Source organism: Melanotaenia boesemani, chromosome 19 (assembly GCF_017639745.1).
Source record: "Melanotaenia boesemani isolate fMelBoe1 chromosome 19, fMelBoe1.pri, whole genome shotgun sequence".
Classification (NCBI taxonomy): domain Eukaryota; kingdom Metazoa; phylum Chordata; class Actinopteri; order Atheriniformes; family Melanotaeniidae; genus Melanotaenia; species Melanotaenia boesemani.
Genome location: NC_055700.1, coordinates 25878856 through 25950944, shown reverse-complemented (window position 1 = coordinate 25950944; position 72089 = coordinate 25878856). Strand labels below are relative to the sequence as shown.

The 72089-nt window shown below is 38.7% G+C and overlaps 2 protein-coding genes across 6 annotated transcripts; one reads left to right on the top strand and one right to left on the bottom strand.

The window, feature by feature from the left end:
* The first annotated feature begins 22348 nt into the window (after nucleotides 1-22348).
* spp1 (secreted phosphoprotein 1) lies at nucleotides 22349-31040 on the top strand. 3 transcript variants are annotated; one of them, XM_041969175.1, is made up of 9 exons: nucleotides 22355-22456; nucleotides 23154-23190; nucleotides 25331-25407; nucleotides 25528-25572; nucleotides 25657-25737; nucleotides 26800-26862; nucleotides 26947-27084; nucleotides 29029-29373; nucleotides 29721-31040. In XM_041969175.1, exons 3-9 carry the CDS (start codon nucleotides 25354-25356, stop codon nucleotides 30135-30137), a joined length of 1143 nt encoding a protein of 380 aa, XP_041825109.1. In that variant the 5' UTR covers nucleotides 22355-22456; nucleotides 23154-23190; nucleotides 25331-25353; the 3' UTR covers nucleotides 30138-31040. The 3 variants fall into 3 exon arrangements, with proteins under 3 accessions (XP_041825108.1, XP_041825109.1, XP_041825107.1); XM_041969173.1 differs by having other exon boundaries at nucleotides 29029-29379; XM_041969174.1 differs by lacking the exon at nucleotides 23154-23190 and having other exon boundaries at nucleotides 22349-22456; nucleotides 29029-29379.
* Nucleotides 31041-36281: 5241 nt separating this feature from the next.
* On the bottom strand, nucleotides 36282-38987 carry LOC121630195 (cell wall protein IFF7-like). Of its 3 annotated transcripts, none has more exons than XM_041970332.1 (3): nucleotides 38863-38987; nucleotides 38614-38723; nucleotides 36282-37222 (listed from the first exon to the last, which is right to left on the bottom strand). In XM_041970332.1, the coding sequence occupies exons 2-3, from the start codon at nucleotides 38671-38673 to the stop codon at nucleotides 36788-36790; spliced, it is 495 nt and encodes a 164-aa protein (XP_041826266.1). In that variant the 5' UTR covers nucleotides 38674-38723; nucleotides 38863-38987; the 3' UTR covers nucleotides 36282-36787. The 3 variants fall into 3 exon arrangements, with proteins under 3 accessions (XP_041826266.1, XP_041826267.1, XP_041826268.1); XM_041970333.1 differs by having other exon boundaries at nucleotides 38614-38686; nucleotides 38863-38986; XM_041970334.1 differs by having other exon boundaries at nucleotides 38614-38690; nucleotides 38863-38984.
* Nucleotides 38988-72089: the final 33102 nt, after the last annotated feature.

Below are 72089 nucleotides of genomic sequence, written 5' to 3'. Positions count from 1 at the left end.
GTTTCTTGTGTTGCGTTGCAAGATCCCGTGTGCAAGTCTACGTGAACATGCGCTACATTTCACATGCATAAATGTTACCTGTCACTTTGCTGGAGGAGGGCAGCGATTTTCACCTTGCGCAAGTTCCATAGGAAATGAATGGAGTAGGAGCGAAATGGTCTCCTGTGTGTTGAGAACATAAGGCAAAAACCCCTGAATCTTAAATCACATCCTATTTTTGCTGAATCATGATGGTATTCCTGGTTGTCATCCAGGTAGTTTCCATGGAGATGAAGCAAGGTTTATAGTGAAGTATTTACTCTTCCTATGATGTACTATCTTGAGGTTCACTTCTTTTCTTATCCTCATGGTGGGGGTTATCCCTAAATTCTCTTGACTGATGACTGAAAGGGGAGTCGATCTTGTTGTTGTCTTGTGTTACAACATAACACCTACACTGAAACATCTGTAAAACTGCTTCCCTTTTTTGTCTCTACTTTTGCATAGTTCCTCATCAGACATTACTTTACTAATTCCTAGATGAACTGGACTGTGATCCACTGGTTTTGACTGAAAACCATGTGGTGTTCTTTTAGGAGTTTAAATTTACTTTGACACATATCTGACACTTCTGTAATAATCTCAGCTCTCTTTTAAGACCCAGATTATAGGCAAGGAAAGTTTATTTGTATAGCGCAATTTGGTGATTGAAAGTGCTTATTTATCATACATATACATAGATCCCTTGTAGTTGTGAACATAGGTTTATTGGGGTATATCATTTTGGACAGGAGGTAGAAAAAATAGGCCTCTTCAAGAAAAGATGTTAAAATATTTAATAAAAAACAGAGGACAACTGGAGAACAAAAGAAGTGGCAGGCTTAAAAAGATCTTTAGCAGATGAATAGAGCAGCTTTGGGATGTGGTGGAACGGGAGATTCTCATCAAAGATGTGCAGCCAACAAAACTGTGATGCTATCATGTCAATATGGAGCAAAACTTCTGAGGAATATTCATCTTGTTGAATCTATGACACCAAGAATTAGGGCAGTTCTGTTGGAAAAAGAGGGTCCAACCCAGTGGTATCAAAGTGAGACTGTTGATCCAAGAACGTTTTACCAGTTTAATGAGTGTTACAGTAACTTACAAAGAGTTGTTGCAAAACACTTATATAAATAACTGGAAAATTAAAGTGAACTTAAATCCAGCTCCACCCTAGCAATATCCACAATACTAAAAATTACATCCTTAGACGAGAAAGTCAACAAAATACATAATATCTCGTCTGAATTTCAAGCCAAACCAAACAGAGCACTGAGTTATTCTGTGTTGATGGTAATGATTGTAGACACAAAAGCATAATGTGTCAGTCATTAAGTGGAATATAGAGCTTTACATGTGGGCACTCCTTAACTGTGTTTTACAATCCTCCAACCACCTCTGCTCCTATCCAACACACACATATTCTTTTGGGCATAATTAGAGGAGGAATGTCTGAGAAAGGTTGTTAAGGAACCACCCTGAGCTCCTCACACAGACAGGAAACTCAACATACAGTTTATTTCAGACCTGTAATAACACAAAGGCCCCAAGCGCTACTTGTGTGACATGACACAGGTTCTAGCATAACAAAAACTTCAACTATACAGTTAAATTTACACGTTTATTTACTTAAGTTGATGCAAATGTGATCCTGGAGCTGTCTCTGGGATAGAAAAACAAAATAGTATGTTGCATGGTTTAGTGGACTGTAAGGAAAATGTTTTGAGGAGTTGTGATATAGCCATCCAAAGTCAATGTCAAAAAAAGAAGATGGGACCAAGTGGTAGACCAAGAAGAGGAATTAGGATCTACTATTATAGGATTAAGGTTATCAGGATTCTACTACAGCTCATCAATTTGTTGAGAAATGTCACAAAATCAAAGATGAAAAACTTATAGAAACATTACAGGAGGATTTTGACTGGGAAACTTTTGATAAAAGATTTGCGTTAGGATTTTAAGTCAAGAATATTTTTGCTGTAACACAGGAAAATAATTTAAAATAAAATATTTTTGTAGGACTATCTTGGCTGACACACCTCTGCAGCATCGCTGGGACATCGGGGACAGTTCCCCTGGACTGGCAGACTGGGGTGGTGGTTCCATCTTCAAAAAGGGGTACCGGAGGGTGTGCTCCAACTACAGGGGGATCACACTCCTCAGCCTCCCCAGTAAGGTCTATTCAGGGGTGCTGGAGAGGAGGGTCCGTCGGATAGTCGAACCTCGGATTGAGGAGAAGCAGTGTGGTTTTCATCCTGGTCGTGGAACAGTGGACCAGCTCTACACCCTCTTCAGGGTCTTTGAAGGGGTATGGGAGTTTGCTCAACCAATCTACATGTGCTTTGTGGACTTTGAGAAGGCATTCGACCATGTCCCCTGGGGACTCCTGTGGGGGGGTACTCCAGGAGTATGGAGTGCCGGACTCGCTTGTACAAGCTGTCCGGTACCTGTACGACCGGTGTCAGAGCTTGGTCCGCATTGCCGACAGTAAATCAGTTTCCAGTACGGGTTGGACTCCTCCAAGGCTGCCCTTTGTCACCGATTCTGTTCATAGCTTTTATGGACAGAATTTCTAGGCGCAGCCGTGTTGTTGAGGGGATCCGGTTTGGTGGCCTCAGGATTGGGTCTCTGCTCTTTGCAGATGATGTGGTTCTGTTGGCTTCGTTGGGCCTTGATCTTCAGCTCCTACTGGAACGATTTGCAGCCGAGTGTGAAGCGGCTGGGATAAGAATCAGCACCTCCAAATTCGAGACCACGGTCCTCAGCTGGAAAAGGGTTGAGTTCTCTCTCCGGGTCTGCAATAGGGTCCTGCCCAAAGTGGAGGAGTTCACGTATCTTGGGGTTTTGTTCACAAGTGAGGGAAGGATGGATCAGGAGATCGACAGGCGGATTGGTGTTGCATCTGCAGTGATGCGGACTCTGCATTGAAGACAACATCTTCTCCACAACAGACTGATGCAGAGTCCGCATCACTGCAGACGTCGCACCGATCGGCCCGTCGATCTCTTGCTCCATCTTTCCCTCTCTCATGAGCAAGACCCGAGATACCTGAACCTCTCTACATGGGGCAGGACCTCATTCCCAAACACACTCAGTCCTTTTCTGGCTGCGGAACATCCAGCCAGAATTGATGACAAATCTTGGCAGTATCCAATTCTCAGTGGAAACAAATCTGACTTACTTCCACAATGCAGACCAAGCTGCAACTGGACAGCTCGTACATGGGGGTCCACAACTCCATACTCTCAGAGCATCTCCTACAGAAGTCCCTGGTGACATAGTCAAACACTACCAAATCCACAAACCACATGTAGACCCATTTAGACCAAACCCATGCCCCCTCTGAGACCCTGAAAAAGGTGTAGAGCAGATCCACTGTTCCATGGCGAGGACAAAAACCACACTGCTCCTCTTCAATCCAAGTTTCGACTATCTGATGAAACCTCCTCATACAGGACCACTCACAGACCTTAACAGAGAGGCTGAGGAGTGTGTATCAAGTGGCACATGACTAACTCTGATGTTGAGCTGTTGCTGCTTCATATATGTATAATGGAAGCTACGTATTTTGTGTGGGACTCGCATGAGCTATAGGCAGGGTTTCTTTTCTATGTTGCTGTTAAATGCTGTGCTGTGTCTATTCCTGGAAACCAGCGGTTCACAGTAGGGTTGGATTCCAATCACTGGTTAGTGACAGCCAGGTGGAAGCAATCAGGTAATCAAGACACTCAATTAACTAATTACGGGGGATGGTATTTGACCGTCCTACAAAAAACAATCTGATAGAACGTGAGGGAGCGGTGGGCAGTGGGGCAGTGCCAGGAGATTTCCAGATGAGTTAAAAAAAATTAAAAAAAATACTTTGGGGTAAATATGGGATCATGTGAACCATGAATTGCTAGATTCTATCTTCTTTACATGTGGGAGTTGAACCCGCTCACCGGGAAAAGTGTAGTTGTTAAAACACCCTCATCCTCAACACCCACACTGCTCCATCTATGTTCTTATTATTCTCAAATCCATCCATAGAGCTGGCCAGCTTATCTTGTTCCTTCTTACCTCACCTCCCTGCATTCATAATGGAGAGATGACGGATGTATTGGACTTGTTATGCCCCGCATGGGTTAATTGCATTAAAATTATTAACACACTGGACTTCCCCAGAAAAGTCCACACTTTCTGGATGGCACTAATTGATTTTGGACCATATCCCTCTGGACTTCCTAACATGTGTGGCTCACTTCAAAACAAACCTTTTTTTTTTATAAATGTGGAAACCCTTCTTGGACCATATCAATTTGAACATTTCAGTTATTCTGTGTAGAACTTTCCTCTCAAAAGATTGAGAGCATACTTTATGACATGACTTTACTTCTTACTTTGGGCAGCTGTAGCTCAGGAAAAAAGAGCAGTTGTTTTCCAACAGGAAAGTCGGTGGATCAATTCCAGGCTTTCTCTGATTACATGTCAAAGAGTCCTTGGACAAGACACTTAACCCCACATTGCCTCCCAAGGTGCCTATCAGGGTGTGTGTGAATGGGTGACTAGCATAAAGTGCTTTGAGTGGACAAACTGACTGGAAAAGTGATATATAAGTACAAGTCCAGTTCGTACCAAATGATGTGCAGTGATTGTGCATTTGCCTGCTGAGCAATTTGTTTGTTTATTGTTTTGTATTGTATGTCTATTTAAACAAAACAAAAGAAAACCCTGAAAAAATTAAAGCAATTATTTAAATTAGTTACTGCAGTTAACGAGTTACTTCGGACAACCTAAAAAAAAAAAAAAAAAAAACTTTCAAAATTTTTTAATTTATTTGGCTCCATTACTAACCAATTGTCTTATTAAGCAGACCCAGTAAAACCGTGATGGCTCCAATGGGCTTACTGGCTTATTGGCTTCAGTTTAACGTTGTCTGTGGGTCATACGAAAACCAGCAGTTTATCCAAACAACTCACTGTGTTCAGTAAATGTTTCATTATCCTTTTGAACATATTTAGTGAATGCTAATGTAATGGTGATAACATTGTGTTAGTACAAAGGTAGTAACAAGCTAACGTTTATGCTGTTGTGGCTTTAAGCTTGTTACTAAAGTAGATGCTAACATTTAACGTTCATATTACAGTGCCGGACTTCTGGTGTGTTTTAAGGTGGCAGCTGAAGGTGGATGTGGTGGAACCATCATCCTGGATTTCATACCATCATTCTGGATTTCATACCATCATCCTGGATTTCATACCTTCATCCTGATTGCACACGAGTGCTCATCTGTGTTTGTGTGATGTTACGTCAGTGTTATGTCTGTCCATTAAAAGTAAAGATTGTTTCTGTGTCTCAGATTGGGAGTCCCCATCTCTGCGTATTAACATGTTGAAGTTAAGGATATGAAGATATTAAAATGGTATGCACCTACATACACAACTGGTTAACTAAGAGTTTTGTTATGTTTCTCTTTTACCTATAAATATCCACAAGCTGTTTTCTGTTTGTTGAATATGCCAATGAAAAAGAGAAGCACATACAAAACACAAAAATAAACTATTTCCACTCATCAAACTAAGCAGATACCAACACACATGTCCATGAGGTTATTGCAGTGAATCATATGTAAAAAAGGAGCAATTGTGTCAGATAATATGTGTCAGACCATAACAATGAAAAAACCTTATGATTTTTATAACCTATTTATAACTAGTTTTTTTTAGAATTATATTTAGCAGTATATATTTGTCTTTCATCTATATTTTATTGCTGATTTAATCCTTTAGTCTGTTTTATAACTTACTGTTTTTGCGGTTAAATCTTCTGTGTACTGGATTATTTAATGTTTTCTTTGTATAATGTTTTTATTGTGTATTTGTCTGTCTGCCAGTTTTCCCTTTGTAACGTGCTTTGAGCCACATTGACGTGAAAATTGCTACATAGGGCTTCATTGATTGATTAGTCTACCTTTATTTTTGTATTCATGCTGTTTATGGAGTTTATTTCTTAACATTAAAATATACAGAATAAAATAAAAACACCACATGTAAGAAAAAGCTGAACTTCACTTGTTACCATGATAGACAAGGACAGTTTATATGTGTAGCACATTTCATGTACGAGACAAATCAAAGGGCAATAGAAATATAAAAACTGTAATTCAGGGCTGCTTTGAAACCTGTTATGTAACACACACACACACACACACACACACACACACACACACACACATGCACACAAACACACGCACACTCACACGTACACCCATGCACACAAACACACGCACACTCACACATACACACAGGTCTGCAGTATTCTTAGCTTCCACCTCCAGTTTCCACAGTGACTGGGTGGCCATTCACTTCCTGTATTTGGTTTGGCTGCAGTTTCTCACTTCCTGGAAACAACAGCATGTTTGCATGGAATGACACAGCTTTCTATGAGTGTGTGTGTGTATGTGAGAGCGATTTGTGAACCTGTGGTTGGCATGAAAAGAATCACAGCTGGAAATATTTAAAAGTCTAAACAACAATTTTATTTTTCTGTTTTGAAAAACAGGTTTTACTCCAAGCTGTTCTTCTCTATGTGTCCCTCTTTTTATTGCTTTCTCTGGTCACTTTATATTTGATTTGGCTCATGAAAAAAAAAATGTCTGATTCAAAATTCACAACAGCAACCTGGATGAAAAAGCCTTTTTGTGTATGTTTGTGCTTGTCCAGCTCAGTTTTGCAGCAACAGAATTAAAAGTCTTGTAGACTTTTTTTTATTAAAAAGCTTCCCACCGGATCAACTGTATTTTTTCCTGAGCTTTTTGTTTGTGTTGTAGAGGATGGAGAAAGGTGGTGGACAGGCAGCCACAGTCACATAAAGCCAGAGTCTTGTGTGTTTCACAATGCATTTATTTCCCAGCCTCAACAAATGTGGCTGGTTCAGACTCTGTTTATGGAAGATGCAAAATTCAGGCAGAAAAGACCCAAACTGTGGCCAGTTTCATCATTGTTTTTGCTCCATCAGTAAAACAATAACACATTAGGTTTATAGCACGTATTGTTCTTCAGCTGAATAGTGAGACTGAAAAGTTGTGGCTTGATTTGGCCCAAGAAAGTTGTTTTTGTTGAAAGTAAGACCACAAAGTCATGCATCTATGCCTGTGTTTCTGTTCTCATATTTTTATCTTTCTGTTTTGCCCTCTTTCAATAAATTATATCACTTTAGCAGTTATGTCCTGTTTGAATTAAGCTAAATGTATTCAGAAACATGGAAGCATGGGACAAATTTGATTGAGGAGCAAAAAAAGTTTATGATAAAATCATAACTTTTAAGTTTTGAGCACTTGACATTTGTAGGTGCTTTGAAGTGTTTTTAGGCTGTAGCTGCAGACAAAGACATCATGCCATGACACAATTTTCCATGTTTTCCGGCTCATTTGCAGTCTTAAAAGAGCGTATTACCTTCTTAAGCAGAAACCAAAGCCAACAAAAGGAAGTGTATGGATATTTTAGTATTTTTTTATGCAAAAAGAACTCAATTTATCCAATAGTGTCAGCAGCCTAGTCAAGTTTTTCAGGCAGTGTGACCAAACTAGAGTGTGCATGTTATCCACCTTACCATTTCAAAAGCAGATGTTTTTGCACTGCAAGGAAAAAGTCCTGACTACTGCAGGGTGGGATTACACAACTGTGTAGGATGTGTTGTGAGGAAGGGGTAAAATTAAAAGCTAGCACAATCCAAGAAAAGACAATAGCCCCAGCCATCTTCTTGTAGCCTGGACTAGTCTCTAATGGAGGGATCCTCAGTCCTGGTCCTCGAGGTCCAACTTCCCTGCTTCAACACATCTAACTCAGAATCCGGCTTTTACAGGACTTGATGTCAAGCTCTGCTTATTATCCATTGATTTCAGTCAGGTGTGTTGCAGCAGGGAAACTTCTAAAACCGGCCCTCGAGGACCAGGATTGAGGATCTCTCTTCTAACTTCATGCATTACTGCTGAGAAACAGGAGGAGAAAGAATGCTAAGTTGCATCCAAAGAACACCATACCTACAGAGAAGCATGGGGGTGGAAACATCATGCTTTGGGGCTGTTTTTCTGCAAAGGGACCAGGACGACTGAAAGAATGAATGGGGCCATGTATTGTGAAATTTAAGTGAAAACCTCCTTCAGCAAGGGCATTGAAGGTAAAACGTGGCTCGGTCTTTCAGCATGATAATGATCCCAAACACACCGCCCAGGCAATGAAGGAGTGGCTTTGTAACAAGCATTTCAAGGTCCTGGAGTGGCCTAGCCAGTCTCAGAATCTCAGCCCCATAGAAAATTTTTGGAGGGAGTTGAAAGTCCATGTTGCCCAGTGGCAGCCCCAAAACATCACTGCTCTAGAGGAGATCTGCATGGAGGAATGGGCCAAAATACCAGCAAGTGTGTGAAAACCTTGTGAAGACTTACAGAAAACATTTGACCTCTGTCACTGCCAACAAAGGGTATACAACAAAGTATTGAGATAAACTTTTGTTACGGACCAAATACTTATTTTCTACCATAATTTGCAAATAAATTCTTTAAAAATCAGTGCGATTCTCTGGATTTTTTTTTCTAATTTTGTCTCTTATAGTTGAGGTATACCTATGGCCTCTCTCATCTTTTTAAGTGGGAGAACTTGCACAGTTGGTGGCTGACTAGATATTAGATATGTTTTTGCCCCACTGTACCTCTCTTTTTCAATGTAACCATTTCATGTCAAAGTAAGATGTAGTAAACTAAAATATATTCAACTATACAGACTTTGGAGATTTATTCATACATTGATTACTTGATGCATTAATGATCAAGTCAATCTTTAATCAATGAAAGTTATCCAAGTAGGCTACAGGTAATGTGTTATTTTTACTATGTCCCATGCATTTTGATATGTTGGTCCATGTTAATGTTTACTCTGCATTAAAAAAAAAAAAGATAATTTTTACATTTGGTTGCCTCATTGTTTCCAATTCACTTTTTCAGTTTGGGTTTCAAAGGTAAAAACAAACTGCTCGAATGTACACAGACCAATGAGCTGTGACCAGAGGAGCCAGTGGTCAGGTGCAAATCTTGGGTTTGACCATGACTTGTAAATACGAAGGAGCCATTCACTGCCCTTAAGGTCAGCAGCAGAGTTTAGAGCTGAATGAGCAACAGACAACCAGTGTTGTTCATGCTTTAAAAAAGAAGAGAAAAAACAAAACTTTAAAAGCTAAACAGCATGACTCATTCTAAATTAGGGTCAGCTAGAGGAGAGTTGTTGAGGCGCTGATGAGTTACGCTCATTTGTGAATACATAAATTTTTTCCTAGTTTCTACCTTGTTGCACATCTACATAAGGAATATTTGATATACACACAGCTTCATTCCTATAGGACAACACATCTTCACTTTGGAGAACTTGGATTCAGGCCCTTAAATTTCAGAAATATTTTGGTTTGTGTTGTGTGAAGTAGTGCTGTAGTCAAGACTAGCTAAACCAAGTGCAACCAAGATAGAAGACTGAGACAATACCAAGCGTATGAGAGGTCGAGAACATGTCCATACCAGCTGAACTTGAAAACCATAACTTATTAAACACATCTTATAGCAGGGGTCTCCAACTCCGGTCCTCGTGAGCTACTGTCCCACAGGTTTTAGATGTCTCCTGCTACAACACACCTCTGCACACACCTGCTAATGACCCAGTAATTTGAGTCAGGTATGTTGCATCAGGGTAGAATGCAAAACCTGCAGGACAGTAAATACCCACAGAAAAAAATGGATTATTCTTTATTTACCCCCTCAGTAGCTCTGCAGAGTACAAGTCCATGTAAGAATTACTGTACTAATAGTTAATAGCTAAAAGAAAAAAATGTTAAAAAGATAAAAAAAGCTTACAATAAAATAAAGAACTAAAAATGATAAAAAAAAAAATGGAAATAGAAATAGATGTTCAAATCTGAACAAAGTTTTTCATCAGAGCAGAAATCATGTATAAGTTTAAGACCCTACTAAATAAACTCTTTTAGCCCAATCACTGAATAAAAAAATGAGGAATGTAATTAGATTTTTATTTGATTGCAGCTTTTATATGAGCAGAACTGGAGGTAAAAGAACAGGCTCATTAGAAGAGACAAAGAATGCAATGACAGATAGGATATCACCTGGTGAAGAAGACGAGTATCAGAAAAGTTGCAGAGTTAATGCAGTCTGCCACTGAAAAAGCAAACTTTTTACAGAATAGCAGAAACTCCAAACCAGTATGCTAGCAAAAGATGATCTACCATCTGTCATCAATGTCAGGCCTAATTTAGCTAACAATACAATGATAACAATTTTCATTTTGTTGTGATTTAAGTTTGTAAATGCTTAAACTAATAACTGGTAAAAACCTAGATTCATTATAGCTTTAAATAACTAAAAAAAAAAAAAAAAACACAACAGCATGTAAAAATTTAAGGGCTGGGCTAAGATGCTAGCTAGCTAAGGTTTGCTAGTAACATCTTGGTTGGAACTGTAGTCTTCTTTCAGGATGTCAGTAGTTAATGTTTGTTTGTTTTTATATACTGTAATTTTCAGGATGGATGTGGCAAGGCTGCAAAATAATTTCAGATGTGTCTGCTTTTGTGGAAGTGAATAAATACCCAAGTGTACCATATAAAACACACATAGTCTGGGGAGGTCCTAGTTTCTCAATCTTCTCATTTATTTCTTGTTCCACTGTCAGCCAGCCAGTTTTCCCAACACATTTATAGCCTAAAAAGTGTGTGTGTGAGCTTTTGTTCTTTGTGGGTTAAAGCTGGACATGTTTTTGATTGTATGTGAAAGTGCTAGTGTGAAATTCCACAGTGAGTTATTGCATCTTCCATCAGCATCCAGACCACATCTCCACATCACTGAACACTTGAGTCTGCAAAATGATTTTTATGATAACCAAACTCGATGTTCTAGTGTTCTATTAGAAATTTAGCTGCAATTTTTATGAACACAAATATCCTGTGGTTGCCATTAAAAAATATTTCCAAACAGCAGCAATTACAGTGACGGAGGCTCCTCACAAGCAGTTTACGAGAAACTTCAGATAGAAAATCACAAATTACATCAACCTTGGAAACTGTGTGTGTGTGTGTGTGTGTGTGTGTGTGTGTGTGTGTCAAATTCAGCATTTTTAACAAATGAAAATAATATTGTTTAAAATTAAATTGATAAAACTGGAACGGAAAAACCAAAATAAGCACAAAAATTATAAAATTCATATGTAAAGACACGACTGATTCTTCTCCATACTTTTTCTAGTAAAAAGGTACAATAAAATGCAAATTGGTCTTTTGTGTTTTACTGTACAACATTATTAATTCTGCTAAGGCGCCCATGAAAGCGTTTCTAATTGAACTGCGTCACTACAACACAGGTCACATGGAAACAATGCAGATTATTGATTGGTAAGAGACAATCATCGTTTATGATGCCTCTGCTCAGAACACACACAATAATACACTTCTTTTTTCTATGAAGTAATTTAAAAAGTCCAGCTCACAACTGACAACATAAATCATGAATATTTTATTTGGTTGTGATGATTGCATATTGTCTGCATGAACATGTTTATTATACAGTAACAAAGTGGGAAAAGGTCATATAGAGTTAAACTGTATTAAACCAAACCATGTGATGGAAAAACACCATTACTGTGCCTTTTTTAAAGATAGCAGTAGCAGTTTAAAATGGGAATATCATATGTTGTGACATATTTCCCTCTGTGATACAACATTTTCTGCTTCCTTATCTTAACAAATATGTCCTGAGCCATGACTGAGAGGGGATGAGGAGGAAGGACCCAAACGCAGATGAACAGAAACACTGGAAGCAGATGGAGTAACTAAGATGGTTTAATAAAACAAAACAAAACAAAACAAACAAAGAAAAGAAAAAAAAACACAACTAGAGACTACTGGAAGACTGTTGGACTAACTGGAAAATGAAGACTCTGGGAATGACAGAACAAACTGAAGACTAGCAAGACACAAGTGACAACACAATGAACTTTCCATGAACAAAGGAAAACCGAGATGCATAAATACAGAGGGACAAATTACAAAATAAGAAGCAGGTGTGACAATAGTCAGGGAGCAGGAAGTCAGTAGTAAGTAACAGTAAAAACAGCCAGAAATACTAAACCAAAAACCCACAGACCATGGCAACTGGTTGGAGAAAGGCAGGCAGATAAAAAACAAATTTATTTTAAGAAACTACATCACATGAACCAAAACTTAACAAAACTCATAAAGGTCTGCAGACAAATATAAAGCAAGGAAATAGAAAAGGGTCTGGTAATGGACAAAGAAAACCAAGCAGTACTGATGGTTTTGATGGTTTGATGATGAATAAATACTCTTTAAATACAATGAATGAATGCTGAATTAATGTATTGCTTTATTTTAACATGTAAGAAAACAAACAAAACAAATTATAATAAACAAAACAAAACAAATAGAATAATAATAATATGAACAAAAATAAATAAATAATAATATGAACTCAACATGTCCGAAAAGGAGTAGGATAAGGCATACGCTTATATTAACCCTACCCTTTCTCCACCATTTGATTAACAGTCAGACTCCCCAAACAAACATATTTACACTATACATATTTACAAAAGTAGAAAAAAAAAAGATTAAATAAACTAAATAAAATTTTAAAGCCCTTCTTCTCTCTGTGCCTGGTGTTTGTACTGCTTTTTAAATTACGTCATGCTTGGACGATGCTTGATCTCCACGCTCAAACTGTTCCACAACCTCACCCCACAAACAGAAACACTAAAACTTTTTAATGTTGTATGTTAATGTTGTGATGTTGTACTGATGTTTTAAGTTTACCCCCCATGGAATAATATGATAATTTAATTTCAATTGAATTCAGTTCAATAATTCACCATTATTGTGCCAATTCAATACAAAGTACTCTCAAGCCACACACAAATACCAAATTTCATTGTAGTCCAGTTATAATCCAATAAAAACAAGTCTATTATAAAGATCCACATTAGTCTATTAGGATAAAAGTTTTCATATAAACCGATTCACAAAAAAATAATTGTTAGCTATGGACACCATCACATTGCATCAAATTTTCTTGTTGCTTCAGTTTCCTGTTCTTAGCTGACAGGAGACACTCGCTGTGGTCTTCTCCTGCTGTAGCCCATCTGCTTCAAGGTTGGTGTGTGTCGTGTGTTCAGAGATGCTATTCTGAAGACCTTGGTTGGAACCAGTGCTGATTTGACTTCCTGTTGCCTTTCCCTCCTCTCCAACTAGTCCGCCCATTCTCCTCTGGCATCAACAACTGGATATTTTCTCTTCTTCAGACCATTCTCTGTAAATTCTTGAGATGGTTGCCTGTGAAAATCTCTGTAGATCAGCAGTTTCTGAAATACTGTGATGGCCAGTGGTGGTGCTCCATGGTGAGGTATAGTGCATTTGGACACCGATATAAGGTAGTTCTTAATAGCATATTGATGTATATGTGCATAAACATAGCTTTTTCTCAACTGCTGTAATTATATTAATACATCACTGATTACACACCGGGTATTCATTTGCACATGAATAAACATCATGAAGTGGGAGACCAGCAAAAAACAGCAACTTCAGGCTGCATGCCTAAGTTGGTCTTTTAGTTTTTCTTTTTTCAAATTAAATTAGACAGATTCTTCTTATGCTGTGCATTAGTATATGTGTGTGTCTACATGAGGGTGCAGCTTGGCATTCAACTGCCATACATCTCATCTTGGGTTATATAAAGTGATAAATTTATGTGAACTTAATACCCCTCCCGTGGGCTCACCACCTGCAGGAGGGGCCATAGGGGTCGGGTGCATTGTGAGCTGAGCGGCTGCCAGAGGCGGAGGCTCTGGCGGTCTAATCCTCGGCTGCAAAAGCTAGCTCTAGGGACTCACCTCGACGCACAGCTTTGGCTCTGGAACCACTGTCCTTGAGAGGGGCTGGACCCTCTTCCATTCTGGAGTTGCTCCCGGTGAGAGGCGCCGAGCAGGTATGGGCATGCTCATTGCCCCCTGACTTGGCGCCTGTACATTGGGGTTTACCCTGGTGGACGAAAGGGTAGCCTCTCTCTGCCTTCACCTCTGCAGCATCGCTGGGACATCAGGGACAGTTCCCCTGGACTGGCAGACTGGGGTGGTGGTCCCATCTTCAAAAAGGGGGACCGGAGGGTGTACTCCAACTACAGGGGATCACACTCCTCGGCCTCCCTGGTAAGGTCTATTCAAGGGTGCTGGAGAGGAGGGTCTGTCGGATAGTCGAACCTCGGTTTGAGGAGGAGCAGTGTGGTTTTCGTCCCGGTCGTGGAACAGTGGACCAGCTCTACACCCTCTTCGGGGTCTTTGAGGGGGCATTGGAGTTTGCCCAACCAATCTACATGTGTTTTGTGGACTTGGAGAAGGAATTTGACCGTGTCCCCCGGGGACTCCTGTGGGGGGTACTTCAGGAGTGTGGAGTGCCGGACTCGCTTGTAAGAGCTGTCCCGTCCCTGTACGACCTGTGTCAGAGCTTGGTGCGCATTGCCGGCAGTAAATCAGAATCATTTCTAATGCGGGTTGGACTCCACCAAGGCTGCCCTCTGTCACTCATTCTGTTCATAACCTTTATGGACAGAATTTCTAGGTGCAGCCGGGGTGTTGAGGGGATCCGTTTCAGTGGCCTCAGGATTGGGTCTCTGCTCTTTGCAGATGATATAGTTCTGTTGGCGTCATCGGGCCGTGATCTTTAGCTCTCACTGGAGCGATTTGCAGCTGTGTGTGAAGCGGCTGGGATGAGAATCAGCACCTCCAAGTCCGAGACCATAGTCCTCAGCCAGAAAAGGGTGGAGTGCTCTCTCCGGGTCTGCAATAGGGTCCTGCCCCAAGTGGAGGAGTTCACGTATCTCTGGGTCTTGTTTGCGAGTGAGGGAAGGATGGAGCGGGAGATCGACAGGCGGATCGGTGCGGCGTCTGCAGTGATGCGGACTCTGCATCGGTCCGCCTGTCGATCTCCCGCTCCATTGTTCACGAATGAGGGATGGATGGCGAGGGAGATCGACAGGCAGATCGGTCCGGCGTCTGCAGTGATGCGGACCCAGCATCAGTCTGTCGTGGTGAAGAGGGAGCTGAGCTAAAAGGCAAAGCTCTCGATTTATCGGTCGATCTACGTTCCTACTCTCACCTATGGTCATGAGCTGTGGCTAGTGACCGAAAAAACGAGATCGCGAATACAAGCGACCGAAATGAGTTTTCTCTTAAGGGTGGCCGGGCTCTCCCTTAGAGATAGGGTGAGAAGCTCTGTGATCCGGGAGGGGCTCAGAGTAGAGCCGCTGCTCCTCCACATTGAGAGGAGCCAGATGAGGTGGCTCGGGCATCTGGTTAGGATGCCTCCTGGATACCTCCCTGGTGAGGTGTTCCGGCCACGTCCCACCGGAAAGAGGCCCCGGGGAAGACCTAGGACACGTTGGATGGACTACATCTCTCGGCTGGCCTGGGAACGCCTCGGGCATGAGCTGGTAAATGTGGTCGGGGAGAGGGAAGTCTGGGTTTCCCTGCTTAGGCAGCTGCCCCGCAACCCCACTCCGGATAAGCGGCAGAAAATGGATGGATGGATGGACTGTTACCATGGATGCAGTGCTGAAATAACATTGGACAGAAGAAGTAAAATTAATGCATCTAGGCAGATGTGTTCTGGTTCCTTTTTTTTCTAGGTAGCACTGTACTTCATGAGACTGAATAACATGCTGATTGTTGCAATTACGAGAAGGCCTGTATTACACATTTTACCAGCTATGAGGACATTGAAACAACCAAACTAAAGCACACAGTTACACTTAATGATATTTGGGATTTTTCTGGGTTTCAGCATTGTTTGAAACATTAAAAATAACATAACTCAATAAAATATATAACAATGGCTAAGACATTCTTAGATAATGCATGTATGTTAGATGCTAAAAAGGTTAAATAATTAAACTAGTGATTTTAATTGACTTTTTTTTTACCTCCTTATTTCCTTTTCTTAAATTTCCTTGTGTTTTATATTTTCTGAGAACTGCACACAGTAAATGTAACAATAAACAGACTGAGGTTAGAGTGTTGTTTTGTGGTTGTGTTGTGGGCTCGAAGTTTAATTAGATTTTATTAGTGGACTCTGCAGACAGTCAGTGTAAATCCTTTTCTTCAGTAAAGGACAACACACACACACACACACACACGCACACACATTTATGAGGATAGCAATAATATGACCACCAACAGATGAAAAAAAGACAAACAGATATTAAGACATGCAAAGAGCAGGCTGTTACAGAAACTCATCACATGTTCACGCACATTCATAGAGGAAAAGATACAAACACATATGGGTCCTTTTTGGGAATTTTATTGATGTATGAAAGACTACTGTTTTGTTTTGTTTTGTTTTGTTTTCCAAATAAATTTCACACAACTAGTTCACACCATGAAGATTTGTTTTTGTTCATGCTGGAAACTGTAGAGGCCTTACAGGATTGTTCCAGAAACACAACTGTTGCCCAAGGGACAAACAAGCTACTTTGTCATGAAGAAGTAACATTAAACTTTATCCAGCAGGCTGTGTTGGACAACAGCTTGCTATAGGAAATCATTAGGGTAGCTTATTCTCTTTGAGATGTCTGTGAACACTGACTCAACACAGTGGGACTTAGAATAAGCTGTCAATTGTCATGGTAAAATCAATAAATCTCTTCTCATCTTGCCTGCAGGTTGTTACTTTAACAAGTAAAAGTAAAAGAAAAAGTGAGCTGTACCCACTCTTGCAGCCCTGAGTGCAGCACCCCCACTAAACCTTAGGATGTGCTATTGGGTGTTAAGCTATCTCTCACTAAAACAGAATCATTTGAAATGGGACCAAACAGGTGAATAAATATTTTACCATTGCATGCAAAAGCAAGAAAGTCAGTAGGTCTGTAAAGAAGGCCTTAGTGAAACCTACTTGTAAAATAGATGAACACCAGACCCTATATCTTATGTAAATCCCATGTAGATCCCAAATGGGCATTTCTGTTGGTCCAAATTTATCTTTGACTTACGGGACTGACTACCTTATGAGTATGGCTGCTCAGTCACATGACCACCATATGTGACCCACAAGAAAACTGCAATAAGGAAGGCTTCCCATGTTGGGACCACTTCTAGCCCACGTCCAGGCCCAGCGGCAACCTCAGGCGGTAAAATGTGAAGACTATGCGGAAGTGTGAAAAAATTGTAGTTCACCCCTTATCCGCTAGGGGCTGGCTCCAAAACAGACCAAATGCCCATAGACTCCTTTATTAAAAAGACCAACTTCATAGTAGAAATAAACATGTAGCACAAATGCATTTTTCCCCCGACTAACAGCCTGCCTTAGCTTTAGCCCGCCTACCTTTGTTAGTCAGTTAGCTCATGTTTGATCTGAGTTGGCTCAGTTAGCTCTTAGCTACAGGCAGCTTGGAGTTTGATGGGTGTCAGTCATCCACCCCTACCTTCACAGTCCCCCTCTCAGCTCCACTTTTTGCCCATTTTTGGATTTTCCAGAATGATCACACGCGTGACGCTGCCAAGATGGCCATGGTGGGAACCGTGCAGTGAGCTTCAATTCAGCTCTACAGAAACCTACGGGAGATGTCACTGAGTCTCCGTCCATCTTTTATATACAGTCTATGGTCCAGGCCAACAGCTGACATCTGGACCACATGTGGCCAACAGGAGACTTGCCATAATCCAAGCCAGGCTGGAAATTAACATCTGGTCTACTTCTGGCCCACACAACACATGCCAGTGCCGTAAACATGTCTGTTATCTTGGAAGAGTATAAAAATTGCCAAAAGCAAACAGATTTGAAAGAAATAAAAACTTTAACGAATGGTTCTAAAGTACAAAAATGTGTTTGCATGTGATGTCTGATGTTTATGGTCATTATTTACTGTATTAATTCCTATTCACTTTGTTTTTAGTTAATTAGCAAGTAAGCAAAATTAAGAAACACAAATCAAAGCTAGCTACCAGCTAAGATAGCAGCTAGCACTAAACAAACAATAAAAATTTTCTATAGCAGGACAAAGTGGAAGTTTTTAGGCAAATATTTTTTGTCTGTTTGTTGTATTTACAAAATAATCATTTATATGTTTTTCTTTGCAAATAAATGGACATCTGGCATACCAGATGTGTTTTCAAAGGTTTTTGGAAAAGAGTGAAATGCCTATTGCAATTAAATACATTGTCTTAAGTTGTAGTTTTTATACTTAAAAAGACCCCACCAATGATTAAACTGACCACATTAAAGAAATATTATTTGTACATTGTCATCAGTCCTTTCTGAATTGTTGAGATAAGTGATAATAAGATAAACGACAGAGATATTTTTATTTCTGAATAAGAACTGTTACAAAAATGTTGTAACAATTTTTAGTTTTTTTACAGACATCTTTAGAAATTTTATTGCTCAATAACTTTATTTTCTATAAAAGTGTCATATCACTTCTCCTTTTGTTTTCAAATGTCCAGGGAATTTAAGATCAGTCAGAATCCGATCTAAAACTCATCATCAGCAACAATCTTCCTCACTTTTATCATAGTTTATTAATGATAGAATGGAGGAAATGAATAAAAGGCAAATACACTATCTACAGTGTGAGCTTACACAAGAACATTAAAAGAGAAGATTTGGATTATACAAGACCGAGCAGGACTCCCCAGCTGTGTTTAATGTGCGACATACCTCAGCGGGTTGGCAAGCTTAGCCAACAAAGCTTTGATTGGAGCTGTTATGTAACTGTACCTTTTATGATTCAAAGAACTTACAAATCATCAACCTGTCAGATTTCAACATGTCTGTATGAGTGGTGTGATGACACTGTGTCTGAAACCATGTTACTAGGTTCACCTGTTTGGTTGTTAATGCAATCATCTAATGGTAGCAACTCAGCACATTTAGTCATGCAGACATGGTGAAGACAATTTGGCCCACTTTGACTCACTTAGTACCAACGTGGCCTGATTTAACCACCACAGCCTACCTGAGTATTTTTGCTGACCATGTCCATCACTTTATGACCACAGTGGAGCATCTTCTGATGCTACTTCCAGCAGGATAATGCACCATGTCACAAAGCTCAGATCATCTCCACCTGCTTTCTAGAACATAACAATGAGTTCACTGGCCTCCAACGGCCTCCACAGTCACCAGATTTCCGTCCAGTAGAGCAGCTTTGGGATGTGGAGGAACGGGAGATTCTCATCATGGATGCAGCCGACAAGCCTGCAGCAACTGTGTGATGCTGTCACGTCAATATGGAGGTGTTTCAACACCTTGTTCAGGGGTCTGCAACCTTTAAAATCCAAAGAGCCATTTTTCTCTCAGCCCTGCTAAATAAAACTTGTTTAAAGTCACAAATATTACTAAACAGTTTAATAAGAACCACATTTTTATTTCCATTTTTAGATATTAAAATAAGTAGGTGGTTGTTGCATAAAGAAGATAGACAGACTTATATGGTATGTAGATATTTGAAAATGATGAAAAAAGGAAAAAGTCATGAGAAGAAAAATAGATAAAAAAAATATACTGCTACTTTTAGTGTCATAATGTTGTTCAATGCAATAATTATTCCATGAAAAAAAGACTGAAAAAGCAACTAAAAACAAACAAAAAAAAACCAAACCAAAAAAAAGAAGAAAAAAACAAACAACAACAACAAAAAAAAATGTTTATTATATCAATATTTAAAAACATTAGTTCATTCTTTTGCATTTTAGTAATGTATTAAGAGCCCTTGCTGAAGGTCTAGAGAGCCACTTGCGGCATTGGAGCTGCAGACCCCCGGCCTTGCCTAAAAAAGAAAGTTGGTCTAACCCAGTACTAGCAAGGTGGACCTGATTAAGTGTGTGTATATTATACAGCTGGTTATGTCAGCTTGTCAGGCTTCAACACAGACTCAGACATTTTACTGTAATTGCAGGTTTAACGTGGAACAAGCCAATCATATATAATAATTCTGTCGCATAAAATCAAATTATGAGTATTCAAAAAATGTTTGTCTGTCTGCATTCAACACAGCTGCTGCTCCCTCCTCTTATATTTTCAGTTCAGTCTCATATGTGAAAGATGGGAAACTAGAAACTAACTTTTTGAAATGTCTATCATAAAAAAATAAAACAAACAATAATCATGTTGAGGTTTATTTCCTTGAGGTAATAAAGTTTTCCACTCAGCAAGAACAGACTTATACATAAAAGGTAAATACATTATAAATAAGTAGGAATAAAGAAAAATCCTTTAACCTTTTTGAAAGGGTTAGGTTTAGGGTTATTTATCTGCCAAGGCAAAAAGAAATTAGATTGATTATTCTAATAAGTAATAATAAATGAGTGTTTATAGTAAAAATAATTCTAAGTTTTAACTTCATCCTGTATTTGTGAAACATTTTTACAGTCAGGTTTTATTCTGATAAATCTTAAACCTCCCATTCCACCTCTATGTTTACATACATGATATACAAGAAAATCACACTGAAAATCAGAAGTGAACAGAGCTAAGGAGGCTAAATGGTCCCTGTGTTAAAGGGAATGAAAGCATCACTGAATGCGAAACTGTTGTCAGTAATTCTGTAACAGTGACTTGCATGTAAGCACACACTGACGGGGCGCTGTGTAGCCTCTGTTAGCTTCCAGGAGGAACAGTGTCAGCGAATTGAGGATCTCTGAATAGAGCAATGGGTTAGTTTATAGATTAGGTGCAAGATGGTAATATCTCCATTAATTAATGAAAACTAACAAGTTTATTTTATTGCTTTAGCAATGATATTATTACATGGAATTCACTAAAACAGCATCCTAATCATAGAAAATCATCGCTGTCACAGACAAGCAAGGAAGCGAAGACTGTAAGCCGTCTTCAGCTCTATAAGCTCTGCAAAGGTGAAGGAAACTTTAATTAGAAATAAACTGGGATCTTTCTGAATGTTGTAATAGTTAATCTTTTTCTTTCCAGTTTTGACTTTTTTTACCAAAGAATATCCCAAACTTTCCATTAATGACCTGAAGATGGTTATTACAGCCCCGATCACCTCGAGGTTGGATTAATGCAGTGGTTCCCAAACCTTTTCTTCAGGGCCCCCTGTTTCATCGACAACAACAATGTTGAGCCCCCCCTTGCCCAGTCCCACTACAACACGCACCCCAATGCTTACAAAGAAACATATAAAGAAATGTGTCATTAAACAGTTTTAAGTTTATTAGCTGCTACTTTGTTCAACTATGGTTAAATCCATGTTAATGGCAGAAGGAATGATCAGTTCCTCCAGTGTGAGGTGTTTAAAACCAGGAAGCACCACTGACCACCATTGACCATTACCATTACTTGACCATTACCTCATCAAGCTGAGGGCCTTGTTGTATTTTTTTTTGTTTTTTTTTTGTGTCTTTGTTTTTTTGGTAGTTGAAATCTTTGTTGTTGATCCATAATTGTTTGCCTATTGGTACAAATTTGTCCAGGTTTTGTTAGTAGTGCAAAATTTATAAGTTTTATTTAACCTTTCTTTTTCGTTTTAATTACATCACACCTCTGTCATTTCAGTGCAGTGCTAGATGTTAAAGCACCCGATGAAACATTTTCACAAACTATACCATAGATCATTTTCCCAAATAAATGAGGGGCTGTCTCATATACATCCATGCATTATATATATATTTTATATGTATATATTCCTTGTATTTGATCTGGTTCCAACATTGGAAGTTATACATACACATAGAGGACAAAAAAAAAAACCTTTTGTTTGACATTTGAGACAAATTGGTCTTATGTTGCAGACAAATTCTTAATTATCCAGAAAGACCTCAGTCAGATGATTTTCTCCTGTCTGTGAGGAAGCTGAATCACTGTCATACCACCTACCACTATATGCTGCTGTTTTTCCCCTTAACTTGTCACTACATGTCCTTAAATTAACTTCACACACAGTGAGCAAGTGTGTGTGTGTGTGAGTGTGAGAAAGAAAGGGGTAAAAAAGAAAAAAGTGCATTCACATGCTTCTGTCTGGGCTGTTAGAGTCTGCATGTCCATGTGTTTGTCTTTGCATTCTGTGTATGCGTATGTGTGTGTGTGTGTGTGTGTGTGTGTGTGTGTGTGTGTGTGCCAACACAGCACACCACCAACCACAGGAAGAGTGGGAGAAGGAGAGGAGAGGTGGACCACGGAGTGGTTAACCTCATGACATCACAAGCTCTGGGATGATTGGCTGCTGCTGGTGGCTGGAGGGTTTATAAGCCAACCAGGAGCCTTGTTTCCAGCAGCAGCATCACTGAACAGTGAAGAACTTTCAGGGAAACCCAAGAGATAAAGACAAACTACATCTGTGTGTTTCTGCTGCAGCCGCTGAGAGCTTCCTTCATCTCCTAACAAGGTCAGAATGAATCCATGGCAGACTAAATGTTATGTGTTGAGTATAAAATGTTTGGTTGGTGTCTCTCCGCAGCCCTGCTTGTCTGAGAGGTATTGAAAGTTCATTACAAGTTGCTGGAAATTTGTTTTATATCTTACCTGATTACCTGAAGAAAAGTTGCAGGTCTGCTGCATGCATGTTTATTTAGGCACCAAGATCCACTTCAGCAGCACAAAACATTTAAACTGAATGGATATCTTACTCATACGATGCAGTCATATTTTAGAACATAAATGGGCTCTTAACTAGATGGAAACAGACAATTTCCTAATTCATAATTATGTCTCTTTGCACAAAGGTCTATAAAGACATGGCAACAACTGCTGCATTCACTTGGAACTGAATTCCAATTAAATAATTTATGTACATTTGGCTATCTGCTCCTGAGAGATTTCTTCTTGCAACAATATAAATATAGCAAATAAAAACATTCCTTTTCAGCCTTTCTTTAAGCCAAAATATCCTCTTAAAAACAAATTAAACAGCCTCACAATGACTTTGACACAAAAACAAACAAACAAAAAAAGAAAAACACTGGTGTAGATATTTGCAGTCCAGTTAGAGTTTTTATTTGCTGATGTTTGACAGTAATAGTAAAAGAACAGAAAGGAAGCTGAGGCCACAAAAAACTAACCTAACTAATTTTTCACATCACCAGGTACAGTGTCATCTGACCACAAAAAAATCCACTTCAGGTAACTTCCATCTCATTTTATTATTTTTTAAAGTGTCCTTCCAGTAAAGTCTGAAATTTCTCTAAAGAATCTATTGTGTGAGCAGTTATCACAAATAAAGGTTGCTCAGTCTACAACTAGCAGCATGATGGATGTTTTGTTCTCATATTAGAGATCTTCTCTCACCTGTATCTGGGAGAGTATCTGGACCTAGCTGGGTGTCCCCCACATATCCCTTTTGATTCTTGCATGCAGACTAAGCTTGGGGGTGAATGTTCTCAGTAAGATTTTGTGTTCTAAAACAAAACAAGTTATTTTAACGTCAGTTGGCTTCATATACGTGTATTAAACAGGAAAAACCTAAGTTTAAACTGTATTTGATGAGAAAACCTCTTGCTTTTTAAAAAGCAACAGTTGTTCTGTCAGCTAACATCTTGGGCAATTAAATTACCTCAATACCTTCAGTATGTTAGCATAACCATTGCTGATTAGTTAGCGGTAGCTTCTTGTTCATGTGATAAAAAGGAACTAAATCTAGCTACGGTCTGTAGCATATAAATACTGATAGGATCATACTTCCTGTCTATTTCTTAGCCAAACGCTGTAAAGCATGTTTCCCCTAAATATGTAATGTTTTAATTAACCCTCACAGCATTATAGCCAACCAATCCTTTAACTAAAAGACCAAATCATAATCCTCTAACATCCTTTATTTAGAATAAATTAAATCCAGACAAATGTCCCATCTTTGAAGCAACATAAAATGAATGAAAAATACTTTAATCTCAGAGGGAAATTGCAATGTTATAGTAGGTTTAATAAATAAATAAATAAATATATTGTAAATATAAATACATTTCATATCATTAAATTATCTATTATTATTATTGTTAATAAAACTAATAATACTACTATTTCAACTACTACTACTACTACTAAAATTATTAATTGAATATTAATAAATTATATACAGTTAAAATATACATATATTACAATATTTTAAAAGAAATAAATATATTAATAAATATATCTAAAACACTATAACCTCATTGCAAACTTTAGAACCCTAAAACATACTTTGCTGACAAGAACTGAAATTTTGTTGGAAAAATGTCAGAGCTTTGAAGGTCTCAAACCTGATCTTCAGCTTCTGGGTGTGCAAGAATGAACAGACATGGTGAAAATTCCTGCTACTGCACTTGTGTGGTTCTTTTAACTCAACAACCCGAACTCGACTCCCAAGCAGCTTCCTGGAGAATGTCCTCAATCACTGGGTCAAACACTAAAACAGATCCTCACAAATATAGGCGTCCTAAAATACTCATAGTCATATAGTCTTATGGGCGTCTGTCTAGTTTTGCCTGCGCTGTGGCTTTCCAATTATAACTCGTGAATTACACACTAAAGGAAGAGTCCATCATTAAAGATATAAGCAGGCATTCAGACATGTTCATCCTAGGGCACACAGAGAGGAAATGTGTTACAGAAAGACAGACAAGACAAAAAGGAGATATTTCCACAGCCGAAGTTCATATTTATTAGCTGTTGTGAAAAGCTAGAGTTAAGGATGCACTTCTGTTACTGTCAACAATTATATTATCAGAGGGTAACCAGGTAAAACTTCCTTTATGAGTGTAACTGAATTACTAAATAAAAAAGCAAACCTGTAGTCAGACTATTTTAGCTATTTCCTTCAGTCGTTCCAGCCAAACTAATTTTAGTTCTTTTCAAAATTATACCTATTATTTTTTCACATATTTTGGATCAAAGTCAGTCAGGAACTTCCTGCCTCACAGTTTAAAGAAACCACTCTCAAGAACGATGTGATTTTCTGGCAAAGAAAAAAGCTCAACTGTATTGGATCGGAGATACAAAACTGCTGGTTTAGGTCTGTAATTAAGGCCTTAATAGCTTCCAGCAACATACCAAGGCTACTTAACGGTCATGTGACCATGCAGCCTCCATTTTTAGGAAGGAATCTGGGTGCGAGACATGAGCCTGCGTTAAGTTTGACATGTCATTGTGTTTCTTGTGAAGTTATGGCCTTCAGTCGCTTATTTTGGTGCTGAAGAAGTGGTGCAAATCATGATTAAGTTTTATTGTTTCATTTTGTTATACAGTGTCTTACTGTGCGACTCTAACCTGAGTGTTTTCTCTTCAGTCCAGGCACCAAACTGTGACACAATGAAAGTTGCTGTTGTGTTTGTCCTCCTCTTTGCCACAGTTCTCTGTCGGCCGGTAAGTCAGTTTTGTTCCTCCTTGGTCATAAGTTTACGTGAAAAACTGTCAACAATTTTGGTATATACACTCACTTTGATATATATGTAAAGTATATTTGTACATATGTTTGTTTTTTAGGCAAGAAAAGGTTCCGACAGCAGTTCAGACAGCTCTGAGGAGGTGGTAAGTATCTAAAAAGTTATGGGATTAGAGGGTGGTGAAATAGGAGAGGCAGCTGGACTTTCAAGATGTTTACGTTTTCCACAGGTGAGGCGACCAGCCGCTCCAGTCATCAGAAGACAGCAACTAGTGGTTCCTAAGCATAGAGTGGCACCTCCACCTGTGCAGGTAAATATTCCTTTATTAGTTCCGCCAAGGCGAACGTTATGTTATTCGGTGGCATATGTTATTGTTTTTTTTTTTTTTTTCTGTTAGAAACAAAACTCAAAATGTTATGGACAAATTTTGATTAAAAACAAACATACAAACAAAAAAAGTTAGTAATAAAGCAGTAAAGTCCAAGTCATTACATTTTAGAGGTGATCCAGGAATCTTTTAAGGATTCTTTACTATTGGGTGATAGGGATAGTTTTGCCATTAAAACTTCTAACTCAACAGATAATGCCCAGAATCATTGGCCATTAAAAAAAAAAAAAAAATTACAAGATGCCATCATTTTAGAAGTTAAACCAAACATCATTTGACCCACATCATGTTGATATTGTGTAGCTGGTGATCCAAAAGGTTAGAAATATAGGGGGTACTGGCTGTTGGGTTCTTGGTTTTTTTTTCAGACCTATGAAAGATCCTAAAAACATCCACTTTAAATGCATGTCAGTAAGTTTTACAGTCACAACCTAAACAGAAAACTAATATAAAATCTGTAAGCCAAATGGTATAAACATAATGACTGGTGTAGTTTTGTGACCCGGTCTGGAAGTCTGTCGCAACACCAGGGCAACAAATGGAAAGGGTCACAATAAATTCATAAATTACATTTAGAAACTTTAGAAAAGGGTGTGTCAATATGTGACACCCTTACAGAGGTTTTTCTTGACCATCAGAAAGTTCCAAATTTCCAAATTTTCATTATAGAATTTATAGTAAAATCTAAAAATGTAATTAGCAAAAAGAGAAACAGAAAGTTCCTTCTTTTGAGAAGCCTGAACTATTTCTGACATATCAAGTTATTTAATCTATCATCAGTTACTTCCCAATCACTGTAATGCTTTATGCAAATGGTTACAGTTGTAGTTGTAGCTATGTATAACTTACATATCTTCATATTTTACAAGACCTTCATATCTTTTGTTTGCAAAGTTGATAAAAAAAAATAAAGATAAGCAAACTCAATATAAAGAGCTAGTTAAAGGACCTCTAAAGAAACTCTTTGTATCTGTGATGTTTCAGCCTGTTGTAACAGCAGCTGCAGTGAATTCAGATGAGAGCACAGAGACTTCAGAGGAGGAAGAGGTGAGAGACATCTGATGCATTTTACAGTTTAATGTCCTCTAACTATGATTCTGAAGTGCAGTTGAATGTTAATGGTTTCTGCAGGAGGTGGCAGCAGCAGAGTCTCCAGTAGAGGTCAAAGCTGATGGGACAAAACTAGTTCCCACCACAGATACTGCCTCTGTCGACAGCAAAGACAGTGATGATGATGATGATGATGATGATGATGAAACAGAGGAAAGTGTGAGTAAAATAAGAAGTGACACTCAGTTGTACATTGCTTTCTAATTTGAGAATATTTATTTCAGCATTTTAGGACAGGGGTGTCCAAAGCCGCTTCCTGCAGGTTTTGGCTCTTTCCTGCTGTAGTACACTTGAATCAGATTGATGGGCCAGCATGCTTGGGCAGAACTTAACAAGCTGTTTGAATTAGGTGTGTTGGATCAGGGAGACATCTAAAACCTGCAGGATTTCGGCCCTCAAGGACCAGAGCTGGACACTGTTTTAGGATCATGTTTCTCATCATTATTGATATTGATATAATAAAATATTATTTTAATGTATGGCTATCAGCAGTCAGTCAGGGTGATTTCAGTCTGGAGAACCTGATGGTTTCCTGATAAATAATTGTAAATAATTTGTATTGCACCTTCTTGTCGTGATGCATGTTCACTTTATTCTGTAATAAGAGCTACTGTAACGAGTGAATTTCTCCACTGTGAGATTAATAAAGTCCAGTCTAATCTAATCTAATCTAATCTAATCTAATCTAATCTAATCTAATCTAATCTAAAGCTACAACCTAGAATAGGCCCTCCAGAAGCTAAATCTGAAGCAACTTGAACCAAAAGTCTCATAGCAGTTCCAGTAAATATTGTGGATTTTTACAAAATGACACTTCTGTATCAGACAATCACAAGAAGTAGGTAACTACTGTGCCCATCTTGCAACACAACTTGGATCGTTTTGGACTGTTGACTGTAAGCTGTTTAGCTATAAGGACAGTCTGTAATCCAATATGTGTAGAGATTATTTTAGCAGCTATGCAAAAGTCATACAATGTCGGATTCTAGAATATAACTCTTATTTAAACTGCTAGGAAATGTTTTAGGTTGCTTAAGAAGACAAAAACATTGCTTGTCTGGTGGTCCCATTCTGAATAGCTTGTAGCTGTAGCGCACCCCTAGGAAAAAAAAACTTCTGCTTCTTCAGACAATGAGCACTAACCAACATACTGAGTACTCATGAGCTCTTCACACAACCCTACAACCCTACAAAATATTAAAAAGCTAAATAAATTCTTGATTTTTAAGTGCAACTTGCTGGTTTGAAACCCAGGTGACTATGAATGTAGAAACATGAAGCAAGAACAAGATCTTTGAAAAACAAAATCTGCTGATATGCATGCTAACAACAACATTTCAGTATCAATATTTGTACATCTTAATGTAAACAGCTTGGCGGTGATGTAGCATGACGGAAAGCAGCTAAGCTGGACTAAGCTAAAGTAAATTTACAAATAAGAAATATAGATCCACACAGACCAGGCATTAAAGAGACCAGGAATGGACAAGGATCAGAAGGAAAGTTGTTAATCAGATAGAAATAAAGTATTGGGTGTGAGGGAAAACCAGTGGAAAACCAAAGAGTTGTTGTAGTGGGAGAAAGAGAGTAAATCACAAAGACAAAAAAAGCAAATTATTAAATTAAAAAACAATATTCACAGCACAGATTTTCTGTTTTTCATGCTGTGTCTCAGCCCCCCCAGCATCGACCTTGACCTTGTACACCCTAGCAGTCATATGCAGACACAAACAGCAGAAGTAGTTGCGGGAGCTGCTTTCCGATAATAATCACAGTTAATTTTGACTTTTATATCTCACTTGGAGCTCTGTAAATTCTTTCTTTACATAGTCTGCATGTTTAAAATGAATGCCATGTATGGTTATAATTGGATCTGTGATGTCCTGTCTCTTAGGCAGGCTAAGCTAGCTCTTTTAGCTTCTATAAGTCAAAATATGGACTCCGTGACCTGAAAGACTGGAGTCTTGAGTCTTTACAATCCAAATGCCACAATCCACAAAATATTTTCTACATTCTTTGGGAAAAAAATCTGTGTCAAAGTTGCACTTTAAGCTAGCAATAATGATCTACAGTTGAAGGCTAAATGGAAACTTGTGTCTCCAGGAAACAGAAGAAGAGGAAGATAATTCCACTGACAGCTCAGAGTCAGGAGAGTCCTCCACCCCTGCGCCTGTGACTGTCAACCCTGTGGTCGTCACAGACGAGCCCATAGCTGAAACCACCATAGACACCATCTTGCCCACCATTGTCACTGACACTGATGGAGGCCGCGGTGACAGTTTGGGAGGTTACCCCAGTGACTATAAGTCCATTGTCTATGTGGAAGAGAAATCCTACCACAAGATTCCAGGTCCTTACAAGTCCTATGAGTTTGTTGGCACAGGAAAGAAGGTGGCCTATGACATGACAGACGGTAACGAGGTGGAGAAGTCACCAAAGGTCTACAAGGTACAGGTTAGTTTTATGTTTAAGTTAGAGAGTGTAATAGAATTAAATATGTTATTAAGCTGCTGTAGAATATACCATTACACAAAAAAATGTTTAACAAAAGAATGACAATCGATTCAAGTCTGAGAAAAGATGCAAATAAATAAGTGCATGAAAATCTACATTTTTTATACTGGCCAGCAGGGGAGACTCCTTATCGGATTACCGGTTCAGTTATTTTTATAGTTAAAAAAACAAACAATTGTAATCATGGTCTGCAATTTTTTTTTCTACTTGCACAGGTTACTATGTCCAAATAAATAATAATAAAAAAAAATATTTTTTTTTATTGCTCCTCTTACCTCCAGGCTTTCCAGATCCAGTCTGACCCCTTGGAGGAGGACACGAGCACCCCTGAGGTGGAGACCCAGGGCTTGGATACCTCCTCCGGCTCATCTCATGACCAGGACATCAGCGCACGCCAGGCCTCCCTTCCAGAGGAGCAAGAGGAGAGCACAAGCACCAGTGAAGCCACAACCAGTGAGAGTGAAAGCAGCAGCACTCCAGAGGAAGACGAGGATAATGCCAGCACCAACAGTGACAGCGCCAGCGCCAGCGAGGAGTCTGAGGATGAGGAGAGCCAGAGCAGCGAGGAGCCCACGGCCACACCTGGAGCTGCCGACAGTGATTCAGATGAGAGTGACAGTGCTGAGAGTGACTCAGATGAGGAGGGGGCGGCACTGGACACCACTACTGACATGCCAGTGGTCATCACTGCCAAATAAGGCCCACCCACTCAGGAAATGAGGCAGATGATGATGTCATAATCACATTAAGAGCTGCACCCAGGTGTGAAGACCTCCCTCCCAAGCCAATTCCACTGCAGGGTCAAACAGGGAAAACCACGGCTTAATTGTTGATTTTAATGTGTGCAGATGATATTTTTGTCTTTATTTGGTTCTAATTTAGAGAGAAAACGTTTTTCTGTGAATTTATTTAAATAAACCAATAACTTGCGGTTTAGTAGTATTAAAAAAATACCATGTTTTGTCCCACTGTATAGAAAAGGTTGAAAATGACAGTTGCTACCTGCAACAGGAGGTTGACTAACCTCATGGTGTTTGATTCCTCCCCCTTTCCCTTCCCTTGTTACTTTTACTGCAGGGTACACAGTCAAAACTGGGAAAGAACAAGGAAGCACACAAAGCTGAATCCTGATATCTACACCAGCACAACATGCATTTAAACATCAGTAACAGTTACATGCAAACTTTTTTTTTGGCTTTTGAAATAGAGAAAAGTGCACAGGTATGAATACTTGTAATCATTTTGAGCATGATAGAATTTATACTTGACTTGAAGCCATGCATTTGCTGCCAGTGTGGCTACGCTTCCTTCCTCGCTGACTTTATATGTTGCTGTGTGGATAAAAGGATGTAAAGACAGAAATTCCCACTACAGGGTTCAGTCTGGCATAGATCCAGTACACCCACACACACACACCCACACACACACACACACACACACACACACACACACACACACACACACACACACATACAAGCAATGCAGTCCTGTTCATTTGCACAGTTCCTACCTGCACTACATGCTTGTCCCATGTGGTTTACTGTAATGTAACATATTGTACCATTTCTAAAATATTAATAAAGTTCTTTTTCATATAAAGAGATACTGGTTTTTAATACTTTTCTTTACGCTGATTTATGCAGAGATAGATGTATGCGTAATTTCAACATGGAAAGGCATGAAAAAGTCAGAAAACAGCAATACATATAATAACTAAGGGCTAAGAAAATATCCCTGCACCATTACACCAGCAGCAGCCTGAAGTACTGATCCAAGGCAGGATGGATCCATGGTGAGCCTACCATCTGAATGTGGAGCTGAATCGGAGACTCATCAGACCAGGCAACGTTTTTCCAGTCTTTTGGGACTGTTTGTTTTGTTTATTTATTTATTAGAATCCCCATTAGCACAGCAAAGCTGTAGCTATTCTTCTTGGGGTCCCGAAAAAGAGTTACACAATTAAAATGACATGATCAAAATAATTATACAATACATTACATACATTTCATTGCCATGCACAAATAATGTAAAAAGATACTCAGCAATATTAAAACCATATTCTTACAATAATAAATAACAATTTTCACATTCATTATTAAAATATTTATAATAATAAAAAAATACATTTTTCAATCATAGGTCAGTCTGGACAATTATGCTAATGATTCACTTGAATTTTGTAGAATTAACTTTTTTAATTGAATCTTGAAATTCAGTCTGTTTTCTATTTGTGTTATTTGTTTAGGGAGTAAGTTCCATTCCTGCATTCCTCTAAAACTGAATGTTTTCTTTCTATAGTTTGTTGCTACTTTGGGTAAAATAAATTTATTTACGGAGGCATGTCTAGTATCATACTTATGTATGTCTACACTAAACAGTAGATTTTGGTAGAGGATCTGAGGAGTTTTAGTGACCGAAATATTCCTAACAAATGTCAATAATGAATATAAAAGTCTGTCATAAACCAACAGCCAGTTTAATTTCTCATGCATGAGTTTTACACTGGTGTAATAGTCACAACGAAGAACTATTCTTGCTGCTCTGTTCTGTATTATTTGTAATTTTCTTATCTTTTCAGCTCTTGCATTTGACCATACAGTTGGACAATAATCGAGATTTGACAATATTAATGCTTGTGAAACTACTTTCACTACTGGTTGTTCAAAGAATTTAATCCAGATAAAAGCTAACCGGATTTGGGAATCCCATTTTTCAGGACGGCGGATCACATAATCTAGTTTACTTTTACCCCAGTTGTTCAAAGGTTGTTAAAAGTAGGACTGGATCACCAAATCCAGATTTCCAGCATGTAAATCAATGTGGGCTTCCGGTGTTCGGTCAATTTAGCATATGCCTCAGAGTAGCACACATTACGTCAACGCACATGCGGGTTAGGGTTAGGTGCAGTCGTCTGTTAACACTATGCCGATCTGACAATGTATGCTAAACTGACAGAACATCGGCTATGTGAAGAACAACAGGTAGAAGAGCTGGTATGGGGTTACTTTAAGTACTTTGCAACGATACACAGGAAATCATGAACATCCACTTCTATGTATAATTTTATGACTTCTTATCAGAGCCACAACAAATATAAAACCAATCTGTTAACAACTACATTGTGGATGTTTCGGGAACGTCTTAAATAAAAAAAAAAGCGCAATGTCCCTCTCTGTGACATGTTAATGACTCACCGGAGCCCCATGGTGAGGTACCGGCCCAACCTATGGCATTCTGTCAGAATGATGGACGGGATGTGTAGTGAGGGATGCAATCGTTAGACACTATTTTTGACAGGTTCTTTTCTGATTATGCAGTGCTAACTGACAGGAAGACTGATTATTGTATGTGTATTTTTTATAGAATTTGTCTGGGGGTGTAGTTCATGGGGACAAGATGATGTTATGTTTTGTTGTTGCTGTACTCTGCTGAAAGGCTTAATTGGCAGCCTATGCCTATGTTAACCAATTTATCACTGCAACGGTTAAACAAGTCAGGTACAAAATACAAATATAAGCATATGCACTGAATAAAAATTTCTATTATTTGATCAACTGTTAGGTTGTAACGCATGTTCTTCCTGAAATCCACCTTGTAATCCTACCTTCTGTTGGGATCAGGATTATTCTGTTTTTTTTTTTTTTAAATCAAAGTTAACCAGATCCTATTAACAACCCAAACTCAGGGTTTAATCCGGATAACAACTAGGATTGGATTTTCCTATTGAACAACACATTTTCAAGATTTGATCCTATCTGAGAACCAAAATCCAAACGGATTACATTTGAACATCTGGGCCCTACACATTTTCTCCTTTCAGACCATAATCTGTAAACCCTAGACATGGCTGTGTGTGAAAATCCCAGTAGATCCGCAGTTTCTGAAATACACAAACCAACAACCATCCCAGGTTCAAAGTCACTTAAATCTCCTTTTTCCTCATTCTGATTTCCTCTTTTGTTTACATGACTAGATGTTTTGAGTTTGCTGCCATGTGATTGGCTGATTACATATTGGTGTAATATGTAGCAATTGAAGCAGTTGAAAAGGTGGACATCATTAAGTGGCAATGAGTGTTGTATGTATATACTGATTTATCTCTTGACTTCATCTCCTCAACCTTTTACTACACAGACACTCAAACGCAGAGTTCAGACTGATTACAGGCTTTTTGTTGTCAGAGTTGTCAGACTGCAGCTGTGAAGCCCCACAGGAGGAGAGACGAGACATAAAAATGTGTCAAACGGATGCTGTACTCTCATTACAAGATTCTCACCCAAAACATCAGCAGGCCTAGAGAGTTAAAAAAAAAAAAAAAAAAAAAAGTAAAAAAAAAATAGTTTAAGTAAATCCAGGTTTGAGACTCAGATGAATCTGACAGTGTGTTGCTGGCTGGGCTAGAAAATTAATTGAAGTTGTCATTCATATTATTTATGTTTGAAAGTGCACAGACAGAGCATTGCTGCATTTATGATCCTTTAAATAAGTCAGACACTATAAAGAGCATGATAAAAGAAAACACCAAAAGCACCTCTCTAGTTTTTCTCTGTTTACTTTAATTACAACGCCTTCCTTTTATACTGCTTCACTGTCTGTTTGAATTGCAACTCGAGGACAAATAAAGCCTTATCCTTGTGAGTCTGGTGGTGTAAAACCATGTAGATTATGAAAATGTGGGATTACATTTGTGTTCTCATGGGGATTTAGGCTGCTGATATTAAATGTAAAATAAGTACAGTTGCAGTCAATACTATTCAACCCCCACAGCAAATTAGGTTTATTGGCAAAATGTACAAACTAGAAGATGTTTGCAATAAACAAATCATACAAGAACTATTTAAATAGCTCAACACATCTAATATTATGTGGTTTATCCAAATTCAACAAAAAATGCCACTTCTAATGGCCAGTGCAGTCTCATTTATCTGCATTTATCTTTTTTTTTTTTTAAATAAATTGTTGTTTTTTTCTCTGGTTTTAAAAAATTGTAGGTTAGAGCAGACATCTCAAGGGGAAGTCAAAAAGTACAATGATGAGTCTATTCTCTTATGAGTCTAGTACACAACTTTTTACAAATTTCTCTTAACAGTGATATTGCTCTTCTAACAATAAAATAAACTTATTTTTATTTAAACAAAGAAATAAATAAAAACATTAAAATTAGATGGACAAAAGCACTCATTAAGATAGACCATTGTGATGGGCCGGAAAGACCACCTGTAATGGAAATCCTTGTTGCAGCAGAACTGAAGAAGCCTCGCTTAAACAAGGTCAAACACAAACTACTGGCTCCTCTTTGGAAGCACAGACATTAACTGTATGTGGCTGATCAGCATCTTACCTGGAAATACAGAGCCCGGTACACAAACAGCCCAAAGTACAAAACAATTAATTAATTAATTCAATTAAATTGAATTAACTTTCTATAAACTGTGGGCTTATTTTGTGGTAAGTTCTTGTGTTAAACTGCATTTGGCTTTTTAATGTGGTTTCCAGAACCTTTCTAGCCTGTTAAAAGTCCAGCAGAAATGTGCTGTAGCTACTTTGGTCCACTAGATGAAGACAAAGCACAGACATAACCTAAAGATGGACAGACAGACAGACAGACAGACAGACAGACAGACAGATAGATAGATAGATAGATAGATAGATAGATAGATAGATAGATAGATAGATAGATAGATAGATAGATAGATAGATAGATAGATAATTATGGATTGTTGGGGATATTTGGGTAAAATGCAGAGATGATGATCACCTCTAACACATGGAGGAGTTATTGTACAGGATTATTTTTATTATTATTATTATTATATTAATATTATATTATTATTGTGAAAGGAAGGAATGACTTCCTGAACATCTTCATGACAGTGGAGCTGCAGTCGTCTGTCAGAGCTCTGCTGTCCTTCAGTTTACCTTCTAGAGGATGTGAGGAATTGTCAATGATGAAGACCAGTTTCTTCAGTATTGGTTCTTTTCATCACAATTAAGTAATTCTGTGTTGTTTACAGTTAAAAAACAAACAAACACATTTTTGGGTGCACCACCTTGTAATATTTTGGGGGTTTTAAGTATTTTTATAAGTATTTATTTACTGATCCGTTTTTATATTTTTGCATTTAATTTTGATTTAGGCTGTTTCCTCCATACATTAACGCATGGGATCTCTTACCTATAACAATGCTGGGAGTAAATTATGTCTTAAAGTAACATCCACATGATTATCAGTAAACAGAATTTTCAGGCTGAACATTACAAACATTTTAATTGGCCTCATCTGTCAGTGGTTTTCATGCTGTGGCTCCATCTCCTTCTGCTTTCAAAAACAGTCTATAACATATTGCCATGTTACTCTAGATGTCTGGAAATGTTAATGTAATTCATCTGATTCTTTTTTTTTTCAATTTTGAATTTTCTGTGGTACTTACCATGCTGTGTCTCTGACACAATGATGTACATCATTTCTGCTAACAATGTTAAACAGAAACAAACACTACATTAAAGTATTGTGTTGGCTGTCTATGTTCTATTTAATCAGGGGAAATGTAAATTTATAACCTCTCATTAACAAAAACCTACTGTGGGAAGAACTTATTGTCAGTCTGTGCAAACAGCAAGACAAGCCCAACACACCCTCCATGGTCTATAAACACACTGCTGTGGTGTACATACTCTGCATATCTCACTTTTTGTTTGGGGAAGCTTTAACATGAAATGGATGCACCATGTCTTTCTGTTGTGAATTCTATTTTTATTTTTTTATTATATGTTACTTATGAAGCTCCTAAGAAATAAAAATGAAGACTTGAAACAGTATTTCAACAGATCTTTGTGGGAAAAGTTGTGTTTATTGTGATTGACAAAAGACCAAAGAAGCCAAGTAAACATGCAAAGAAGCCAAAGATGTGTTTTTTATGTTATCTCATTCTAACATATTTAAAGTGGTTTATATATGAGTTGATCTAAAACATGAGAATTTGACGGCTCAAACACTGCAGGTCTATGAAGATAAAAAAAAGTGTAAGAACATAAATTTAAATTATATTGGATATATTCATACAAAAATAACACAAAAATCAAGTGATATTCATAGAATCGAAGCACTGAACAGGTCAAACCTTTGGACACAACTAAGGTCTAGAAAGCTTACCTTTCATTAAGCTTTCATATCTGAAATGCAGAAAAAAATGCAAAATTGCTACAGAAATGCAGCAACAAAAGAAAAAAGACACCATAGATCTTCTGTTTTTCTAAGCTGGATGAAACCAGCTCCCAGATGATCAATTTTTACTTCTAGTCATTATAAATAAAAGCATAATTGTCCTGAAAGTGACAGCTGCGTTATTTAGGCGTCTCCCCTTTTTTCTGTAATGGGGACTGCCGTGGGAATCTCTTCTGTAAAACATTTGGTGACGCTGCATGGTGACGTGTGATCTCCAGTCACCGTCATCGTTTCTGGGTTGGGCGTTGTATTGATCACCATGATTGTTGGTCTGCCTGTGTTCATTGTGTCTGGGTCAGGCGTGAAGGTGCTCCCGTCTCCTGAGGTCAAGGTTGTCATGGCGGTGGTGGTCATGACCAACTTGGACTGGTCTGTGACCACCTCAGACGACTCAGATGACTCAGAAGACTCAGAAGACTCAGACGACTCAGAAGACTGACTTTCTGAAGACTCTGATGAGTCCTCAGACATGTTAAGGGCAAAATGTCTGTTGATGCCAGCCAGAAATCCCTGAACGTGGTCCTTGTCAGCAATATCGGCGTCGTGATGCCTGCGGATCTGTAAAGAGAAGATAAAGAAAATTAAGATTTCATTTAGATAATCTCCCCACGATTTGTTTAAACCAAAAACCTCTTCAGCACATGACTTATCTTTTAATTTTAATACAACATATAAAGAAGCAGCCTTTACTGCAAGGAAGTAAACTAAAGTGATGTATAAACTATTAGAATATCAGATTTCCATCTGGTGTGCAGGTGAGTGTGCACCAGAGCAGCAGAAAACACACAGAAGTCAAAATTAATACAAAAAATATTATTTAAAACTCAAATTCTAAAATTAAAAACTAAGTAACGAGGTAATGTATGTACTGTCAGTACTGTGCTGTGAAAGAGAAGTCAGGTGTTTTGACCTGTTTTATTAACACCAATGTTCAAATATTGGCTCATTTTCCTTGTTAAACTGATGGTTAAATATAATATTTTTGTTTATTCATTTATTCAATAGTTTTGTTATAGTTTCATGACTAGAAAAGTCTCCACAAAGTGATTCAGAAAAATTTCAGAAGCATAAATTGACGGTGAAAATTAAAACGAGATTTAAACACAATTTTAAGGTTTACACACAAAGATTAGCAAAAAATTTTCTTTTCAATATTTGATGGTTCTATAGTTGAACATGAGTTATAAACATTTCTATTTTTATTTTTTCCTTCCCCTGTTGACATGCTGCTGAATCATTCCCTCACCAGAAATAAACCTCTCTTTCCTTTTAATAATAGATGCCAAACTTCTGCAACAGCTTAAATCTCTAATCCCAGACCTCTACAGGGCCTTAGAGCTCAATTTCATAACTTCTGAAATATTTATATGATTTGGACTAAAATTTGTTCTGAGCATCCTTAAATATGAATGACAACTAAACAATGAATTACAATATCTGTGTAACTGCATGAGAATAATCTTTGTTGCCACCAGATTCAGATTCGATAGACTTGAAGATATAACATTCATATTTGTTGGAGTATTTAAAAAAAAATGTTTGGTTTTATCATTCTATTATTTTCTCTGGCTATAACAGTACATTAGTCCCTTATTGCTGATTTGTGCTGAATTATCATCCATATCTCTGCATGCATTACCATAAATAATCATTTTTCCTTACATTGTCAAAAAGTTGATGACCCCCATATACTGGACTGAATTAGGACTTATATTTCGCTGCTCTTATATATGTTTAGTTATGTCTTATTTTATGGGATAAACATGAGTGAATAATAATAATAATAATAAAACAAATACAGTGATATTTAGTAGAAATACTCAAGTAGATTTCAGCTCTTTCCTCTACAAAACACAACAGTAATAAAACTTTGGCACAGAGTGGCAAAGATTTCAGGCAGTGAGAGAGGGAGATGAAGCAAGCCTCTAGTTTTTCTGTGGTCAGCTTACTGGCTTTGCAGACGTTGTTGTAAGAAGGACGATGATGAGGGCGGTTTTCAGCAGCTTCATCTCTGATTATTTACTGTCTCAGAAGAAAGGAGGCCACAAATAAAACACAGCTACAAGCAAAGAGGTGCTGTTAGGTTTGAACATTTAGAGTTGATTTAAATGAAAACATCCACATTTTACAGATTAAAGAATATACATATACTTCATAGATCTGTTTAATAAAGATAAGAACCCAAACACTAAACTTACCCGATTTCTGTAATTCCAGATGTGTTCTCCTTCCTCTAATTTCTAAATACTCTGTAAAGCCAGCTGGATTCCCTGTAGCTGTGGTCACTGTGGTGTTGGAGTGCAGCAATAGGTCTGAGCTGCATGCAGGCTGCTGCTCATATATGCTGCCTGGGCATGGAGGCTGGTCTGGGGAGGGATGTGGTGGACAGGGAACCTGGGGCGATGATTGTGTAAGACTGGTTTTCCCGGGGCTGAGGTGTAGGGGAGGAGCAGAACAGGAGGTTTACCACACAATCCGGAACAAGTGGCAAGCTTATTTTGACAAGTTATAAATATATATATATATATATATATATGTATATATATATATATATATATATATATATATATATATATATATATATATGAAATACATACAGGACATATTTTGATATTCAGAAACAAACTATTCTACCACTGAATGTAGGAGGAATAGGAGGAATTAAGTGTATCATCTGCATACATGCATTTAAAAGATGATATACGTATGTGAAGATATGTAAATAATGTATAAGAGTGATGTGAAAAAAAAAAAAAGAAATTTGCTTTCTGACAAATGTTGCTTTTATTCATGTAATTTCCAGACATCATACATTCTTTCCAAGCTCATCACATAATGCCAACTGGTTAGGAGTTAAGAAAATACTATTTTTAGAAGCATGGTTTTAGACTCCCTTTATTTCCATTTTTAATACAAAGTGTGTGTGTTTGCATGTGAATGATCAACAGAAATGCATAGAAAAGTCTGTTCTGTTCATGAAGAAGGTTTACTGTGTTACACCTGCTCTGGATTACTTATTGTTCACACCTGTATTCAGTCTACTCACCCTGCTAAATATACCCCAACGCCACACTCATTCTCTGTTGGACCTCGTTGCTTCACACATGGACTACCATCTTTCCATTCCCAGCCATGTGTTTCCAGTATTCCGTGGACTCCACCATTTGTTCCTCAGTCGTAAAACTATTCCACTGTTCATTGAATAAAGCTTTGTTAATCATTCTTTGTTTCTGAGGAGTCCATCCATAACATACTGCAGCAACATTTTTCATGCTCGTTTGTGCTGCCTTTACATAACATCATTAGGCCGTTTCAAACATTGTCAAACGTCACTGTGGGTTAGTTGTTGGCAATAATTCCACTAGGGGTCAGTTCAAAGTTCACCTTTGAGTTCTGATATTAATTTCAATAGCAAAGTGTGATGGTAGAGAAGATCATGATAGTAAACATTTTCAGAAAGAGACGTTAAAAAAGGCAGCACAGTAAATGACATCCTGCATGGCCTTTAAAAACATTGCAGCTTCTTCTCTTTTGTTCCTACTGCTGATTGCATGTTAGCTATACTGCACAACACTGCCCCCACAGTTTATGGTGGTACTGCACTGTTTGCTATATTTTACAGGTATCTTCAAAATGGCTGAAAAGGGGCCAAAATATGCACATAAAGGCTGCAGAAACAGAAGGCCCTGTCTGCATGTGTCTCCATATTGAACATAGAGCATAAATGAGCCTAAACAATGTGACAGTACAGATGGCTACCGACCAGCCTCCAATATGTAATGAGTTGGGAGGATGAACAAGTTATTCTTTTTGAAAAAAAAAAATAAAAACAAAAAAAAAAAAAAACTTAAATACATTGCTCTTCTCACTTGGAATATCTTATAAACTGATTTAAAAAAAAAAAAAAAACTGATCTCTCTTAGAGCTCGAGAAGAAAACTCCCTTCATCTCTGTGACTGTTTTTAAACTTCTTTGTATTTTTCAACCCATGCTGTATTTCATTTACCAAATGTTGGCTGCTGCATTTTTTTTACTTTTTGTATTTTGATTGTTGATCTCTATTTGTTAGGTGGTATATCACAAACTTGTGGTTGTGCTACCTTCTTGGCCAGGTCACTCTTATAAAGGAGATTTCTAACCTCAATGAAGTTTTTATCTGGTAAAATAAAACAGAAATGATTCTGGATAGATCCCAGTGAGTTGGTAGTACAGGAATAAAATCAACTGGAGTTGATGTAACGCCATGTAACAGAATGTAACGTCATGCCTATGAAAATAGATCTTCATTATGTTTATTTAGCCTCTATTTTGATTGTATTTGCTCAAGAAATATGACTTGAGTTCACGAGATGATCAAGCTCAACCTAAAAGTGAGCATTTCATGTTTTAGCACTTTATTTCATTGTTGCATTTAAGAAGAATCTATAACAATAAGTTGAGGCCTGCATGTTCTCAGTTAGCTTTTAGGTAGCCTTTCCTAAACTTTTTCAAATAATGTCCCATTTGTTTATTCATATTTTTTTTTAAAGAAAATGACTTGTTACATAAAAAAAAAACAAAATATTTACCTCAAGAATACAGTATTTACTATCTGGAAATGGATATTTAAGCCAATATCTAAAGATAATGATGCAAAAAATGTTTTTCCAAGTATGGCCGCTCTTAGCTTACGTAGTTATGGACTTTAAATAACAGAATTTCAATAGCGTTTCCATAATTTCTTACTATCCCAGGGCCTCAGTTTTAAAGGATCTTTTGTTTAAAGCCAGAGCTTAGTTCTTTACTTGAAACTATTGTGCTGCATTTATAGTAAATCTCAGTGATATAGATACAGTAGATGAAATTATAAGAACATCTGCCGAAACCAACAAAAACAACATTTTTTATCCATATTGTGAAGGAATAGATGTGGGCTTTGCGAAAGTTGGTTCAAGCATTTAACACTTGAACCACAATCTTCAACTTCCTTGATTTACGCACACGTCACAGGCTGAGCTGAAATGTAACCACAGCGAACAGCAACTGATGACAAAAGTTCGAATGATGCGATGAACTGCGACAGACTGAGGGAGTGTTGAGCAGCCAGTGGAATGTGACACTAGAGACACAGTGGAGCCACACTTTGATCAGACCTGTGTGTGTGCGTGCGACACCACCATGTTACTTCATCGCTCTGAAATTTCCCCCTCCTCTCTTCCTCTCTCGTCTCTTTGCGAAATTCCCATAAAGACCTCAGCATGAATCATGAGCAACATAAGTCATGACATAGCTCCTCATCGGACGTTTAAGGATACAAATTAACTCAACAAACAAGACAAAAATATAAGAGACCCCACACATAGCCAGTAAGCGCAAACACTGCAGTCAGTAAATAACCACGTCAACATAGAAATGTTTTTATCTTCATTTTATAAGAGTTTTACAGTATAAGCCAAGATTTATACATAATATGATAGATTGAAAACAATGAATTGCATATGGTACAGTAAATTATACGCTGCCTGGCCAAAAAGAAGTCACCATCCAAACAAAAAAAAAGATCACACACTTTAATATTTCCTTGGACCGCCAATGACAGATTATTGTTGAACAAGTCAGAAGCAGTTAATGAATCGTCTCATTTAAAATCTGTCACTGGAGAGCTGGAGAGAGGAACTGTGTATTGCTGCTGTGAGCCTCTAAACTGTTTCCAAGATTCCAAAATGCCACCTAAAAAGAACAACACTAGTATTGAGGAGGAACTGGATGAAATTAAAAAATCACTAAACTTCATGTCGGGTGAGATCACTAAAGTAGCAACACAACAAGAAAAACTATTAAATCTGATGGAAAACGTAAATGAACTAGAGAACATTGTTAAAGAAAAAGACAAAAAAATGGAAAAGTTAGAAAAAAGACTTGATGATCTGGAACAATATTCACGAGTGAATGAAATAATTATTCAAGGACTGGAAACAAAACATAGAACATATGCCAGAGTTGTTATAACTGATAGGGGGGAGGGAGAGGATGCTCCAGTGGAAGAACTAGAAACACTTGGGGACAAATCATAAAGGTCATTGAGAGTAAAGACATGACCATCCAGAGCAGTCACATTGAAGCATGTCACCCCCTTCCTAAAAGGGATTAGACAGCAAAGCCAGGTACAGTTGTCAGGTTCTGGAATAGGAAACATAAAACGGAGTTACTTAAACAATAAAAAAAACTTGTATAAAAAAAAATGTATACTTAAATGAGCACCTAACTCCCAAAAATGCAGAAATTGCCAGACATGCACGTACTCTTAAAAAACAAAACAAACAGATGCTTGGTCAAACAATATGAACTAAATTGAACAAAATGAAATCAAAGACGTCTTAAATAACGAAACACAACAAATATGTCACACAAAAAAAATAATAAGTGAAAAATTGCACATATTAATATTTGTACTATTAGAAATAAAATATGTGAATTAGAAAATATAATAGCTTTAAATAAATTCCATGTGCTGGCAATTTCAGAAACTCATTTAGACTCAACATTTGATGATAGTTCAGTAGCAATAAATGGATACAATATATTTCGTAAAGATAGAAATGCAAATGGGGGAGGAGTTGCAATTTTTGTTCAAAGTAATATACCAGTGAAAGTAAGAACAGATCTAATGCAGAATACAGTCAAAGCCATTTGGATACAGCTTCATTTAAAACACCTCAAGCCACTACTCATCGGCTGTTGCTATAGACCCCCAAATACTAAAAGTGATTACTTAGAAAATATTTGTCAGATTCTGGATCTTGTCACTAACACAAACAGTGAAGTTTATTTATTGGGAGACTTTAACATTGACTGGGGTTCGTCTAACTGTCCAATGAAATCAAAACTTATGACTGTGTCTGCTGCCTGTGGTCTAACACAAATTATAAATGAACCAACTAGAGTAAGTTATAGAAGTGATGAAACCAAAGTATCTACCTGTATTGACCATATCTTCACAAACATGTCACATCTCTGCACTGACTCTTCATCCACTCCTGTAGGCTTCAGTAACCATAATTTAATAACTACAGTAAGGAAAACAAAAATTCCAAGAACTGGTCCAAAGATTATGAGAAAAAGAACATTCAATAACTTTAATCTAGATAAATATATAGAAGAGACAAAAAAAGCCAACTGGTCTAACGTTCTTGTAGAGAAAGACCCAGAAGAAGCTTTTCAGATAGTTTTACATGCAGCTAAGAAGACACAAGTCTAAAGAGAGCAATTCAAAATGTTTAAAATATCAGCATCCAAAAAGGTGCAAAGGGATTTAAAAATAGGTGTGTGGATGGGATCAAAAAGACAAGCTGTTGTTTTAGCCTGGAAAATGACTTTATTAACCATTTCTGCATCAACCAGGACAAAACTGTCCAGTGTTTTCACCAATATGAATTCTGGTACAATGTTGGTAAAATTCAATAAGTGATGGCTGTGAAAACCACATCTAATAGATTCAGTTTTATTCATAAAATAAGCTGCAAATTCTTCACATTTAGCATCTGTTACAGTCACACCTGTGAATTAAAAGGTTGACGACTGTAAAAAGGGTCTTTGGATCGTTGTGGTTTTCTGTAATAATCTTGGAAAAAGACTATTTTTATGTCTTGTTTATTGCTTTATTGTACATGGCTAATTGGTCTTTAAAAATTTCATTGCGAATGGTGAATTTCGTCTTTCTTCATATTCTTTCTGCTCTTCTGTAGTTTCTTTTTAATCTCCTTATTTCTTTATTTTTCCATGCTGGGTTTTGTTTTGTGTTAATATGTTTTTTTCCTGAAAAGAGCATGAGAGTCCAGAGTTGACCTGAGTTTACTGGTAAAGCAATTAAATCACAAGCAGCAGGTGAACTGTTCTGTAAAAGATGAATAAAATGTGCAGCCCCTTCAGGGTTAAGACGGCGCTTCTGAGTAGTCCTTTTATAAGTATCCATTGGGAAATAATTATTTAAAGTAAAAAATATGCATGAATGATCTGTAAAACTTACATCAAAACCCAGGGCGATTAAAAGGTCCAAAGTGTGGACCTTTTAATCACCAGGGACAGGGCAGGGATTTTCCATTTTGTCATGGATGGTGACTGCTGATGAAGTAGTGAGGAGCAGCCTGAAGGGGGGGGGGGCTAATGACCGGTAGGGAGTTGGGTACTAGCTATGATTGTCTATAGGAAGAACAGAGTGCGAGGGTGTGTGATGTAAACAGTCAGGCCTGTCTAGATGTTTGCATTGCATGTTTGATGCCAGTATATGCAAACCTAACTTATTTGGGTGCAAACTAAAGAAAGAGGGATGAATCCAGAACAAATGAAAATTCTCAATAAAACTGTTATTCAGACTTTTGCAGGTGTGCTGGAGCCAGGTGTTCAGTCCAAGTAGTCTGCTAAAACTGACTCGTCACTGATTTTTAAAAGGTTAAAAAGTTCTCTAAAATCCTTTTGGTCATTTCAGACTGTTGGTGGTTGGTGTCTTTGGTCCAAACGTGCATGAGTGACAAGCAATTCTGGGAGCTTATCCAAGTTAAGTTGAAGCAGGAAAATGGACATGTCTTGCCACAGAGTCACCCAAACTAAGGATTGTTGGTGGAAAGAGAGGAGGTGGATGGGAGAGCTGATTGCCTGGCCCCAGAAAGTGGTTGGCTAAGGAATAGATGTGCGTACAGGGGCTTTGGGTTATGTGCAATAATGTTGCAATATTATGTGCAATAATACAGCAATATTTCTTAACAATACAGTCTGCATTTATTATAACCACAAAATCTGTTGAAATCATGAATACCCACAGCTTCACAGCTTCCTTTATTATTTATTTATTTTTTATTATTATTTTTATGTTTCTTTGTGCAATGCTGGGGGAATTGCAAAGGCCTTTTTCTTAATTTAGAGGAAAATCAACTAAATAGTCTCAAAAGTTTGTGTGAGCTCTGTGCTTGGAAGTGAAAGTCTTTAAGAAGATTTGTTCACACAACATACATATGGGAAGTTGTGCATGCAAAGTTGAAGGTAAAAATCTATAAAATATTTGACAGAATACGGAAAGCATTTTTCTTGCTTTGTGGCATTATAGATGTGGTTCTGATATAGTTTTGATATTGTTTTAAAGAGAGTGTCTTGTGTAGGGGGCTTTGTGAAATGGACAATATACAGTATGTCCACCATAAAAAGGACAAATCTCAACATGCAGGATACCAAAACGATGGGGAGAAGCTCAGCCAAAAGCCTCCATTGAGCATTGCCACTTAAATGAAACACAATTAAAAGCATCAAAACTTAAGAAAATAATGAAGTATATCTTCCCTTAGCTATTTTGTGGTCAAAAAACTATATTCCATCTGGAAGCAAAAACGGTGATAAAGTCTACTCCTTTGACTCTATGTTAGTTTGAAATGACTGACAAAGGTCCTGATTATTAACACTGAAACAAAGGGCACTGGCTCTAGTTTCTCCTGACTGTTAACATTGGTTTCAACCATCAGAATTAACCAATGCATTGCCAACCGAAGACCACCCCAATGCCCCCTTTCAACAATATTGCCGCAAGAATGGACTCCTGGAGGACCCAGCATGACAGAGGAGCAGGGGAAGACTGGAAATAGTCAAGTTTACCACTCTCAGAAGGTAGGACCTGAACCATTCCAGGGCAGTACCTTGAATGCCAACCCAGTGCTCCAGACATGTTATTAATTCATTATGATCCACTGTGTCAAAAGCAACTATTAAATCTGATAAAACTAGGATCACATAATCGCCAGAATCTGTAACTAAAAGAACATAATTAAAAACAGTATAGCTGACTCTACTTCTAAACGAACTTCTAAAAATTCTTTAAATGTGTATAAAGAATTATCTCTATTTTTTTTAATAAAGGGAAGCTTGAAAGTTCTTCCAAAATTACATAAGATTAAATAAAAATGGTGGCACAAATATAGCAGCTGCCATGTATGTGGAGCCCCTGCAAGTAAATATAAATGGCTCATTACTAAACGAGCTAGCTACCAAATTACATTAACCTGAGGATTACACAAATAGAAATATAGACACAGACATGACTCCAGAAGTAATACAAAACCCCCCCAGTTTCTTCAGTAAATCAACACTGTCATCTGAGTCAGACTCACAAATAACATTGGAAACTGTTTGACTTATTAAGAGCTTAGGTTGAATGAATAACATCACCCATGCTGACCCAGTGCTGGCCAGTAAGTCAGTTAAATAAAGTTAATCATTGGTTTGTGTGTATAGAAATTCTCTGAAAAGTAATGAGTAATGGTCAAAATAAACTACTTTTTAATTTATTTTGAAGGGTAAAGCCTTTAAATTAAGCTTTATTATGACATTTTGATCACGTCGTCAAAGTATTTAAAGGAAAACATGTCTGCTGAGTTTCTCATGCTTGTCTTGGTCAGAACAAGCGTTGCAATATTTCCTGAGGGAAGTTGCACCTTGCCTTTTGTTGAGTTAATGTCACAAAAGCAAGCTTCCTTTTACGCACAGAGACTCACAAATGAAATAGTATTGTGTGAAAATTAGAATGGATGTGTTTTTGTTTTTTTTTTCAGAATAGGCAAATTATGTTATAAAAAGTGAAGGTTCCCTTCTTTCCATGTCTGGCATCTTTCGAAAGAAGGTCATAAGGGACAAACTATTAATCTAGGTCCAATCTAGGTGACTAGGTTATGTTAATATCAAATTTTATGTCCCACACCCCTGTGATTGGTTGTTTTTCTTCACCCTTTGTGAATTTTTCATCTCCTTATCTCTCGTTGATGTGAAAATAATGAATAACATCCCAATGAGCCAAACAACTCAAAAAGTTAAGTCAGTTTGCATAATCAACTGATAGTAGCTGTATTTCCATTACAATATTTTGCAAAATAGAAGCGATATTTCTAACATTTCGATAAAGTGCAGTTGCGATTTGCAGGTGTTTCCATTGAATGGTGTTTAGCTCATTAGCCGTTATTCTCGTAAAATCTTGTCCCGCGAGACTCCACTTTGAGGATAAAGATTTCTAAATCTTTGTAAATCTGTTGCATTTCGCCGTTGTTTGCTATCAAAGATGACGATTATATTTTTTCTTTAATTATTTGTAAAAAGATTTCCGTCTCCTCCTGCGTCTAGTCAGACTGCTCCATCTCAATTTGAAATGAACTGGTCTCGTGACCTGCTATGTCACATCCAGTGAAGCGTAAATGCGAGAAAAGTGTTTCCATTACACTTTTGGGATCTACTTCTATATCGACACGTCTGCAAAACCACCTCATGAGAGCATAAAAACTTTTTAGTGATATTTGAGAGCTTTTTTGTGATATTTAGCTTTAGCACAATTCTAGGGGTAATGGAAACACACCTACTGACTGATACCAAAAGCACTTCAGTTATGTTTGCATTGTCTTTCTTAAGACTCACTTTAAACACTTTATTTTGGAAGGAGGCCCCGGGGCAGACCCAGGACACGCTGGACGGACTACATCTCTCGGCTGGCCTGGGAACGCCTCGGGATCCCTTCGGATAAGCTGGTGAATGTGGCCGGGGAGAGGGAAGTCTGGGTTTCCCTGCTTAGGCAGCTGCCCCCGCGACCCGACTCCGGATAAGCGGAAGAAAATGGATGGATGGATGGATGGATGGGTGATTATAGTGTGTGGATGGACAGTATCATATGTCCCTTGTCTTATGATTGGTCCAGATGTGAGCTTACGAATATCTTTGTGTTTCTATATAATGAGAGCTGATACAGTCAGTGGGATTTCTCTCTTTTTTTTTCCTTTTTTACTGGCTCATGTTGATGTTCAGTATGAGTTGTGCTTTTCATGGTGTGATAAATAACAACTAAAGTATAATCAACCGCTTTGTGAAGTGGTGTGGGCAGATCCACCTGCAACTGAATGTGGCGAAGACAAAAGAGATGGTGGTGGACTTGAGGAAGAACAAGTCACTGCCCTCTCCTGTCTGCATCAGGGGAACAGATGTGGTTTTTTTGGACCAATACAAATACCTGGGTGTCACACTGGACAATAAACTGGAATGGTCCACCAACACAGAGGCCATTTACAAGAAAGGCACAAGCTGGCTTTACTTCGAGCCTCAGGTTGTTTCATGTCTGCAATAAGATGCTGCAGATGTTTTATCAGTCTGTTGTGGCAAGCACTATCTTCTTTGCTGCAGTGTCCTGGGGTGTGGGCATCAAGGCAAAGGATGCCACCAGACTGAACAAACTGATCAGGAAGGCACAATTTGTTGTTGGCTGTAAACTGATCACCCTGGAGGAGGTGGTGGAGGAGAGGATGCTGGCAAAGCTGCTGGCAATCATGAACAATCCCTCCCACCCCCACCACAAAACACTGGACAAGCTTAAGAACAGCTTCAGCAACAGACTCATTCAACCCACTGCTCTAAGGTACGATACAAGAAATCCTTCCTACCTTCTGTAATCAGACTTTACAACTCCTCTACCTCTGTCAGAGCCACTATTACACACCTGGTCTAACTCGTCAGTCACCTTCTGCACACACCCATCACATTGCAGTTATGTGTCTTTCCATATGTTGCACATGCTAAATATATGTATATATAGGAAAAATTTATGTGTAAATATAATATTATTATTATTAGTAGTAGTATAATTGTCATCACTATTATTATTATTGTTATTACTATTGTTATTATGTTATTGTTATTATTATTAGCATATACCATTGCTACCATTATATACTGTTATCTATCTATCTATCTATCTATCTATCTATCTATCTATCTATCTATCTATCTATCTATCTATCTATCTATCTATCTATCTATCTGTCTGTCCCTCTTTAGGCTATTTCTGTGCTTTGTCTTCATCTAGTGGACAAAAGCAGCTACAGCACATTTCTGCTGGACTTTAAACCGGTTAGAAAGGGTCTGGAAACCACATTAAAATGACAAATGCAGTTTAACACAAGAACTTACCACAAAATAAGCCCACAGTTTATAGAAAGTTAATTTACTATTAATCCAAAAAAGACTTACTGTATTACTACAGTTTTAAACTTAGTTTTGTCTTATGAGGGGAGTCAGTTCAGATGGTCAGGATTAGTACACCCATGTGAAAATGTACAAATGTGTAGATTTAAAGTAACATCTAGATCTTGAAACGTCACTCATAACGTGAAATACAGTATTTTTCACTCCCAGATACATGTGATTAAATGCTTTTTGGATTTTGTAAATCCATGTGATGTGGAAGTAAAATAAATTATCTACAGCATATAAAAAATGAGAAATCAATGAAATATAAAATTTGATAAAATTACAATGTAGAAATACAATGTATATATTGATAAAATGTAAAATACATTTAATATATGTAGTTAAAATTATTAATTGATATTTTTATAAAATGAATATAATTTATTTTCTAAATTATATCTTTTACAGAACCATAATGTATAATAAATCTATAGATATATATTATATAGATAAATCTATAAAATAAAAAATAAGTGAACAGAAATAAAATGTGTAAACAAATAAAATAACACAATTATGTTAATGTTTAAATGTAGCAAATTATAGTTCAAACTGCACGTTCTTTCTCACGAAATTTCAAATTATTCATAATGTGTTTGGTATGGTTCATTAAATGTAAAACATCTGGATTATGTTTTTGCATTTCTTTACACTAAAGCAAATGGTGAAATTAGGAGTTTTCATTATTTATAGGTTATTTTCCTGCTATCTGACTGGTCTGGCCCATGTGATCAATAGGCATACAGACATGCCCTTATAATGCATCAGTTCCTCTCTTTCTCTTTTAGTTTAGTTTTCCTAAGTACAGTACAGTAGCTTCAATGGAGGCTAATTAAGTATTTTTCTACCAAGTGATACACCACCTCTCTGACTGTGGTCATGACTGGGCAGCAGTATTGGGCAATAATAACAGAGGAGACAGATTCTCATGTTGTCCTGTTATTATCAGGCCCTAAATAGACTATCCAATGTGTGTGCATCTGTTTCCTTTATAAATACATTAGGGAGGTTTTGTATGGAGGAATGAAACTATAAAAAAAAAACAAACAAAAAAAAAATAAAAAAATTCAGAAATATAAAAATGGCTCAGTAAACAAATTGATGTAGTAAATTATACAACAAAATGTAAAAAATTGTTTTCCATTAAGAATCCTATAACACAAATGTATATTTCTTTTGTCATTTTCAGCTGTTTTAAATTAACTTTATGTTAATATTCCTATTTATTTACTTGTCCATGTCAATTTCAGTTCAATTTATATATTTATTTAGTGTTTTTCTTTATTATTTCCTCTTTTATTTTTATGTCTATATATTTTGTGTTATTTTCCTTTTACATTTTCCTTCTCCAAGTGTATTCATTTCTCTGTTTCCTTTTACATTTCCTCATCTCCTTTTTACATTTCCTTATGCAGGCTAGAGCAATGACCAGGGAAAAAGTGTAAAAAAGTGAAGAAAAACGTGTAAAATAAACAGCTAATGATATAGTTAATCAACAGGGCCCCTTTTCAGAAAGCGGGTTTAGTAAAAATTCTGGGTTAGTTGACTCTGAGTTAAGAGAACCTCTGGGTTTTCAATTAAAAGTGCAGGGGCCCCTGGGCACAGAGTGTCCAAGGGGTCCCCCTACCCACAGCAATATTGTGAAAATTGTCCATGACACAATGTAAAACTACATTGGGACTTTTTTTTTTACATCATTTTCCAGAAATATCTACATCTCCTATAAAATTTTTTATGTTTATCTTTATTTTAAAACCTAAAAACACAAATAAAAATGTGGTTTTTCTAAAATAACAAACATCCTGGCTCTTAATTAAAAATATATATTAACTTGCTTTTTTGAAAAGTCTCGTAACATTTGCGTCTCTAAAGTAGTTTTATTTAGCTGGCTGAGGGAAAAATGGCTCTTTGGATTGGAAAGGCTGCAGACAAAAACAGATTTAGCAGCAGTTTTCTCTTTAGACAGCAACAGTTAAAATATTTCTTCATATATATTTATAAAATCAAATATTTATGACAAAAAAGGATGAAATGTTCAGGATTTACTAACTAAAAGGTAAAAAGTCAGCAGGATGAATTTAAAGCTGTGAAGCTGCTTCCTTCTAAACACAGAAGGAACAATATGTGATGAATACCAGCATCAGGTGAACAGACAGAAAGCAGGATTAGAATCTCACAGCTTCTAGATGGTGAGGAGAGAGAAATATTCACAATATGCACAATGACTTCCATCCATGCACCTTCAGTGCTTCATTATCCAGATTTCTGGCCTATAAATTCTCTAAACTTTTATTTTTAGCTTGATTGTTTAGCTTAACACCTCTGCACCTGCACCCTCTGCTACCCGGAGTTAAGGGGTTAACATCTCGTTTCCAGGTGTGACGTCAGGTCTGTAGATGTAACTATAAACATGTGTGGTATCCACAGAAAGTTCAGCATCTCAGCTAACAGCAAGACTATTTCTATCACCAACAAACACAGTTAAGACAACAATAATTAAAAGACCAATTACACAAAGTCAGAAAAATATGTAAACACAAGTTATGGCTCCACCCAACACATGAACACGAAATAACAACTTCTCTACTGAAAGGTCACATCTCACAGATTCCACAGCTGAACGTTTCATCTCAGTAGGACCAAGGTTCACCAAACCAGAGGAAGAAGAAGGTCCAATTTATGCTTTATGTTTGTAAAAGTCAGAAAACATGTCTTACTTTTGCTGTCTTGCCACATTTATAAACATAAATAAATAAAAAAAAAAAAAAAAAAAAAAAGTTTCTCATTGTCTTTTGGGGGCAAAATCACGATGTTCCGCCATCAGCATGGGTTTGACATTGGCAAAGAGAAACATCAGTTCTTCTTCTTTCTTAAGTTCCAGACAGAAAACGTCTCTTCACTTTAATAAACCCGCTCTCTCCTGTTTATATCAGACACACTGCTGCAGCAGGGAAGGGAGACATTGACGCCATGTTTCTGTGATCAAAGCTACCAGCCAGCAAAAAAAAAAAAAAAAAAAAAAACTTGCCCAACCTTGCCTATATATATATATAGGCAAGGCAAGGCAAATTTATTTGTATAGCACATTTCATGTACAAGACAATTCAAAGTGCTTTACATAAAACATAAAAACATTACAGCAAGGTGCAGGGAAAGAAAAAAAAAAGAAAAAGAAAGAAAAAAGATAAAATTGATTAAATAAAAACAGCAGGAAAAAGCTCAGATCACGAAATAAAGTTAAGATTTCAGCATAAAAGAACCAAATGCAGATCTGGATTTCTAAATAAAAACTAGTGAAATGCAACAGAGAACAGGTGGGTCTTCAACCTTGATTTAAATAAACTAAGTGTTTCAGCTGATCTGAGGCTTTCTGGGAGTTTGTTCCAGACATGTGGATCATAGAAGCTGAATGCAGCTTCTCCATGTCTGGTTCTGACTCTGGGAACTGATAAGAAACTGGAACCGGATGACCTGAGGGTTCTGGCAGGTTCATACTGGAGCAAGAGGTCTCTGATGTATTTTGGTCCTAAACCATTCAGAGCTTTATAGACCAGCAGCAGAACTTTAAAATCTATTCTCTGACGACCAGGCAGCCAGTGTAAAGACCTCAGAGCTGGACTGATGTGGTCCACTCTCTTTGTCTTAGTGAGGACTCGAGCAGCAGAGTTCTGAATAAGCTGCAGGTGTCTAACTGATTTTTTAGGTAGACCAGTAAAAACACTGTTACATTAATCAAGCCGACTAAAGATGAAAGCTGAATGCTATTACAGCTGCGTTTGAAAGAGAGGTTGAGTAAGCCGCCCTCTTTATGAGCCTATTAAGTGAAATCAGAACAGAGGAAGATCAGCGGCTAACCAGGCGAAACCTAACCACGAGTATTCGCCAGGTGCGTGCCACTGAGGAAAATACCACTAAACCTTCAGAGATTACTAATCTCCAAAATCAGATTAAAGATTTACAAGCTAAGGTACAGCAACTGACCATCAAAGAACAAGTAGCTCACCATGTAGACCGGGACGCTTCGCCAACCTCGGCAGCCAAAGTAGATGCGGAGGTGTGGGTTTTAAAAGAGCAAGTTATCAGCCTGCAAAATCAGTTACGACAAAGGTCCGTGCCACCAAGGTCTTCTAGGGCATTTCAGGCAAACCAAAATGAGCTTAGGCAAAATCCAAACCGAAGCAAAAATGGGGTGAGCCCGTCCAAGGATGGGCAGGTTACTTTTTGTTACCATTGTGGAGAAGAGGGCCACATAGCTAGTAAATGTACCGGCCCTGAAAACTCATCCAAAGAAGGCCTGTAGGTCACCCTCCCCCTCACAGGGAGCAGGGTGGTCAAGTCACCAGAAGTACGGCTGGGCCCCGGGAATCAACACCTATTCCACCGGGTCTGATAGGGAAACCAATGGTAGGTAAAGTAATCATTGAGGGCCAGACTTGTGATGCCCTTATGGACAGTGGTTCTACTGTTTTTCTATAATCTTTGACGGGTGGTACTTACAACACCTTTCTCATCTTCCCCTCCAACCCATTTCTAGTTTAGACCTTTGGGGTTTAGGTCAGACTAGTTGTCCCTATAAGGGTTTCATTGCAGCTGAGATTCAGTTTCTGGAAGACATAGGTCATAGTGAGCCTAAGTCATCCTAGCCCTTGTTTGTCCAGATGCTAATGGCCCTGACCAGCTGCCAGTAATTATTGGAACCGATGCTAGGGCTTTCACGCATGAGCCTGGTCTCCAGAATGAGGGAGGCAACAACAGAGTAGCACAGACCATGTGTGTGTGCCCGCAAACTTCACATGAGCCAGTGGCGGTTGTGCAGTGGGCAGGGCCGGGTTCCCTGACCCTGCCTCCTGGTAGTAGTGAACATGCTGCTAGATGTAACGTGTCATGTAACGAGTCATTGGAAAACAGTATCCTCATGGTGGAGACCCCTTCAATGGGAGCACTCCCTGCAGGGGTGCTAATGCCCCCTTGTGTCCTACTCTCCACAGAGATAGACTCTAACTGGTTCTCTATGGCAGGGGTTCTCAAACTTTTTGAGGCCAAGGACCCCTTTCAGCTTAGAAAATTTCTCAAGGACCCTCATCATAATCCTGACATCAGTCAAAATATATTTCCTGCCATATGTACCACTAATTAGTCAAAGGAACTATTGCATTTTTAACATTTCAGATTAATTTAACAGAACTACAAATAAATGTGTACAATTAACATTTGAATAGAGTTTTTATTTGAGTTTAAATTTGAACTCACAGCATTTCATTTTTATGTAAAAGATCTTAAAGTTCTTAAAAGAAATTAACAGTAGTAGGACTAGCTACTTCCAAATGGGCCCAGTTCAACAAAAACAGAAAAGTCAGAACATTGTAAAGCTCACAAAAATCATTAAACTTTAAGATTATGGCTCCCTGTACAAATTATTGGGGGGAAAAAACTAAAATGCATTTTGAGTTTATGGCTCATTTTAGAGATTATTGGCAAGAAATATAACAAAAATAAAGAAAATGAAATAAGCTTTGCCAACAATATTTCCATCAGGTTGTTATCAAAGATCTCTTGCTCATAAATCACCTATCCGTCACCAATAACTCACTTAATGAGAAGGATGAGCCTGTCTTTCACAACACAGTTGATCTATTCTTGGAGCGATAGATGACAAACAAACTCGAAGATCATCCTCCACTTGTAAACGAGCCCTGTATTTATTTTTCATGCCAGTCAGAGTGGAAAATGACGATTCACAGAGGTAAGTGGTTGGAAAGGGGAGCAATATTTGCATGGCCTCAGCAGTGAGTTCGGGATACTCATGACAGAGAGAAGGCCAAAAACTTGCATGACTAACCTGCTGAAATCGGACTCTCTGTGTCCTGTCACTAGACAGCTCCAACAGCTGCTCTTCTGCTTTCCCTGTGAGATGATTTCCAGTTGCAGCAGAAGCAAATGGATCACGCACCCAGTCCCAGGCCTCTGTGTTCACGTCAGAGAAGTATGAGCTGAAGTGCTCATTCAGTGATGCAAGGTGTGAGGCGATGACGTCCTTTACCGTTGCAACTGACAGGTTGTTGGTGTTGAGAAACTCAGTCAGCTGGGAGAACATGTCTGTTATCCCATCCAGTATTCTTCTCCTCCATAAATCTGTTTTCTTCATGAAGGCAGCGATCTTGTCGCTGACTTCTAGGATGGATGTGTGGCCTCCTTGTGTGGAGAGGTTAAGGCTGTTCAATGTATTGAATATGTCTGTAAGATATGCCAACTTGGCCACACTCTCTGGATCCGTAAAAAAATGTGCGATTTCGGGTTTTCCCTCTTTCATGAATTCTGCCATTTCCTTGCGTAGCTCAAACACCCGCTGCAAAACTTTACCCCGAGAGAGCCAACGTACCTCAGAGTGATAAAGTAGTGCGTCATGGCCGGCGTCCATATCCCTACAAAGTTGTCCAAACAAACGTGACTGCAGTGCTCTTGACTTGACAAAATTAACCGCAGTCACAGCTGCATTCAAAACAGAGTTAAGATCTGGTCCCATGTCTTTGGACGCGAGTGCTTGCCGATGCAGCATGCAGTGAGTAGGTATGATCCTCGGATTGGCAGATTTGATCCGCGCGGTAACTCCACTCTTGCGGCCGGTCATTGCCGCTGCACCATCTGTACAAACAGCCACACATTTCTCCCAGTAGAGTCCCGCTTCAGTCATAAAAGCATCCAGAAGTTTGAAGATTTCTTCTCCTGTTGTCCTGCCCGGCACCTCTTTGCAAAACAGAAAGTCCTCCAAAATATTTCCTTCCCAGGGGTATCGCACTAAAACAATCAGCTGAGCTGCGCTGGAAATGTCTGTTGATTCATCCAACTGAATAGAAAACTGCTCACATGAACGAAGTCTGTCCAGTAACTGGGATTGAATATCAGCAGACATCTCCTCAATCCTCCTCCTAACGGTGTCATTTGAAAGTGGCACAGGTTTAAGTTTGTTAGCCGCTTCTCTTCCAAGCATGACCTCACACATTTCTATCGCTGCTGGCAGAATGAGATCTTGGCCTATGGTGTGCGGCTTTTTACTTTTAGCGATCCGCTGAGCCACTAAATAAGAAGCCTTCTGTGCTTTCTCTGATGTAGTGGCCAGGCTCACCATCCGTGTTTTCTGGCGCATGTAATCTTCACCTTTTCGCCAGAAAAAATCTTTGGTTCTGTCCTTAAACTCCGGGTGCTTTGTCGTCAGGTGCCTCATTAACTTAGCCGGCTTCATGGCTTCGTTTGCTAGCGTTTTAAGACATAAGACGCATGTTGGCCTTCCGTCGCTGCTCTCAATAAATCCAAACTCAAGATAGCTATTGTTATATTTTCTTATTTTAGTTGATTTAACTCTTACGGCACAGTGTGATGTAGATGGATTTAAAAACTTATCCATTGTGGCAAGCTAGCTGGAGCGGCGCGGAACTGGGCCAGAGCAGTGTGGCAAGGGTGACAAATCTGTAACCTGTCAGTATGATATTACTTTATTGGTCCAAATCTTGTAAAAGGGGGTGTCATTGGTTCAGTAGAGTCGCCCGTTTAATTGGCATAGTGGTCCCAATATCCTATTCACTTACTCAAAGATAAGCAATGAATTTATTTCTAGGCTATTATTCATTTATTTATTTTTCACGGACCCCTAAGCTTAGGTTCGCGGACCCCCGGGGGTCCGGGGACCCCACTTTGAGAATAGCTGCTCTATGGTGTTGAAAAACGAGTCTGTCAAACCAAACTGATTCCTAAGGGAACGGTTATAGCACATGTTCACAAAGCTGATATAGTTACCCAGCCACAGCAGCCCGGGATGCCTACTAAACGACTTAATCCTGCTGCATTTAACTCCCCTATTCCGGAATGCTGGAAAGACCGGCTCTCCCGAAAGCTGGCTGCACGGCCTGGAGTGTTCTCCATGTCTGAGTGGGAAGTGGGTCTGGCAAAATGGATTGAGCATCACATCAGACTTACAGATCCAAGCCCTTTTCGAGAGCGGGTAAGGTGGCTAGCGCCAGCCGATATTAATGATGTTCGGCGGCATTTACAGGAGCTGCTGGCGGCAGGGGTGATCAAAGAATCTTGAAGCCCATACACCTCTCCTATTGTGATAGCTAGAAAGAAGAACGGGAAAATAAGGATGTGCATAGACTACCGCACCCTTAATGCAAAAACTATACCCAACCAATATACCTTACATCGGATTGACGAGGCTTTGGACTGTCTCACAGGAAGCTGTTGGTTCTTGGTGTTGGACCTCCGTAGTGGCTATTACCAAATCACCATGGCGGAGGAGGACAAAGAGAAGACCGTGTTCATCTGCCCTTTGGGTTTTTACCAGTTCCGCATGGTATTACTGAAGCCCCAGCCACCTTCCAGCGGCTCATGAAAAAGGCTGTTGGGTATATGAACTTGTTGCAGTGTTTAGTCTATCTGGACGACCTGATCGTGTTTGGTCGCTCCTTAGAAGAACACTGTTAAAAGTGCTGGATCGTTTGAAGGAGTGTGGTTTGAAACTGTCCATTGACAAATGCTTGTTCTGCCTGCCCCAAGTCAAATATGTGGGACACATTGTATCCGAGGCTGGCATCGCAACTGACCCAGATAAAATCAAGACTATGGCCAGTTGGAAGCGCCTACTAACTTATAGTCACTGCAGTCTTTCCTGGGGTTCTGTGGTTACTACAGAAAGTTCATTGCCAAGTATTTTGCCATAGTTTGCCCTCAATAACTGATCTGACAAAGGGATACTCCCCTGTACAGAAGGGGAGAAAATCCAGTAAAAGTGGAGTTGACCAGTATCACCAGACATCTGCTCCTTTCGGTGATCGCTCGACCTCAGCCTGCTCTAAGGCACTGTTTATAAGCCTGGGGAGAGCAAAACAGTGTTACAATTTAAACTCAGGTCTGTAGCATTAGGCCCCAAGACCTTGGTATCACCCAGAGTCTGCTCTCCCTACCTCTATCCTATCTACATGTTTTACAACCCAGAGGAAATTCCTGTCCACCACCAGATTGTTGACCCAACACTGGGTTCCCAGCCTACACAAACTTTGCAATTAGAGGAAACTTGATTTGCCATCCAACCTGAAAACTCTAACTCATTAACTTCAAAAAGATGAAACACTCTTAAGCTGAGTTAATTCAAGGCCGAGTGTCAACCGTACCAGGGAACATCTCAAATCTTTTGGGTGATTAACAACATTTAAGGCAATCTTCCCCAGACATTCGCACATGTAAATCAACTTGAGATGGACCTTAAGTCGCCAGATCACATTCTTCTCACAGAAATAACAACCCTTTTCTTGCAGGACTGTTTAACCCATAGTCTTAACCCATTAAACTGCCTTTAATGTTTGAAATTTGGTAATAATGAATGTTTAAAATTATCACACATCTCAGGAAAGTACAAATGGTAAGTTTGAATGGATTCTCTGCGATGTACCGTCACATAGTTACAATTCAAGGAATTCTTACCATGGATCAACATCTCCTCCTGCTGGCCGATTTAAGGTTCGCTATCGGGATCACAAACCAAACTTTAAACAGTTTACACAAACTTTTATCCTTAAATATCCAGAACAGAACGGATAGTGTGTGATTGTAAATATGAACTTCATTTACAGGTAAGGGATCGCCAAAGTATATCTGTTTTATTAACGAAATGGTATAAATGTGTTTATATCTCATGGATAATTAACCGCCTGTAATAGCTGGAAGTTGTGTGTGTTTATCTTTCAAACAGGATATTCATCTGTTTTATGAAATGTGTTTTTTAGTATACTTTCTGTTTGAACTGGCATATGGGAAAATAAGTTTATTCTTACATCAACAGTTATTAAGCTTCTAGGCCTTTGTATGTGAATTAAGCTCAACCGTGCCAATATTCTACACTGCGATAGGCCTAACCACGCCAAACTCCGCCTTTGCCAGACGATATTACCAGAAACTCAGAGATTTTAAATTTAGAATAAGAATGAGAGAAGATGAATAAGAAAGAAAGAGAAAAGAGAAGGAGGAGAAAAAAATAGGTACCTATTAAAACAGATCTGTACGAGAAACAAATCCATGGAATAAGTCTTAGAACGTTCAACTTCGTTTTGTCTTTTGTTCGTGTTATTCGTTGATGTTTTTGATCATTTTTGCTCAATGCAGCCAAGCCCGTTGCTACGCAACCAAGATATACAACTTTTGTATCCAGTGCGAGAGATATTCTAACTTGTTGCATTTTTAATTGTTTCCCTTATTGAGAAGAACTTTGGGGAAGTCAGTCCAAAGTTCAGTTTTTCAGAGCCAATCTCTGCCAGAAGCGTTCTGATCCATAACGCTCAATTGTGGACATTTCCAATAAAAAGGCTCTGATTACGGTTTGTTGCAAATATTTTTAAACATTATTATTCATTTACTCATCTACATTTTATCCTTAGATTTTAGTAACTACTCATTTACATTTTATCCTTAGATTTTAGTAACATTCATTAGGCTCTGCTTTTAATTAATAGAGCTACATTATTATATAGTGGTTATTATTCCTTCACAGCCTACAGATAATGCTATCACAAACAGGACACAAAACTCATACAGGCTTACTGAGTTCAATACTGAGAAAATAACAAGGTGACCTTGAAAATGTTCTGGATGTCCAGCAGGGAGTGGTTGTAAATATTGTTCTATCTCCTTACTTATCTATTCGCTCCTTGCAGAAACGGAATTTCCCAGTAACTCAGAGAAATTATTAAAGAGCAGCCTTTGTGTGAAACTGTGGGAACAGGTAGAAGGGAGTTAGCACAGAGAGGCATAGTGCTGGGCGATATGACGATACATATCGCGGGGACGATAGAAAAGTGTCTATCGTGCCATTTCTCTTCTATCATTTCTATCGTTTCAAACCAAATTATATCAATTATTACAACAAATATATCATTAAACAGGCTGCGACGATTTTATTAACGTTGTCTTGTCACTACGCATACTCTAAGTTTATATAAGTGAAAATAAAGAAGAATAAAAAAAGATTTTTTGCAAAGAAACTCCGTCTGGTGGTTTTGCGACATGACGCTGCTTTACGTCTTTGATTCTCGCGCGGGTTTGCAAAATGCTTTACGTTAATCATGAGTGCTGAACGATGGACGCGGAACAGGTTGATGTTTCATGCCCGGAGTCGCAGATAGAGACAGCTATGCAGGCAGCCCAAGAAGAAGCACTTTTACCCAAAAGAGGGGGTACGTCTGTGATTTGGTTACATTTTGGGTTCAAGAAGTCCGACACGGATCAGAAGACGGCCATATGCAAACAATGCCAAAAGACTATTCCTGCGCCCGATGCCAACACAACAAACCTCTTCTATCACCTTAAGAAGGTCCACGAAAAAGAATACATGACAATCCAAAAAATCCGAGCTAAACCAAGTGGAACAGCGGGGGCAAGTTGCGAAAAGAAAAACTATAGCCAGCCGAAGATAAAGCAGTCTTTCGCACAAGGTACGACATATGAGAAGGCGTCCCAGCGCCATAAACAAATCACATGTGCCATCTCGCGTTACATCTGTAAAGGCATGGCTCCCGTGTATATAGTTGAGAAGGACAGCTTTCGAGACATTAAATTAATTAATTAAATAGTGTTTATTTTGACAGTTGAGTTTAAATAACTGTATGATTTTGAAAAAAATGTGAAGGCTACTGTACCTCAACCACAGCTGTTTTCATTTGATACATTTATATTGCTGCACTAAAATGTATGTTTCTCATTTGTGACAGTACAGTTAAATGTCACTTCAAAATAAAGCTGGAGAAAAGTAAGCAATGAAATTTTTGTCAAACTTTTCAGAGAATAACTGAAAACATACTTTATTGTGGTATATCGTGATATATATCGTTATTGTGATATAAAATAATCCATATCGTGATATATGATTTTTTCCATATCGCCCAGCACTAGAGAGGCAGACAGATAACAGGGCAGAGCAAAGCATCTTCTTTCCTTTCAGCTCTGACGTACCCCAGAAGGAGGACCTGGAGGAATCAAGTTCCAGGAAGAAGGAGGGACCACCTTGCAAAATACACATTCACATGAATGCGCACCACATGCACGCACATAGCCACAATGCATTGTATCAGTATAAATGAGGAGGATAACTTGGGTAGGCGGGTCTTTTGGCTGAACCGAAGGGTCCTGACACTTCGTGTATTAGTGGACCAAAAGCTAAGCTAACAGGCCTCCTCTTAAGAGATATGTATTGCTTTTTATTACTGGCTTAACAAAGAATTGTCAATTCTACTCAATCTCTGGTGTTTTTGCCTTCTTTTAAAAATGTGGATTTTTGAACACTCTTCCTTATGATGATTTATTTACAGGTGGTGAACAAATATTTTAAAACCAACAAATGATATTTTAAAACTTCAGGTTCCAAGCCTCCGGAACCACACCAGCTAATTGCCACCGCTGTGCCAGTGGAGCGTGGGAATCAACCCGGTTCATCTTGGAAGCTGATACAAACCATTGCGGACGGGCTGTCTTCTGCCGGGTACCAGACGACTTCAGGGATCTTGCTGGGCCCGTCCGCATGTGCCGTGCCGGGGGCTGGTTGGTCCGTGCCCTGGTGCTTGGTCGCAGCCCCAGAACCTGGGTGGGGGTGTGTGTATATATAGGTGGGTGTGTGTGTGTGTGTGTGTCTGTAGGTATGCTTGTGTGTGGGTGGGTGTAGAGGGATGTGTGTGCTGTACGTGTGTGTAGGTGTGTATGAAGGTCTGGGTGTGTGCGTCTATGTGTGTGTGTGTGGGGGTGTGCGGGTGTATGTGTGGAGGTCTATGTGGGATGTATGTGTGTGTGTGTGAAGGTGTGTGTAGTGGTGTATGTGTATGGAGGGGTATGAGAGTGTGTGTGTATGTGGGCGTGTGTGTATGAAAGTTTCCATGTGTGTGTATGGAGGCACCGGTGTGTGTGTTTATAGGTATGTGCCTGAGGTGTGTGTGTGGAGGTATGTGCACGTTTTGAGGTGTTTGTGTATAGAGGTGTGTGAGAGGGTGTGTGAGTGGCTGGAGGGGAAAAAAAAAAAAAAAAAGGGTGTGTGTGTTTGCAGGGGTTAGGACGTGTCCTCTGGGGGGCGCCCTGGCCGGGTGTCGGGGGCGTGGGCCTGGGGTTCCCTTCCTTCGCCTCGCCCCCCTCCCACTCAGAAAGAGGAAAGTGGCCCCTTGGGCTGGTGGCTGGCCCCTGGGGGGGTTCGTGGCGTGCCTGGGTTGGGTGGCTGCTCCGGGCCTGTGACGCCCTTCGGGGCCGGCGGAGGACAGGGGCGCCCTAAGCCGCTGGCGGGTCGTCTTCCAGGGGGGAGGTTTACTCCCCTCTGGATCTACATCTCCTGACCCCTCCCCTCCCCCACTCTTCACTACATACACAGGTAGGGCTGTGGGAGGTGTGCTTGTTGCGCTGGGCGGGGCAGGGGGGTCATCATAGTGGCCCCATTGCTTCGCCAAGCGGCAGCATGCCTCCCAGCTTTTAATTCCACTTAGTCACTGAGCACAAATAACATTTGCAACATACAAACACGTTTTGGGGGGCGGAACATGCGAGGTCAGGTGGGTGGGACTGCTCAGGTGGCCCCACCCCCTCCTCAATGCAGTTACTGCCCCCCAATTTTAACTCTTTTAATTGCAAACAGCACATAATATATTCCCTCACTAGTGGGGGAGGGAAGGGGGATGGGGTCTTTAAGAGCCCCTGTCTCCATGGATGGCCCGGCGGCGGGGCGGGCCGGGTGGCCTGTCGCATTGGCCCGGGGCGTGGGCGGGCTGTCCCGGGGGATTCTGGCTGCTGGCCCTGGGGGGAAGGTGCTGTTTTGGGGGTGGAGAGTGGGGGGCTGGGGCGGTGTGGGGGGGGGTGGGGGCCTGGCTCATGTCTCCTCGCCTCCTGGCTGAGGCTGTCCCCCCGGGACATAAGGTGGCGGGAGGATGATGGTGAAAGGATGGTGTTTGTGTGGGAGGAAGGTGTATGTGAGGGAGGATGGTGTATGGGTAGGAGAATGGTGTGAGGATGGGTAGTGGAAGGATAGTATGTGTGTGTGTGGGAGGATGGGGTATGTGTGGGAGGATGAATGGCGGAAGGATGATGTATGTGTGGGAGGATGGGGTATGTGTGGGAGGATGGATGGTGGAAGGATGGTGTGTGTGTGGGAGGATGGATGGTGTATGAGAGGGAGGATGGTGTATGGGTAGGAGAATAGTGTATGTGTGGGAGGATGGGTAGTGGAAGGATAGTGTGTGTGTGTGTGGGAGAATGGGGTATGTGAAGGTGGATGTATGGTGTAGAAGAGGGAGGATGGTGTATGTGTGGGAGAATGGTGTATGTGTGGGAGAATGGGTAGTGGAAGGATAGTGTGTGTGTGTGTGTGGGAGGATGGGGTATGTGAAGGTGGATGTATGGTGTATGAGAGGGAGCATGGTGTATGTGTGGGAGGATGGATGGTGGAAGGATGATGTATGTGTGGGAGGATGGGGTATGTGTGGGAGAATGTATGGTGGAAGGATGGTGTGTGTGTGGGAAGATGGATGGTGGAAGGATGGTGTGTGTGTGTGGGAGGAAAGAGTATGTGAGGGATGGATGGTGTATGCGTGGGAGGATGAATGGAGGAGTGGAAGGAGAGTGTGTGTGTGTGTGTTTGTTTGTGTGTGTGTTAGTCTGGGGGGGGGGGGCAGGATTAGTTTTTGGGGTGTGCGGCTGGGCACTGGGGTGTGGGGCTGGCCTCTGGCGGTGGCCGTCTGGGCGGGCCGGGTCCCCCCGGGTGGCGTGCTGGCCCTCGGCCTGTGGGGGTGGGGGGTGTCCCTGCGCTCCTGGGCCCGGGCCCTCTGCCCCGTCTGTCCCGGGCGGCCGGTGCTCGGGGGGGGGGTCGGGGACTGCTGGCCTCGGCCTGCCGGGCCGGTGCCCTGTGTCCGCGGGGGGGCTCCTGCTGGGGTCTCCTGCTGCTGTCTTCCTGGGCGGGCGAGTGGTCGTCTCTGTGGACCGGTCGGGGTCTGTTACCTACGGGGGGGCTGGTGGCCTGGGTCTCGGGACCGCTGGCCTGACTCTGGCCTCTGTTCAGGTGAGGTGGCATCTGCATGATCACTCTGCATGGTCACTCCTTCCTGAACGTCTCCACTCCATATATTCGGTATGTTGACACAGTCTCTGCGTCGCCGTGTAGCCGAGTCCTCCAGCACATCCACACAGGTTTCTCTGCGCGTGTTCTTGAATACAGCAGTTTCACTTATATCTATTATCATTTTTTTTTTTTTTTTTTTTTTCTTCAATATACCTTTTCTCTCTATTCTTATAATTATTCTTAAAATTTTATTATTATTTCTGTTATTATTATTATTCTTATTATTACTCTTATTATTATTATTATTATTACTATTATTATTATTATTATTATTATTATTGTGATTATTATTATTGTTACTATTATCAACTAGTTGTGTAATGACCTACTGGCTAGGATGATCTTAGCTATATATGTTGTAAGTAGTATGGATTACATGGTCTTTTGTATGATGTCTGAAGTCCCCACCTGCACTCCCCACACCCTTTCTGTCCCTCTCCCTCCCCTCCCTCTTCTCTCTCCCTTCTTTTCTCTCTCTCTCTCTCTGTCCCCTCCGGTCGAGTCCAGCATTAAGAGTTTGATTTAATAAAGTTTTTCATATCATCAAGAGGGACTTTATACATGTAGTATAAATCCCTGCTTGATAGAGTAAAATTGCCCGGCACCAGACGGCAGCCAGACATTCATTCTGTTTGCAACAATGCTGGACAAGACAGGTAAAAAAAAAAGAAAAAAAAAAAGGGATCTTTCTTGCCACCTTGACGCCGTATCGAATCCCGCTTGTAGGCCCTACCACCTGCTCCAAGTAAGACCGAACCGAGCCTCCAACTGGGTCTAGCTGGTGTCTTTGAAACGCTGAATTTTATTCACTCTCCACTCCAAAATTCATTTAGTCATTCCTTTAATTCAATTGACTATTCTAAATTGTCTTCCTGAATTCCCGTCTACTTTGCTAGGTTCCGACTAGAATTAAAGGCTACTCATTAGTTAGTTCATTTTCCCATATTCCAAACTGCGTAAGATACAGATATCAATTTCTTTATAATCCCTGATTTAATTTGATTGCCTTCTTTACCCTTGTTTATTTCATTGTACTGTTTTCTTTCTACTGTCTTTTAAGCTGGTTTACCCTCCCGGCGCAACAGAAGGCCAGCAGTGTCTCTAAAGCAATATTGATAATTTCATAATTTCTGACATTGATTTATCCTTGCTGTTAATTGATTATTGGTGTTAATTGTTACATTTTTGAAAGTTAGAATCGTTTCCGTGGCTAATTTTGGATGGAATCAAGGTCCCTTCAGACGTTGAATTCGCCACTTAAGATATGAGAGTTAGACTGAATTAAAATCAATTTTATTACAACCCTACTCACAGTTTTCTCTTCTGGACCATGGATTACTTAATCAGTATACAAAAGAGTGGTGCCCAAATTCGAGGAAAATCACAGTTCTAAGGTTTAATTGGTTTGGTATTAATTTCTACCCCCGAGGTTTATATTAATATCGAGGCATTACGCTACAGGTCTTATTTATTTAATTTGTTTGTTTTGGTTCAAGCTGCAGGACTAGTAATGAAGGTTTAATGTGGGCCCTTCAGCGAGGCTCTTAACACCCAGAATCTACCTGGGTGTGCTTGAAATACTGCTAGTGTAACTAGGATAGGTTAAATGCAGGGGAACAATTTTCCAATCATGATTAATAGAGTATATTACTATCAGTAACCTTCATGAATACATGTTGACGCAACAACTTCAAATGAACTTCTTTCTTTTCCTGGTTGACTTTAGGCTGTAACATCACTTTGTTTGGGTTAGTAATGAATTTTGTTTTGGGTTTAACAATCCTCTTTTTACACTGAGACCAACACCACTGTCAATGCCATTTATAGCCTTCACATTCATTTCCTCTTGCAATCACTAGAGGTTGCATAATCTTTAAACACAATTATATTCTGTATCTGCATACACCACATGGACACATTTTGGGATGGACACAAACGTTTTCAGTCAAGTTAATTTTATTTGGTCAATCTTTATTTTGTACTTATTACTTACAGCATGTTTAATGAGATCATTAATCTTTATATATTTCTTACATTTGCACTCTGTAAAGCATTTGGTTTTACATTTAGTTTTGTGTAAAAAAAAAGGTGAAAATTAGGTTTTAATTTAAACAACATTTTTGGTTTTTTTCTTTTTTCAAATATCAAAATGATAATCTGCTTTGCATACTTAAATCTCCATGCCAACTGAACATTCTAAGAATGTATGAAATTTCTGTCAGAGTAGTACAGAATTCTATTTCAGTTAGACCTTTGGAAAGAAAACACCTCTTTGTTTCAGAGAGTTCTTTTTACACCATTTTGGAAATCAGGGACACTTATGGATTTTCTTGGAAGAAAAAACACCTTCCTGCATCAGCCAAGAGTCAACAAACACCTTGTTTTTGACTGCAACGTAAGTAACCAACTCCATCCTCCCTATTGTACAGAAAAACTTATTTTAAAATATAGGCAACATCCATAAAGGTTTGTATACTTTCAGGCACTTGATTTGTTCCTTTGAAATATAAAATTAAAACAGAAAAAAAAAACACCTATTTTGTAAACCTAACCAAAAAACAGTTATCCATTTTTTAATATGTGCTTAGAATGAAAATGGAAAAAATGCATCACAAGCTATTAGATTTGATTTAGTTTTTAAAAATATGAGACAAGTTTCAAACAAGTTTTTGTATCTATGTATGACAGTTATCAAATGAGTTCAACACAGTTTTGGACATGTGGTGGACATTTACAGAGCAGAAATAATTTCTGGGTCATGGATCTTGTCTCAGAAAGAAAACAAAGTGAATTTTGTGGTGCTTGTCAGTTTATTCTATTATCATTCTGAGAACAAGTCAGAAATTGGATAATGAACCATTATCATATTTTTCATTTTGGTTTAGGAAATGCAAATATGAAAAACAAATGGTATTTTTGTTTTTTCTTTTTATTTCGAAAGGGGGGAAAAAAATAACTTCCTGGAAGTACACATCCGTAAGATCACAAATTAAAAGCACTAACATATGCAGCCTAAAAATTTAGGAATAAAATAATATTTTTAGAAACACAAGATTAGGTTTTAGATTAGGTTAAAGTCAGAAATAAAAAAAAAAACTTTAAATATTGGTAAGGCAGTGGCTCAGGCGGTAGTGCTGGTCGTCCAATGACTGGAAGGTCAGCGGTTCAATTCCTACTCCCCCAGTCATCAGTCATTGCATCCTTGGGCAAGACACGTCACCCTCCTTGCCTCCTGTCTTGGCATCACTGGTGAATGAATGAATGAATTTGGGTGATGGTCGGAGAGGCCATAGGCGTGGATTGGCAGTCACATTTCCGTCAGTGAGGATTGAATGAATAATGGATCCAATGTAAAGCGCTTTGAGTGCCTTGAAAAAGTGCTATATAAATCTAATCCATTACAACTATTATTATTATTGTTGTTGTTGTTATTGTTATATTAGTGCTATTCTTGCCATTTTAGCATAGATTTAGTTCTTTCACATCTGGAACATCTGGATGTTACTGTATTAATTGTTAATTTCTTATATTCAAGTCCAATAACTGGTATTAATATTAATATAGTAATTATTTCCAACTAGACTAACTAAGAGTTATGTTTTACAGGAACTGGAGACTGAAAGCAGATCGATCATCTCAGACATTAAGTCCAGAAGGCTGGAAATAAAGAAAGCTGAGCAGTCTCAAAAGGCTGCACAAATATCAATGTGCAGAGAGAATGTGCGCTACACAAACCGCCCACGAGCACACTGTTATGCATAGACTGGGCCTTTGCATCCAGCAGGACATCCTCCCAACACCTAAGCCCTCAGTTTCTCCATCACAATGCAATAAATTCTCTGAGAGACCAGCGAGGATCTGGCGCAACTTCCATGAGAAAGACAGAAGATACAGTGTCATGTACGAGTTGGATGAGGAAGAACCCTTCTTTGAAATGAAGCTGAATCTGGGGAATAAGATAGAGTCACTCAATGACTAGATTTAAAGACCAAGACAGAAAGTCTAGCCCAGACCCTTTCTTTTGCTTTGTACACACACAGTCCCAGAAAGCCAAACCCAGACCCTTTAATTTGCTTTGTGGACACGCAAAGTCCCAGAAAGCCAAACCCAGACCTCTCCATTCACTCTGTGGACACACAATGTCCCATTGAGCCAAACCCAGACCTCTCCATTCACTCTGTGGACACACACAGTCCCAGAAAGCTAAACCCAGATCTCTCCATTTGCTCTGTGGACACACACAATCCCAGAAAGCTAAACCCAGACCTCTTTATTTGTTCTGTGGACACCAATAGGCTTAAAATTACAGACCAGATTCCTTTTACCCCTAGTCCTCCTCCTCCTACACTTGTAACAAGGAAAAGATCTCGTCTGCCAGTTTACAAGTTTGGAACAGGTAAGTTCAGTTTTAAGTCCTTAAGGTTTCCTTCACTGGTTCCTTCACATCTATATTTCTATATTTCTTCTTTATCAGTTCAAAGAGTGATTAAGGTTATAACATTAACATTAATTACAAACTTTTGTCATTCTGTGGACCACCTGGAATCTCCTCTAGGAGGGTTCCCAGACTTCCTTTTGACAACTATTTAGGGGATCTGTTTTATGCTAAGTAATGCAAATGTGGACAGCTTTTGTTACCACCCCACACCTGGCTCCACAGGTGAAAACATTGAAGTCTGATTTCTTACAAACTTGTTTGGGGGATGCCAACATTCAAATGGGCACACCCTCAAATATTTTGGGATTTCCATCTGTTAGACATTGTTGGAAAGGTTAGAAACTAACTCAAAATGACCCTCAGGAGACTTGTTTTTTGTTTTTCCATGGCTGGACACCTTCCACATTTTCCACACAGGTAATAGATATGTTAATCTGACCCATTGGGCTTAATTCACAGAATCTGATTATTCACAATAGATCATTTTTTTATGGGTTTGTTTACTTTATCACCCACTTTTCCATTTTTTGCTTGTTCTCTTTCAACACAACCCTTTCTCTCTTTTTGGACTCCTTCTCATTTTCCTAGCTGCCACATCATGGAGCCACATAGCATTAATTCTAATCTGCACAGCATATTTAGTAATGTATACATACATAGCCACCATTTTCACACTTATGAATTGAAGTCAAGAAAGGACATGACACTGCCATAATAGATAGATCAAAGTCTTTAATAAAGTCAAGAAACGAAATAAAACCACCATAATAAATAGACAAAAGGCTTTACTAAAGTCAAGAAACTAAATAAAGCCTACATAATAGATAGATCAAAGGCTTTAGTAAAGTCAAGAAACGACATAAAGCTAGCATAATGAATAGGTCAAAGGCTTTATGAAAGTCAAGAAAACACATAACACCACCATAAGAGATAGATCAAAGGCTTTTATTAAAGTCAATAAATGAAACAAAGCCAGCATAATAGATAGACCAAAGGCTTCATTGATGTCAAGAAATGACATGAAACCACCATAATTGATATATCAAAGGCTTCAATAAAGTCAAGAAATGAAATAAAGGACAGTAATAGAAAGATCAAGGGCTTTATTAAAATCAAGAACCGAAATAAAACCACCATAATAGATAGATCAAAGGCTTTATTAAAGACAAGAAACGAAACAACGCCACCATAATAGATAGATCAAAGTCTTGACTAAAGTCAAGAAAAGACATGAAGTAACCATACCGTTTACATCAAATGCTTTATTAAAGTCAAGACAGGACATATCACCACAATCATAGATAGATCAAAGGCTTCATTAAAGTCAATAATCTAAATAAACCACCATAAAAGATAGATCAAAGGATTTTTTGAAGTCAAGAAATGAAATAAAGCTAGCATAATAAAAAGATCAAAGGCTTCATTAAAGTCAAGAAATGATACAAAACCACCATAATAGATAAATCACAGGCTTTATTAAAGTCAAGAAATGACATAAAACCACCATATTAGATAGATCAAAGGCTTTATTAAAGTCAAGAAATGAAATTAAGCCACCGCAATAAATAGATCAAAGGCTTCATTAAAGTCAAGAAATGACATAAAACCACCATAATTGATAGATCAAAGGCTTCAATAAAGTCAAGAAATGAAATAAAGGACCGTAATAGAAAGATCAAGGGCTTTATTAAAATCAAGAACCAAAATGAAGCCACCATAATAGATAAATCAAAGGCTTTATTAAAGTCAAGAAACGAAACAACGCCACCATAATAGATAGATCAAAGTCTTGACTAAAGTCAAGAAACGAAAAAGACACCATAATAGATAGATCAAAGGCTTTATTAAAGTCAATAAAAGACATGAAGTAACCATACCGTGTAGATGAAATGCTATATTAAAGTCAAGACAGGACATAACACCACCATAAAAGATAGATCAAAGGGTTTATGAAAGTCAAGAAATGACATAAAGCCACCATAACAGATAGACGAAAGGCTTTATTAAAGTCAGGACATGACATGAGACCACCATAATAGATAGATCAAAGGCTATATAAAAGTCAATAAACGACATAAAGCCACCATAATAGATAGATCAAAGGCTTTGTTAAAGTCAAGAAATGACATAAAACCACCATAACAGACAGATCAAAGGCTTTATTAAAGTCAAAAAATGAAAAAAGCCACCATAATAGATAGATCAAAGGCTTCATTAAAGTCAAGAAATGAAATGATGCAACCATAACAGATAGATTAAAGGCTATATTAAAGTCAAGAAAGCACATAACACCACCATAACAGATAGATCAACGGCTTTAATAAAGTCAATAAACTGAATAAACCACCATAATAGATAGATCAAAGGCTTTATTAAAGACAAGAAACGAAACAAACACCACAACAGATAGATCAAAGTCTTGACTAAAGTCAAGAAATGACATAAAACCACCATAATAGATAGATCAATGGTTTCATTAAAGTCAAAACACGAAATAAAGCCACCATAATACATAGATCTTAGGCTTTATTAAAGTCAAAAAACGAAATTGAGCCACCATAGTAGATAGATCAAAGGCTTTATTAAAGTCAATAAACTGAATAAACCACCATAACAGATAGGTCAAAGGCATTATTAAAGTCAAGAAAAGAAATTAAGCCACCATAATAGATAGATCAATGGCTTCATTAAGGTCATTAAACTGAATGAACCACCATAATAGATAGATTAAAGGCTTTATTAAAGTCAACAAAGGACATAACACCACCATAAATGATAGATGAAAGGCTTTATTAAGTCATGAAATGACATAAAACCACCATATTAGATAGATCAAGCCC

What these genes read in the sequence shown, in the direction of transcription:
- spp1 (XM_041969174.1), top strand. Translation starts at nt 25,354, where the DNA reads ATGAAAGTTGCTGTTGTGTTTGTCCTCCTCTTTGCCACAGTTCTCTGT. An exon ending in CCACAGTTCTCTGTCGGCCG is followed by an intron (nt 25,408 to 25,527) that starts GTAAGTCAGTTT and finishes TTTGTTTTTTAG; the next exon opens with GCAAGAAAAGGTTCCGACAG. An exon ending in AGACTTCAGAGGAGGAAGAG is followed by an intron (nt 26,863 to 26,946) that starts GTGAGAGACATC and finishes TGGTTTCTGCAG; the next exon opens with GAGGTGGCAGCAGCAGAGTC.
- LOC121630195 (XM_041970332.1), bottom strand. Translation starts at nt 38,673, where the DNA reads ATGAAGCTGCTGAAAACCGCCCTCATCATCGTCCTTCTTACAACAACG. An exon ending in CAACAACGTCTGCAAAGCCA is followed by an intron (nt 37,223 to 38,613) that starts GTAAGCTGACCA and finishes TTCTCTTTACAG; the next exon opens with ATCCGCAGGCATCACGACGC.